The sequence below is a fragment of the Saccopteryx bilineata genome, chromosome 1, assembly GCF_036850765.1.
Source record: "Saccopteryx bilineata isolate mSacBil1 chromosome 1, mSacBil1_pri_phased_curated, whole genome shotgun sequence".
Classification (NCBI taxonomy): Eukaryota; Metazoa; Chordata; class Mammalia; order Chiroptera; family Emballonuridae; genus Saccopteryx; species Saccopteryx bilineata.
In genome coordinates, this window is record NC_089490.1 from 306681912 (window position 1) to 306751419 (window position 69508).

Genomic DNA, 69508 nt, shown 5'->3' on the forward strand with positions numbered 1-69508 from the left:
GAAGACTGGTTTCAAGTCCGGCTCTGCCACTGGTTAGCTATGGATCCCAGGGACATCCCTCCCTTCTCTGGACCTCAAGGTCCTTCTGAGTAAAACTCTACTCTAGTTGGGTAGTCAGTCTCTGATGTTAACAATTTACATGCCAACCAAGTTAATTTGTAGCTAGAACGTAATTATTTTTTGAGTTAGAAAATAACCGTGGACTATTTATGTTTTTGTGTTTGGTAATTTGGGTAACTTCGTTTTTGTCTTCTAGTAATGCTTTAGTGTTGTTCACTTTGAAAATTTCTAACTTATATTTCCTGAACTTGAGCTAAAGAGGGAAGGGGTTTTGCCCTAGCCTGGGCAAAAGGATGGTGGCAAGTAGGGTGGCCAAGTGTCCCAGTTTGCCTGGCACATAGGGGTTTCCCAGGACAAGGGACTTTCAGTCGTAAGTAAACAGAGTGATTGGTTGCCCTCATGGTGAGAAAGATAGTTTGGAGATGGCTTGGAGGAGTGGTCCTGCAAGGGCGTTCCTGTTCCCTTTCTATGTGGAGTTTCCCTCATTGCCCCTCTGACTGGTGTGGTGGTTTTCACCGGTGTGGTACAACTCCCTTATTGGAAGGTTAATGGAGGTCCAGAGAGGAGAAGTGAGGGGCAGCCTTAAACAAGTCACCAGCCCCAAATGACAAATCTATTGCCAGGAAAGAAGCTGAAATGCTTGACTAGCACTGAGGCTATGGGGATTTTCCCTCTTTCTTTAAAAAAAAAAAAAACACACACAGAAAAGACCCAGTGGAAAAAAAAAAGTGATGAGTTGTGAGGCAGGCAGTGGGTCCTACGCAGCCCCAGGAGATAACGCACAGCTCATTTGCTTAAATTTGCAGCTGACGGCTGCCACCTCTCTATAGGTACCAGGCGAAAAGTTTCTCAACAGCAGATGACGAGTGACCAGTTCGGTGCCAAACAGCAACAACTATGAACTACCCCTTAACCCTGGACATGGACTTCACAAACTACAACCTGGAGGACCTGGTGAGTAGGGACAGCTCAGGGTCACCCAGGCCCTACTTGGAATTCTAAATATTTTGTGCCCAGGACCCAAGGAAGAGGGGATAGCTGTGGAGTCCCCTCCCACTCTGGATCTACAGAATCTAGACAGGCCCATTGGCCCCTTCCATGGACCAAGCAGATCAACAGAGCTGTAGCCTTAAATAGACATCCTTTAGAGGGAGTTGGAAGTACAGGTTTAGGTCTTGCATCCTCCCTGACTTGCTATGTCTGGCCTGGAACAAGTCACTTTGCCTCTCTCTGCATTCTGTCCTTATTTTGTATGGCTGGCATAAGGGGCTAGATGGGAAAGAACTTTGGAGGTTTTCTTAATCTCAGGAAGCTGGCAATGTTAATCAACAATCAATGTATATTTATTCATCTCTTGCTATATGATTATATCATGGAAGTACTACATTCTGTTTTAGATGGAAAAGTTTGGGACTTGGTCTTAGCTTTCAATTTGGCTTATGGTCTAACCAAGAAAAACAAATCACTCACCAATAGCTCTTAGACAATGATTATGTGCTAAACTGAAGAAGTTAGCACATAAGACCAGTTGGTCAGCAAGCCAGACCCAATGGGCCAGAGTCAGGGAGTAGGGGGAGCCACGTTGGTGAAAGAACTCAGTATTAATCTTAGAAATGTCTTAGAACATGTTGTGGCTTCCCTCAAAGGACGTGAATCTCTAGAGATAAGGTATTCTTGGGTGGGCTAAGATAATGGTCCCAGCATCACTCTGCCCCCACCCGTCTCTCCCATGAAGCAGAGTGGTTCAGTTGGCTTAGATGTCACTGGGCTTCCAAAGGATGTGTGTGGGGAGTATCTCAACCAGAGACCTCAGAGCTCCTATTTGCAGGCAACAGAGGACTGTTTTAAGGATCTTTTGGAAACTTCTTTGTGGTCTTTCCTTCCTTTTCCCCATGGCCAACGGCACTTCTAGGGAAAGGGCCACTCTCTGAGCTGCACTCTGGATTATGAAGGATCCAAACCCTTTCTCTTAAAGCCACCAGCACTCCTGACCTTAAATTCATCCTCTAACACCCCTAGCTGGAATCTATACTGTAACTCTATCAACAGTGGCTCCAGACTTGCCTGGAAGAGTCTGGCCCTCACTTGCCCAGGTCTTAAGGCTTGGAAATATAAGTAGAACACGGGAAGAAGAAGGTGGAGGGAAGGGCTAATTACCTCAAATCTGGCTTCCCAGATAAAAGTAGAGCCAGAACCATCAGCCTAATCAGACCCAGTGAAAAATGAAATGCAGAACCCCTTGTTCAAAAATAACTAAGAATTTCATGATAGCAACCCTGAAGCACAGGGCTCTTCTAAGTGTAGCTGGCCATGAGTCTCATCACAAAGACTGGGCAATACCAGACTAAACCCTTATTGCCCTGAAAAGGCAATGTGCTGCCACCCTGGCCCCCAGTCCTGACCCCTGGCCTCACCTGATTAGGTTACTAGGTGTCTTCCTGTGCCCACAGCTTCAAGCTGACCACGAGCCCTGACCCAGTTGGATATCATAGTAACCTACTCCAGACCTGGCTAGTCCTGGCTTCTGAGAAACCTCAAGAGTTTCTCCTAACTGAACGTCTCACTCCACTGCGTGACCTACTAGAGACAGGTGGTGGCTGGGGGCAGGGAGACAACAGGGCATGTTCCTTATATCAAAGAAAACCTACAGCAGCCCTGGGAGAGATAGCTTCATGTGACTTGCTTCATGTTCAAACAAGTGGCCTTGGACCAGGTATCCCAGTGTGCCAGAACCCTCTCAGTCAGAGCCTAGCCCGAGTGGAGTCTCGGCCCATCCAGGCTCTGGAACTCTTCTTTAGCCGGCACCCAGTGCCTAGTTTCACGTTCACTTACCTCCTCTACACTCTCTCCCTGGATCTGTGGGCCCCTCAGAAGCACAACTCATTCACAGGAGGGCCTTGAGCAGTTTTGACAGTCTCCCTGACAGTGTCTCATGCACAGAGACCCTGGGGCGGCACAGTAGAAGAGTCTTGCACATAGTAGCTTCTCAGTAAGTATTTACTGATTTGTGATTCACTGAAGGTCTTAGCTCACCATTTCACTATGAGTTATTCTAGCTTCTATTCTTTTTGTTTCCTATTACCCTCCCTGTCCTTGTTCAGACTGCAAATTGGTTCCCTTTCTCAGGACCCTGGTTTCTATACTCCAATGGTGGTTTAAGAACTGGGGGCTCTTGGTACTAAGGCAACTGTCGACCAACCTGTATTTTCTTTCTCCTCTTGAAATCTAAGATCAAATTTAGCTACTTAAAATGTTCACTTTTTAAAGATGGGCTGCTAATTCCCATGAATGGAGGATCCAAACAGAAAAACATTAGGTGGTTTAAATATAAGAAATAAGGCCCTGGCCGGTTGGCTCAGTGGTGGAGCATCGGCCTGGCGTACGGGAGTCCCGGGTTCGATTCCCAGCCAGGGCACACAGGAGAAGCGCCCATCTGCTTCTCCACACCTCCCCCTCTCCTCCCTCTCTGTCTCTCTCTTCCCCTCCCGCAGCCAAGGCTCCATTGGAGCAGGTTTGGCCCCGGCGCTGAGGATGACTCTGTGACCTCTGCCTCAGGCGCTAGAATGGCTCTGGTTGCAACAGAGCGACACCCCAGATGGGCAGAGCATCACCCCCTGGTGGGCATGCCGGGTGGATCCCAGTCGGGCGCATGCGGGAGTCTGTCTGACTGCCTCCCCGTTTTCAGCTTAAATTAAAGGAAGAAAAAAAAAAAGAAATAAGGAGCCAGGTCCCTGGGGTGGGCATGCCAGGGACCCACTGTGCTGGGAAGGCATTTAGGAAGACACTGAAAAGCCTCTGTCCATAGGAACCTTGACCTGAGAACATGGAGCCTCCTCTTTACAGAACCAAGAGCTGAGGCACCTACAGGGGATACAGTCATAAACTGCATCTCCGGCCCCAACCTGCATACCATTGAGGAAGGGAAGCTGCTACAGAGCAGCTGGTTCATCTTCAAGGCTTGGCTCCCCCTGACCCCTCCCCAGTGATTGTCCCCCATAGACCATGACTTCAGTTTGATGAGAGCATCAGAGGCTGCAAAGCCCATCCGCATGTAATCTCATTTCATCAAGAAGGTATGACGAAGAGGAACCAAAACCAGTGCAGGCATTTCTGGACTTTATCTTAGGGGGTAGGGAGGGTGCCCCCCCCAACCAGGTCAAAAGTCCCAGGAGAACCCCAGTGGAGGAGGCCTCAACTGGGTGTGATTGAAGGGGTCAAAGATCAGGGAGAGACCCAGGGCCAGGCTGGGGAGGGGTCAGCGCTGAGGTGAATCTGGGCTCCGCACACAGACCACAGTCTCCATCAGGGACTTGCCTTTCTTGAGGCTGGTCCACTCTGGCACAATGGCAAAAAAAGTGGCCATGGATTTTACACTGAGAATCAGGACACAAAAATGATTATTCTTTCAGGAATGATGGAACAAAATATTTCAAATCAGTACTAACCCAGGCAATAGTTTCAAGAGATTGCTGTGCATACCTAGGAGACATCTACTTGTCCCTTAGACTGTTGTGACTCTGTCTCCAAAGGACAAAATGATTTGGAGTGCCAAGAGGGACCCCTTTAAACCTAAAGACTCAGTGCAGAGGTAGGCATAAAGCCCTCCTACAAAGGAGACTGGGCCCTGCCCTCAAATGCCCTTTCCCCCCAGAACCACACCCAACGTAGTACAATGTTCCTAATAACCAAAAGCCTTGGATAGAGATGGAAAAGCAGTCTGGGCCTGACCTGTGGTGGCGCAGTGGATAAAGCATTGACCTGGAAATGCTGAGGTTGCCGGTTTGAAACCCTGGGCTTGCCTGGTCAAGGCACATATGGGAGTTGATGCTTCCTGCTCCTCCTCCTTCTCTCTCTCTCCTCTCTCTCCTTCTCTCTCTCTCTCTCTCCTTCTCTCTCTCTCTCTCTCCTTCTCTCTCTCTCTCTCTCTCTCTGTCCTCTCTAAAAATGAATAAATAAAAAAATTAAAAAATAAAAAGATGATAATTTAAAAAAAAGAAAAAAAGAAAAGAAAAGCAGTCTGGCAGCCTCAGCCCTAAGGGTGGAGGCAAGGAAAGGAGAAGCTTGACAAAAGGCTATCCAGAGACTCAGGTGGTCTTTTGGGAGTGTGGTCTTCCAAAGGAAGAGTGGGTTAAAAGGTACAGACCTCTACCCTCACCCTCAGCCAGGCTCACTCCTCCAGACACCCAACCCCTCAAGCCACCAAAGGGTAGAAGGAGAGAGATGCCTTGGCTGGCCCCATTCACAGCTTCCAACCCTTGGCTGGAAATATCCAGTCAGGGACATAAAAGAAGATGAGCCCATGTGTGCTCCCTAAGGTCAGAGTGATTATCTACATCTGAGTGTAGATGCCTCAGGTCCCTGGAGTTCTAAGGTTCCATCTGGTTGAGCCGTGCACTCAGGAACCCTGTCCCCCTCCTTGAGGCTGACAAGCAGAGTCAGGCATTCATTGGGGCATTTGTTGGCTGCAGGACAGGTAAGTGAGAGAAGCAATTGTTTCCCACCTGGGTGCTGAGCTACATGAAGATCACATTAAGAACCAGCTCAGGCCTGGGCAGGGTGTGACAGCCACAGCACCCAAACATCTAGGAGCTGGGAGCAAAGGGCATTTGAGGGCAGGGCCCAGTCTCCTTTGTAGGAGGGCTCAAACATTCCTATTCCTCCCAAAGAACCCAACCTGTGGCCGTACAGTTCTGCTTGTTAAAACTATTCTTTCTCCTCTGAAACACCCCAACCCCCACCTTGGCCCGTTCCTCCTGGTTCACCCAGCTGTCTTCTTGCCCGTGGAGGGCTTCTGCCAGTCCATGAAGAAGACAACTCTCCAGGACTCCAGTCTTCTCTTCACTGCACTCTACACCCTAGTGCCTGAAAGCGTCCTCCCAAGGTGGGGATAGCAGAACCCTCAGCGAACTGGTCGCCCTTGCCTAGAACACACAAACTGGATCCATATCAGATGCCCACCTACAGGCTTCTGTTAACCCAGAGTAAGGTAACAGTAGCACTTTGGGCAGCCACCTCACCCAGTTAACTCACCCTAAACTGGCAGTTGGCAAACTCTCAGATCTTTTTCTCATAAACTGCTGTTAAGCCAGATTTGCCCTAACTTGTCCCCAGACAGTTGGAGCTTTAAACCTGAGTCTAGCTCTTTATATTTCCCCTTATCAATTCCATCTGGTCAGTTTGAGCTCCTAGGGTTAGATGGCAGAGAACTCCGTATTACCCTAAAGCATCCTTCAGCCATGTCACCCAAGGCAAGGCAGAGAGTGTAAGAGAGGAGCAGGTCTGGGACATACCCCTGGGGAGTGCCCTAGACACCCCCATGCCGGCCAGTGCAGGACAGGCAGGCAGCCTCATTATCTGGAGTCAGATGGGTCTTGGAGAACTCAATTATATAGAGAGGGGCCTGGATGGGGCCTGCAGTGGCTCCCAAGGAAAGAAAGAAAGGGGGAGCAGAAGCAGGAAGGAAAAGAAGAAGAACAGTAACATTTGTAATCCCCCAACCTCCCTTCTCCTGGCACCTAAAAACCAGGACACAGAATGTTCTACTAGCTTCTTTCCTGCTACATCCCCATTGCTCTCAGCAAATTTCTACCCGTATTCCCAGCTCTGTACTCAGCTTCATCCCACTCATGATCTTTTCTTGTCTTCTTTGAGATATGGGTCCTTGGCCAGTGTGTAAGGTTGTGGTCTACTCGGGACCTGCCTACACCCTACACTACCATGGCCTGGGCACATCTGTATCTGTACGGGGTACACGCTGCTGTCAGAGTGTGTGTATGCACACCTGAGAGTATAAGAGAGGAGAAGACTGGTTACTGCTGGGCCAGATTGCCAGCATTGTGCTCCCTCCAGGCATGAGTCTCAGGGGTCACCCTTCTACATCCCACTCCTGATTCCTGATTCTTCACCTGCAGCTAGGCCAGAGCCAACCTTGCTTGGTTTGGGGAAGAATGGGGATGCCTGACCCCCTGGGTATGGGAAGTGGCTTTAACACTTGCCGCCACTCCTAAGCCCTCAAAATGTCTGTTTGATACCTTTTGTTGAGTGAGATGTACTGCCAATTCCCAGCACCCCTCAAAACAGCTTTCTCCCATCCCCCACTCGCCTCCCTGAGAACTTTGCCAAACAGATACCTCTTGGCCAGGAGGAAGAAACAATCTCCTACCCCAGGGGTCGAGAACCTATGGCTTGCTAGCCAGATGTGGCTCTTTTGATGGCTGCATCTGGCTCGCAGACAAATCTTTAATAAAAATAATAATAACATTAAAAATATAAAACATTCTAATATATATATATATATAACATTCTCATGTATTACAATCCATTCATTTCCTACCGCTCATGTTCATGGATGTGGGTGGCTGTAGCCAATCACAGCTGTCCTCCAGGACAACACCAAATTTTTATTGGATAATGTGTAATGTACACGGGTCATTGTATGGCTCTCATGGAGTTACATTTTAAAATATGTGGCATTCATGGCTCTCTCAGGCAAAAAGTTTCCCGACCCCTGCCCTATCCCCAATCCTCATCTAAACATGGTCTCTCGGGAAATGGGCCTCTGGGGCCCTAGGGACATAACCCAATGTATTGACTAAATGAGAAACAAACCAGTCAATCTGAACGCGTTAGAGAATAAGGACTTGAGTGTTTCTCACAAAGGGCCTTCTGGCCAGACAAGCTGGCTGTGCCTAAGCCCTCCACTGGACAGTGGGACAGCCTGGCTGAGGCTAGCCCTACTGACTACTCCAAACTGCATCTTTCCTCCCTCTGAATTGCTTTGCTCTACATGAAGACTGCTCATCTTGCTGTTTTCCCCTTTAACTCCTGCTGAATTCCAGGATGAGTCAAATGGTTGCATTCAGTTATAATATTGGAAACAGCTCGCAATCCAGACAGAACTCAAGATCTGCTCTAGGTTGTGAAGGGGCATTGGGAGCAGGTAGGAACTGCAGAAGGGTAAAAGGGAGTGTCTGGATGTCCAGTGAGGCACAAAAAGAGACTAGCCCAAGTCCCAGGATACAATGGCCCCGGGATTTCTCTGGGAAACTGTTCTCAGGGCAGTTCAGGACATGTCTGTTGCATGTCCCTCACGTATAAAACATGTGGCTTTGTAAGGTAGATACAGGAGGCTGCCTCCGAGAGCTCATCATCTAGTGAGGAAATGGACACCCCAACCCTGAGTGCTGTAAGAAAGGTACACATACTGTAAGAAAAGAGGATGTGATTCCAAAAGGAAGGATGGAGGAGGGTGGGATTGAGTGGGGCCTTGAAGGAAGCATGGAAATTAGGAAGTTTTAGGTAAAACTGCTTAGCAAAAGGAAGAGTTTGCGCAAAGTTTTGGAGATCAGAATGTGCTGGGGTGTTGGAGGTGGGCAGCCAGTAAAATGATGAGTTTGACAAATAGGCTGCCTAAAGCCATAAAGTACAAGATGAGGTTTGAAAAGTCAGAGGAACAGCCTGACCAGGCGGTGGCACAGTGGATAGAGTATTAGACTGGGACCTGGAGGACCCAGGTTCGAGACCCCAGCTTGCCAGCTTGAGTGTGAGCTTATCTGGTTTGAGCAAGGCTCACCAGCTTGAGCCCAAGGTCACTGGCTCGAGCAAGGGGTTACTCGGTCTGCTGTAGCCCCCAGTCAAGGCACAAATGAGAAAGCAATCAATGAACACCTAAGGAACCTCAAGGAAGAATTGATGTTTCTTATCTTTCTCCCTTCCTGTCTCTCTGACTCTGTCTCTGCCACAAAAAAAAAAAAAAAAAAAAGTCAGAGGAACATATATCTTGTAGGGTTTAAAGGTTCTTTGCGCCCTGACCTGATAGCTCGGTTGGTTTGAAGTGCAGAGGTTGCTGGTTCGATCCACGGTCAGGGTACATACAAGAATAGATCCATGTTCCTGTCTCTCTTTCTCTTTCTCTTTCTCTCTCTGTACCTCATTCCTCTCTCTCTCAAATCAATAAAATAAAATAAGTAAATAAAAATAAAGGTCCTTTGGAGGCAGTTAGACCTCACTCTGCAAATCCAGGGTTTTTGAATGAAAGTGGAATCATTCACTTAAACAAAAGCCTTATGTGCAAATCACCATATAAGACAAGAGTGGAGAACTCTGGTTTATAGACAAGAAGTGGAAGCTGGAGTCTGCCTCCCCTTCCCCACCCCAGCCCTTGTAAAAGAAGTCCATGGAATCATGCTGCAGGAATATCTATAAACTGGTTCTGAAATTTAGCAATATGGGTTTAAAACATCTTTCCCTAAGAGAACATGTAGATAGATATACTCATTTCTTCTTGAGCGCTGCATTGTAGTCTGTTGTGTGAATGCACTGAACTTGGCTTACTCCAATCTTGATGCACTTTCTCACAGACATGTCTTTTTTCTTAAAATTGGTTTTATTATTCAATGTGAAACTGAAAAAATAAAAATAAAGATAAAAGAAAAAACACCCCACTATTTATAGGTAAACCAGGAAGCAGTAAAGGACTTTAAGCAGGACACTGGTGTGATGGGGATTTGTGGGTTGGGAAGCTCATCTGTTCTCTGTGTGGGAGATGGGCAAGAATGAAGACTCCTAGGGAGACAGTAGTCCTAAGCATTGGGGTGAGGAGGGGCTTGACTGAAGTGATAGCAGAGAGACACTGGGGTGGGGTGTGGGCAGATGGCTTTGCCATTGTACTAATATATCCCCTCAACCCTTTCTCCCAGAGCCATCTGCCCCAAGGACCAGAAGGAAAACGCCCAAATTGGGGGATGGGTCTGCCAGCCACTGAGAGGGAGTGTGTGGCCCACTACTGGGTCCCCAGGTGCCATTCAACCACCCTTCTTGTGCAGGACCCTCACTTTCCCAGAAAGAGGGCAGCATGAGACCAGTAAGGGTGTGGAGTATCCTCTCCTGTCCTCTCCCTCCCTGGGATCCGTAATTGTAAACTTGTCTTTTTTAACCCACATTAGTTGGTTATAATTGGTTTTGAAACGCCATGAAAGAGGGGTCTGGTTAGGAGACAGGTAGGAAGAGCAGAGCTGGGAAGTGAGGTAGAACAGGTGCAGAGGGACAGCTGTGAGTGAAAGGTATGAAAACAGGCACAACTCCCCCCCCCTCTTCCTTTGCGGTTAGCTGAGTAAACAACCTGAGTGGTGGTGGGGGGGGAGGGGCTAGGGAGGGAGGGGTGGAGGAGGCTGGGGAAGAGGGAGCTTCCGGAGAGAGTGGGCATATCCCCTTCACTTGGAACAGGCTTCCTCCCTCCCTCCTGCTGTTCCTGGTCTTCCTCACTTCCTTCTGCTCTGAAGCTCCCTTGCTGTCAGCAGAAAAGAGAGCAGAGCAGGGAGCTTGCTAGTGATAGGAAACCCAGGCACTGCTGCCCAGTGTGGGGGAGGGTTGGCTCAACTGGGTTCAAACAGACCTGGTCTTTAGTGAGACACATTGGTCAAACAGGAATATTACATACCTGAGCCCGCTGTGCAGGTGAATTGAAATGATGCCTGACCAGGCGGTGGCGCAGTGGATAGAGCATTGGACTGGGATGCAGAGGACCCAGGTTCAAGACCCCGAGGTCACCAGCTTGAGCGCAGGCTCATCTGGTTTGAGCAAAGCTCACCATCTTAAACCCAAGGTTGCTGGCTTGAGCAAGGGATTACTCAGTCTGCTGTAGCCCCCCGGTCAAGGCACATATGAGAAAGCAATCAATGAACAACTAAAGTTCCACAACAAAAATCTGATAATTGATGCTTCTCATCTCTCTGCGTTCCTGTCTGTCTGTCCATATCTATCCCTCTCTCTGACTCTCGCTCTGTCTCTGTAAAAAAAGTAAAAAAATAAAGTACTCTTAAAAAAAAAAAAGAAATGGGAAGCTATTACTACAGTTTCAGTTATAATGTAGACAGACAGGAAGGGGGACAAATCAAGAAGAAGCCAACAGGCCACATCAGCACCCTTCCGTTGGTGAGATCCTAAGTTTTAAGAATTGAAACAGATGGCTCCTTGTCCCAACTAGAGCCATTCCCAAACTGAAGTCCTGATTCCAGCCCCTTGGGACACACAAGTACAGGATAACCTACAGGTGCACAGCCCTTTAAAGTTTGTGGACCATGTCCACACCATATATCTCCTTTCAGCTTCATTTCTACCCTGTGAGCACTTAGTCCCTTTAACAGATGCAAACTGAAGTTGGAAAAGGCAAAGTGATTTGTGCAAGGACACTCAAAGGGAAATTGGGATTTGGTCAGTGGACCTATCGGAAGCTCGGGGACAAAAGCAGTTAGCTGAGAGATAGGAGAAGTGTACAAGGGAGCCAGGTTCCTCCCCAAGAGGAAAGATGGGTCCTCAGTTCTCTGCCCTCCTGTTTCCTTGCCCTTGCACTACAAGGAATTAGGTAACTACAGTGACAGCACGGAGACCTCCCCAGTGGAAAATCACATCTGCTCCACAGTTGAGGGGCCCGTCCTGACCTCCTTCAAGGCCGTGTTCATGCCCATGGCGTATGGCCTCATCTTTCTCCTGGGTATGATGGGCAACATCCTGGTGTTGGTGATCCTGGAGCGGCACCGGCAGACGCGTAGCTCCACAGAGACCTTCCTGTTCCACCTGGCGGTGGCAGACCTCCTGCTCGTCTTCATCCTGCCCTTTGCTGTGGCCGAGGGCTCTGCGGGCTGGGTCCTGGGCACTGTCCTCTGCAAAACTGTGATTGCTCTGCACAAGATCAACTTCTACTGCAGCAGCCTACTCCTGGCGTGCATCGCTGTGGACCGCTACTTGGCCATCGTTCACGCTGTCCATGCCTACCGCCACCGCCGCCTCCTCTCCATCCACATCACCTGTGCAACCATCTGGCTGGCAGGCTTCTTCTTTGCCTTGCCAGAGATGCTCTTCGCGAAGGTCAGCCAACCCCATTACAATGACTCTCTGCCACGCTGCACCTTTTCCCAAGAGAACCAAGCTGAAACCAGTGCCTGGTTCACCTCCCGCTTCCTTTACCATTTTGGAGGATTTCTGCTGCCACTGCTAGTGATGGGCTGGTGCTATGCAGGGGTGGTGCATAGGCTGTGCCAGGCCCAGCGGCGCCCGCAGCGGCAGAAGGCAGTCAGGGTGGCCATCCTGGTGACGAGTGTCTTCTTTCTCTGTTGGTCACCCTACCACATCGTCATTTTCCTGGACACCCTGGCAAGGCTGAAGGCTGTGGCCAATAGCTGTGAGCTGAATAGCTTCCTCTCGATGGCCATCGCCATAAGCGAATTCGTAGGTCTGGCCCACTGCTGCCTGAACCCCATGCTCTACACGTTTGCTGGAGTAAAGTTCCGTAGTGACCTGTCACGGATTCTGACCAAGCTGGGCTGTGCTGGACCCGCTTCACTCTGCCAGTTCTTCCCTAGTTGGCGCAAGAGCAGTCTCTCTGAGTCAGAGAATGCCACCTCCCTCACCACCTTCTAGGTCCCAACCCCTCTTTATTTCTTTTTTTGGGGATGCACTGGTGCTGGAACCCTTCCAACAGGAGCTGGGATCCTATGAGCTTACCTTAGCCAGTGTCCTTATGTGGGGCAGCTAGATGAGTTAATGCTTCTTCCCAGGACATCCCTGCGAGCTCTCCTCCCAACCCTGGGGCTGGGCTGGAAGCCAGGAAGGACCCTATACTCCCTCTCTCATCTTAACCATCCAAAACTCGAGAAACAAATTTACTTCTGTCTTTGGCAATATGGAAAATCATTACCCTCCCAGCATGCACTCCATCATCTTACAGGTCACTGACCCCCACAGCTACCCAGCTTTCCCTCCGCCCCACCTGCTAAAAGAAGCTAGATGCTGAGCACCAGGGGATGGATGAAGGCTAAGGCTGAGGAAAACCAACTGCCACCAGAGTGTGGTCTTCACGTCTCAGTCTCCAGCATACAGATTCAGCTAGCTAGGCCATCAGCCCTGCAACACATTGACCAAGCAGGAAGCTCAAACTGACTCAGACCAGGTAGCTGTCCTTGGCTCTGACCAAAATGGTTCTGGGCCAGCTCCATGTCACTGGGCCCTGGGAGGTCTGCAGACCAAGGGCAGACTCCATGCACCCTCAGAGACCAGCCAGTTTCCTAGAGAACTAAGGCTGGGCCAGCAAAAAGGAGTCCTACCAGGGAAGGAAAAGATTCTCCTTCCCCCGCCACAAGGAGGAACAGGTATAAACCAAAACCAGCCATCTCCTCTGCCCAGGATGGAGAATTCCCAGCGCAGGCAGGGGTGGCAGGGTCCAGAGCCCAGGTGGGTCTGGGCCCCGATGGAGGAGACAGACTGGCTCCTCCCTGCCCCCTCTCAGTAAGCTGCACAGCCAAGAGAAACTCCTCAAGCTGCAGAGTGGTCCTACCAGAGCAGAGGAAGCATTTAGCTAAGAGTCAGAAACAATGTGTTGACCCCCTGAGGGGAAAGACAGTAGGAAAGAGGGCCCTGGAAGACAATTCACACAGCCGCCCCACACCCTGCCTGGAGGCCAAGCCCAGGGCACAGGCTCTCTGGGCTTCAACAAGAACTACCTGCAGCTTTGCCCTAGACTGGACAGTGTGAGAAGCAGGCCCAGGAAGGGGAAGTCCCTAGGCCCCAGGAAGCGGGCCCTGCCCTTGAGAGGATACTATTCAGATGGAACCGGGGGAAGTTGCTCTATACACGCTCACCCACCGGCCCACCTGCTTGCCCTCCCTCCACCCCAGCCTGTGGTCTAGCTGGAACAGGACAGCAGGAATCCCTGAACTTGCTGAGGGCACATCTGAGTTGCCCACTTCTACTCAAGCTAATCAGCCAAGTTCCTAGGAGGCCCTCATGAGGGCAGTCAGAGCTATGGCCCAGGGCACTGTGTTTTCACCACAGGACGCTGGGGAGCTCTGGGATCATCCTCCCTTCTCCCAGCATCCAACAGCAAGCTGGGAGGAGCCAGACATGAAAGCCAAAAAAAGGCAAGAAACTGGATTTTTAATTTTCTCTTTTTAATAAAAAGGCACCTATAAAACAGGTCAATACAGTACAGGCAGCACAGAGACCCCCGAACAAGCCTAAAAATTGTCTCAAAATAAAAACCAAGAGGATGTCTTCACATATCGTATTTATATATTTATATTTATATATATATATTTATATAATGGTACAAAATGGCTGGGGGTATGGCCATAGATGGAGGGGAGTAGGCTGGCCTGTGGAGTTACCTTGAAAAGCTACTCTGATGGTACAGGTGGAAGAAGAGAATGAGAGCACAGGGCCCTTTGCAGTCTGACCCCTCTCCTCTGGGCAGGAAACAGTCAGTTTGGAGAGTTAGGGGTCAGGGGTGGGGGTGGGGGTGGGGCTCACGGGCCCAGGGCCCAGGCTGAGGCAGGGCAGGCAGACTGCCTGGCTGGATGGAGAGCAAGTGGCCCCTGGACACACAGGCCTGGGTCCCAGGCCCTGGGCAGTGCTGGGGGAGGCAGGACTGCCTTTAGCCTGCCCCAGAGGAAGCATGTGGCCTGGCTGACAATAGAGTGAGGACAGCACCAGACAGAAGTAGGGCAGATTCCTTTTGTATCACAGCTGCCAGTGCAGACCAGGCCCTGTAGGTCAGGAAGGCCGAGGATAGGGCCACGGCAGAAAACACCTCGTCCAGAAAGGGCCCCTGGCCCTTTCTAAGAGCAACAGGCCTCAGCCAGGGAACTGCCCTGCCACCTCACAAGGCAGGAAAGGAAGTAAGAAAAGGAGAAGTATTTTACTCCTGGGGCAGAGGGGGTGTGGGGGTGGACACCCAGTCTTGTATGGCTTCAGCTCTCACCAGAGGTGGGTGGGGAACTCCTGTGGGGTTAAGGGGGGAGGCAGTGACTGTGCCTGGGCAGGCAGAGCCCTGCACCCTGGGCAGAGGGGCTGTACCAGTGAGTGGGAGGCAGGGAGGCAGAGAAGTCAGCAGGATGCTCCCCTGCTCCCTGTCCACTTTCTCTAATCCATCCTCAGTGAGTGGAGGCTGGTGGGAGAGAGACTGACTTGGCCAAACCCTTCCTCCTTTGGTGACAGAAGTAGGTGGCAACCTCTGGAAGAATCAGGGCCCTGGGGGTTATCTGGCCCAGGGTTATTGCAGCAGACACAGAACCACCTGGGCCACCATGTCATTCCTCTGTGGCTCAAGGGGACTGACCGCACAGCCCCTGCCCTTCTCCTTTCCTGCATCCCAGACTGGGGGACCAAGGACTTCTGGATAAGATGTAGCAGCAGCGGACACCAGACATCCACACTGGGAAGCCAAGGGCCTGTGTCACCTGTGTGGGGCCCACAGTGCAGGCACACACGTTCTCCTGAATTTCTCCTCAGTACAGGCCGCCGCCTGGGTCTTCACCCTGCTGCCACTCGCCAGGTAAAAGCCTGGGTGGTCTGGTCTCAGTGTGGAGTGGGCTACCTAGGTCATTTTGCCATTTTGGGAGGAGACCAGAATGGTAACTTCATGGACCCACAGATGCTTTTAACAGTGGATAGGTTTGTCAGACTGCATGTCCCTGGGTCCAGAGGAATGGAACAGGCAAACACTGGAAAGAGGAAGGTTTTCTCTTATCCCTTTCTTGTGTGACTTCTATCAAAACACAAAAATAAAGCACACACACAAACCGGCACAAAAGCGCAGCTATTTACAGCTACAGCTGGCACCTGCCCACCTGGCCAGCAGTCTGCAGGGAAGGGAGTCATGGGGATCAGCCACTTCAGCAGAGAGCAAACGAGGCGGGAGAACCAGGTGGGAGCAGAAAAACCAAGAGAAGTGAAGACAGAGGGCTGAAGAGATAGCGGCAGAAAGGAAAGGGCTGGAGAAGGGACTGTTCACCTCCCCTTCCTCTTCCCGAAAGGTTCTACACCGGGCTTGGAAAGCACAGCTGAAGGAGGGTGGGTGCAGAGACATAAAGAAAACAGAGGCTCCAGGTGACTTCAGGGGAGTGGTGGCGGGGCAGTCTGATGGCTGAAATGGAAGACACCCCTACCCAACCCCCCACCCCACTCTGCCATTCCCACTAAGCTGCCGCACATCTGGTTGCCACAAATTCTGTTCCCCACACAAGCCCCTCCCACCCCCTCCACCCCACCCCTTGACCCCAGGTCATCCCAACACTGGAGGGGAAGATGCTTTTTTCAGGTTATCGTATTTGCAATATTGCCCCAGCCCCAGCCCTGAACAGGGAGTGCTAGAAGGGCAGGTTGGCCATGCTGCCTGGTGCAGGGAGGTAGCCCATCTGGCTGTCCAGAGACATACTGCGCTGCCGCAAGGGGTGGGACACCATGAGGTTCTGCTGGGGTGGAGGGCCCATGAGGGAGCCCTGTGGGGAGAGCATGTGGGGGGGCTGGCTGTAGACCTCACCCCCCACACCCCGCTGCTTCATCAGCATGAAATTCTGCTGGGTCATGAGGCCTTGTGGAGGGGACATGACCCCCTGGTGCAGGCCATGAGGCACCATGCCTTGCTGTGGGGGCACACCTGTCCTGCCCAGCAAGGACATCTGTCCGGGGTGGCACATAGACATGTTGAGCCCCCGCTGGATGCCCTGCTGGCCTGGAAGATTGGGGGGCCGTGAAGGGGTTTGCTCCGCCATCATGTTCTGCAGGTTCATGAGATGCAGACTGGGGGGCTGGGCCTTGGGGGGCTGGTTCTCACTCTTGGGAAAGTACTGGAGGGTGCTGCTTGGCTTCTCAGAGGGGATGATCCTCGACAAGTCGAACTCAGGGATCCCCGTTGGGGTGGGCCGGATCACCTCACTCAGCTCGGGGTCGTTCAGCACTGATGCCACCCCAGGGAGCATGCCTGGTGGGTACGCGTCACCCATACGTCCAGTCATTCCTTTGCCCATCAGGTGCTGCTGGGGAGGTATGGGGCCAGGTGGCTGGCTGGGCAGGTCCTCTGGGGGCAGCGGCATGCCTGAAGGGTAGTGCTGCTGTAGGCCAGGCCCCCCACCCCCACCGCCACTGGGGGCCATGGCACCATGGGGCTGCTGCAGCCGAGGGGGGAAGGGCATCATCTGGGAGGAGCTGGGCACAGGGCCACAGGGGGCATTCAGGGAGTCTGGGCCCCCTGAAGCCATCATCATTGAGTTTTGAGGGGGTCCCCCGGTCCCCTGAGCATTGGGGTGCAGTGGAATGTTGGAACCCAGAGGGGTTGGGGAGGACAACATGGTCGGTGGGGGCTCATGGGACAGGGGCTGCTGGCCTGGCAGGTTCATGCCCATGGGGCTTTGGGCAGCAGCTGAGTTCAGGTGCATCTGGTTGGACTGGTTATTGCTGATCCCTGTGGGGAAAGAAAAAAGGGGATGAGAAAGTGTGTTCACCCAGCTAATGCCAGGAAAGAAGACTTTCACCATTGGCCTACCCTGGCTGCAAGGAAAGGGACTTGAGGTATTTAGTTTAGAGGTCCAGAAACCCAGGTTCTGGCCTAATATGCCATGGACACATCACTGGATACTCGAGTGCCCTGGGCTTGGTTTCACTAAAGGACTATGCAAGTGGCAACTGTGTCCTGGGACATCGCACCCCCATTCCCAGGGCCCTCTGGAAGTACATAAAAGCCAGCATGACCACAGGGGTGACTGCTGGCCGTGCCCACTCTCCCCACCGTCAGTGCCCACATCAGCTCCTTTCCCTGTGGCCCCCTTCCTGTCCTCCCACCTGGCCCGGAGCCCTGTGGTGGTGGTGGCGGGGGTAGCAGGGGTCGGTCGGGCAGCAGCTCGTCGTCTGAGGTGGCGATGGTCTTGATGGCATTGTGGTAGAGCGGGGTGGAGCTGGGCATGGCATACTTGGACATCTGGGACATCATCAAAGACAGAGGGTTCTGGGAAGGTGTGGGATCTGGGGAGGAAGTGAATGGTAGGCTGGGGTTCATGAGGCCGCTGGGAGGGTTGGCGGGAGGCGCCGAGGAGCTGCTCCGGGGACCGCTAGGCGGTAGGGCACCTACAGAAGCAGGGAGACAGAAAGAGCAGGGGGTGACTGGGGAGGGGAAATGAGTCTGGCTGTTCACACTGAGGGTTTGGAAGAGGTCAGTTCCCAAATCTCCACCTGATGCCTACAAGCACACATCTATTCAGATGTCTCACTGCATAAACCCCCTACCCCTACTATAACCACTACAATCTACCCTTCTCCAAGCAGTTCCTACAGCTTTAGGGCCCTAGGCAATGGGGAGATACCAAATCTGACTCCCTCAAAATGCCTGGGAGATGAACATCTGCTCCTGTGAATGCCCACACCCAATTGCTAACATCTGCCCCTCAGGCAGAGTATCTACATCTGTACAGACCCTTAACTCATTCCCGTCCCGCACGAACACACCGTCTGGAAGATTCCCAGTGTCGGAGTCCAGGGCCCACTCACCCAGCACAGCTGACTCACCCTGTTCCATGTTGCCCAGGGTTGTGGAAGAGTTCATGTTGAGAGGCGGCTGCTTGTTCTGGGGGACCCCAGGGCTGGGCATGGCTGTCTTGGGTGAGGCAACCCAGCCTGGAGAAGGCACCGCCATAGAGGGAGACTTGAGCCTGCTGGGAGAGCCAGTGGGCGAACGGACACTGAGAGAGGAGCTGAGGACCTGGGGTGACTTGAGAGGTCCTGGTGGATTGGTGGAAGGCAAGGGCACCATCTGTGAGGGAGTCTGGGGTGACTTCAGGTTGGCAGTGGGTGAAGTGACCAGGGGTGAGTGCACCTGGCTAAGTGTGGGCGACTTCAGATGCCCCATGCCTGGCGAACCCATCTGATTAATACTGATGGTGAGGTCTGAAGGCCGTCTGCCCAGCCCCCGGTTTGAGGCTGAATGCACAGACACTGGAGGAGGATTGGATGCAGGGGGCAGAGGCATGTGGCTAAGCCGGGTGGTCCCCACATTGCCCATGGGCATTGAGTTCTGGTCAGGGCTAAACATATCTTGGGTATTGCCCATGTCCTGTGGCAGGGCTTGGTAGGGTCCCTGGCCCCCAGAGAAACCCTGCTGGCCCTGGTTGGGAAATTGCGAGGACATCAGCATCTTCTGTGGGCCGCCCACCATACCACCGCTGTTCTGAGCCCGCACTCGCGCCATGTCCTCAGGACTGAGGCCCTGAGGCCCCATAATGTCCCCAGGGCCCCGCATCTTCTGCGACATCAACATCTGCTGTTGCGGGGTCATCTGCACATTCAGGTTCATGTTCATGTTCATGTTCACATTCATGTTCATGTTGAGGTTGCCTGGCCCCAAGGGTGGGTCCACCTCCCTCAGCCCAGACTGTCCCATGGGGGGGCTCAGAAGGCCCCGGCCTCCACCAAACTCCATGCCCATGGGAGTGCCTGCCAGACCCTCACCACCAGCCATCTGCCCAGGGAACATGGCTGGTTCCATCTGCCGGTGCGCCTGCATCATCCGCTCCATCTCCACACCCTGCCCCATGCCACCACCGCTGGCCATGCTCAGGGGGCGCTGCATGCCCAGGGACCGCTTCTCCAGCAGCTGGTGCCGCAGCAGCTCCTCGCGAACCCGAGGGGTCATGAATCGTTCTGTTTCACTCTGCCCACCTGGGTAGGGCACAGGGTTCTGGGAAAAACTGCCGGCCCCCCCCATGGGGGGTAAGTCTTCAGTCCAGCCCATACCCGGCCTCACAGGCCGCTGCATGGCATTCATAGGCACCTCCATGGGCAGGCCCTGCATGCCCCCAAACCCAGGCACCCGTTGCATCTGGTTGCCTGAGAAACGGGGGCCAGGGAAGGGAGGTCCACCTCGGAGCTGCATGGGATCTTGAACATCCATGGGCGCCCGCAGCTGTGCACCCATCCCAGCTGGCCACTGGTCCCCAGGCTTGCTGTGGTAGGGAGGCGGCGGCCCCCTCACCAGCATGGCCCCCATGCCCATCATGTCTTGCAAAGGGCGGCCACCATGCAGTCCAATCTGCTCCTCCTTCCGCCGTTTCTCTTCATAGTACTCTTCCTGCAGCTTGCGCCAGGCCACCTGCTCCGGTGTCAGGCTGTCCTGGCCCAGCCTCTGCATCATCATGTTCATCTGCTGCCCCATATCCCCGCCTGGGGGGTGCCCAGGCACTTCGTGCTCCAGCGGGGGACCCCCTAGGCTCTGTGTCTGTGAAATCATGGACTGCAAGGGCTCCTCATACTTCTTCAGCCCACTGGGAGGGGCCGTGGGTGCCTGCTGGGGGGCAGGAGGGACTTGTGCTGGTGGTCCCCCCTCACCTGCTCCTCCCGGGGGCCCCTTGAGGAAAGGCTCAGTCTCCCCACTGCGGAGCAACAGCCGCTCAATGTCTCGAAGAGTCTGGAGGGAACGCTCCCGGTGCTCCAGCTGCTCCTTGGACAAGCCCTCTGAGCCCACCAGGCTCCGCTGCCCATTTCCTGTGGGGGCAGCCTCTCCTAGTAGGGCAGGGCCAGGGGCACTGCTGGGGTCTCCTCCAGGAGGCAGCGGGTTGTTGTTTGTAGCAGCTATAGGGGTATTAGGGTGAGTACCCCCAGTCCCACCGCCCGTGCTGGCAGCTCCTACTGAGTTGGGCGTCAGGTCCTGGCTGGTGTCCTCAGGAGGTCCCTCAGAAGACAGAGCAGGGGGAGCACTGCCAGGGGCTGGTGGTGGCGGTGGTGGCGGCAGTGGAGGTGCCTGGGACTGTGGTGTGCCTGCTGATGGTGTGCTCAGGGGTAGAGGTTCCGGGGTGGACAGCACTTTGGGGGCCTGCCAGAGGACAAAGGCAGAGCATGAGACAGGAAAGGGGATGCCCCAGCCAATCTGGCTGTTAATAGAGGCACCATACCCGAACCAGGCCCCACACTCACCTGGTCCAGCTTGGCCCGGGGTACGTTCTGCTGGTGGTAGGCAAGAATAGAGTCAGCCCTGCCCTGCAGCACCGCCTCTGCAGCCCTGTACAGGAGTCAGGCACAAATAACTCAAGAGAGGAAGGCAGGAGGGAGCCCTCACCTTCACCCAACCCAACCCAAACCTGACCCCCTGAAGGTGCTCACTCAGAACCCCAGGATTGGGGGTGCTGCTGGGTAAAGAGAGCAAGCTTAGCCTGCCCTGAAGCACTTACGTGTTAGCCAGGTGGGTGGTGAAGACATACACAAACTGTGAGGGAGGTTTTCCAGGGATACCCCCGCTACCGGGGGCATCGGACCGAAGGCCTGGAGGGGGCCCATGAGGGGGGCCTGGTGCATTGCTCTCACTGAGGGGAAGTTGGGTGGCTTGGCCAGGACCCAGCTGTGGGGCCGCCATGGCTGGGTCTGCTACATTACAATCTGTAGGAGGTTAAAGGAAAGAGGGTCAGCAGCCCAGGTTTAGAAAGAACCAGCTGGTGCCCCAATCACTCCATCCCAGAGGTGCCCAGGGACAGAGGTTCACTGCTTTTCAGCTCTTCTGGGGTTTTCACTAGCCTGGTTTTCACACTGACTTGCCCTAGACCAGTCTTTGGCCAGGATGGAAATTATGGGGACCGGGTAGAGCAGAAGGAGAGGGAAAGTGTGACCCTTATGAACAGGCTCCCACAGGCTTGCATTCTGATGGATAATTAGAAATGTAATTCCCCACAGTGTGCAAAGCCTGCCCTTAGACCTGCTCTGCCCCTCACACTGCAGCCCGCCTGTGTATATGTTCACTCTGGCCCAGGGAGGGGAGAAAGCAAAGAGGCTGTACAAATTGATGGCTCCCAACAACGAATGAGTTTCCATACTAGCCCCACTACTGGCTGACTGTGTGACTTGTCCCTCTGAGCCTCAATTCTTTTATCTATAAAATGGAAACACTAACTCCTGCCCTGCCTAGGGAGCTGGTCAAAGAAATCTAATGTAACAAGTTCAGAAGTCACAAACTAAAAAAATCATTGGGAAAACAGAGAGGGCTAGAAAAGGCTGACATAGTGGGCTCACTCCCAGGGTAGACTGGCCACCCTCGTTACCAAAAAGCTTTGTTCCACCGTCACAAACTTGACTCAAACTCCCAGCCTAGAAAAATACCTACACTTGGTCATTAATGGATCTAGGTGAGTGGGTGGACCCGTCCCCATGCCAAGAAAAAGAAGTTCAAGTGCATGGTCCACAGATGGGAAGTGACAGCACTCCCAGATCATATAAGGCAAATTGCCTGAACTTGCCTCCCTGAGTCAGGGCAGCATCGATCTTCCCACAGGCCCAGTATTAAGTTCCTCTCTTCAGATAAATTTTCTCTGACAGTCCTAACTCATAGAGATCTTGCTCTTGACCCTGTCTCTCCAACTTTACATAGAACCAAGAGTTTAGGGCGAAAGTAACTTAAGAGCCAGCTGCAATTTATGAAAGGCCACCCAGCGGAAGGGGCGGGGGAGAAGGTGCATCCTCAGCACACAGAACTAGGACTCCTGGGTACAAGTGATGGGGAGGAAGGCAGGCTTTACTGCAATAGGAACTTTCTAGTACAATGATGAAAGTTAATACCAGTCTAAGTCTAGTACATGAATCAACTCACTTCTTCCTCATACCAACCCTATGAGGTACATATTATTTTTATAAATGAAGAAACTGAGGCCCTTTCCCCAATTTATACAAATAATTAATGAAAATCTGGGATATAAACTAAGGTTGTCTGATGAAAGAGTCTGCTATTAACCTCTGTACTATACTGCTCCACCATTAAGAACTCTTTGAGAATCTAATAACAGTACAAGTGAAATACAGTGTGTCCATAAAGTCATGGTGCACTTTTGACCGGTCACAGAAAAGCAACAAAAGACAATAGAAATGTGAAATCTGCACCAAATAAAAGGAAAACCCTCCCAGTTTCTGTAGGATGATGTGGCAGCATGTGCGCATGTGCAGATGATGCCGTAACATCGTGTATACAGCGGAGCAGCCCACGGTCATGCCAGTCGAGATGTGAATGGTACAGAGGAAAGTTCAGTGTGTTCTGTGTCTCGCTAAATTCGAATCCGTGACCAAAGTGCAACGTGAATGTCGGCGCGTTTATAACGAAGCGCCACCACATGGGAATAACATTACTCGGTGGGATGAGCAGTTGAAGGAAACTGGCAGTTTGGTGGAGAAACCCCGTTCTGGTAGGCCATCAGTGACGAGTCTGTACAGGCTATATGGGTAGCTACCTAAGGAGCCCTAAAAAAATCTGTGCGTGAGCCCACATTGAACTGCACTGAATAGGTATGAAACTGGGAGAGTTTTCCTTTTATTTGGTGCAGATTTCACATTTCTATCGTCTTTTGTTGCTTTCCTGTGACCAGTCAAAAGTGCACCATGACTTTACAGACACATTGTAGTAATAGCGGTTGCCTTGGCATTGAGTATGGGGTGTCAGCAATATCTTTTTTGTATTTCCCTATGTCTTCCAATGTTTCTACAAAGGTACAGTCTAATGTCATTAAAGTGAATGGTGGGGGGCAGTGCCTGTCCTTGTAGGCAGTGATCACCCCCATCTGTCAGTGAAGGGTTCAGCCAGGGGTTCATGAACTGCCAGTCAGTCCTTTTGGGGAGACCTGGGACCAGGTGACCTTTAACGTCCCAGCTGGCAGCAAAGGCTTCATGCAGTATTTGATTCATGTACCACCTGCACAGACACGGCCTACTCCTTCCACAAACATCTGCTGTCTATCTCCTCCTCTGCAATAGGCATCATAGTAACACCTACCTCACAGGGCTGGTATAAGGACTGAATACCACAAAGTAGTAAGGTAGCCAGAATAGTTTTTTTCCTTCCTTCTAAGTCCCTGCCTTCAACAAGTCTGCAATTGGACATTTTCTGGCTAGTTTCTTATATATTAACCTGTTTCACCACCCACCCTCCACCAAAGAAAAACAGATAAATTTGTAAGGGCATCCCAAGGGCAGGGTTGTGTGTCTGGTTCTTCCCCCATCACTTGTGCCAGGCCCAAATACAATACATGCTGATCAATAAAACAATGAGAGGAGTGGGCATCCACCCATGCCCACACTTTGTCCTGATGATGTGCTCTGGGCACTTGCCAGGAGTCAGTCAGAGGTTAGAAGATTGTGCCACACAGTCAGTGTCAGCTCACACCCAGGCTTAGCAAGGCTTTGTACAACAGAGCCAACTAACTGTCCACTCCAAGAGATGCCTGACTCTTGCTGCCCTCCCTCCACAGACCAGTAGATGGCAGCATAGACCAGGAATTCATGGAAGGAGGTATAAGGGGCATTGCCAGAAGCCACCTGAGGTTCACCTCACCCCATCTTTGGTCCTTAGGAAGAAGGGGCCATTGAACACCTGGAAGGCAGGGGCAGAGCGGTCACACTGCAAGGAGCAACAAAGTCTGAGAGGTGGAATTAGAAGGAACCTGGCTCCTTGCCCTTGGCCCAGCCCTCTAAAGCCCTAGGTGAACAGTGGAAGGCTCCCTTAGGGCAGCCGTTCTCAGGGGCACTATGGGCCACAGCACCCTGGCATGATGGGTACTCACTGTGGGTGGCCCCAACGGGCTTGTCATCCTCCTCGCTGTCTGGTCCTGAGCACCATTCGTCCCCACTGTATGGCTGCTTACGCTCCAGCACACAGCGCCGCTTGCTCCGGGGTGCCACCTCTGCCCAGGTAGAACAGAGACAGGTAGAGGTCAGAGTAAGTGCCCAAAGGCCCTGTCCTTCCACACCCAGGCCCATTCTCCCAGATATCCCAGGGCAATGCCCAGGCTACGGTGGGCACTTAGCCAGCCCTTGGCCCCCACCACACCACCATTTGTTTTTGATTTCTCTCTACAGCCCCACTGCCTGTCTCCCCTCCCCCACCCAGCACCAAGCACAACTGGTTCTAATTAGGGCTGGGGGGGAGGGAGGAAGCCGCTGCTCCTCTTCCAAGCCAGTGGCTGCTCAGCAGCTCCCACCGACCCAGATACCAGGAGGTTCCTGGGATGTGTAGATCTGCTCCTCACCCCAGAGCACCTCCCTCCTCCCCTACAGGGTTTCTGGAGAGGACGAAGACTGACCAGAAACCCCATCGCTCTGTGTGGCCCCACCATGAGTGGCACCTAAGGATGACAAATATCTACCCTAGCCAAAGCAATCCTGAGGAAACAACCAGGTTGGTGGGTATAACGGGGGTAAAAGAAGACTATACTTTCAGGGATCATTTCTATAGTTTGTTACGGGGGTAAAAGAAAGATGCCCCTGCAAAAATACTGGAGAGAAGCAGGGTATAAGGATTAGGCAAGGGGGACAGAAAAACAGTCTCCCAGCAAGTTTGGGCCTTGGACTTGTGTATCACACTGGACTCTCGGGGGTCAGGAAATGGGGTACCTTTGGCCTCTGAATCCAGGGATGGAGTCCCAGCCTCTCGCTGCTCTCCGGAGTCCACAGACACACTTCGTTCTCTCTTCACTTTGCCTTTGAGTGAGCTAAAAGGTGGTACCCCTGCCTGGGCGTTCTTCAAACTTGAGTTGCTAGGTGAGATCTGATTGGCCTTGGCCCCATGGTTTCCCGCCCCCACACCCTTCGAGCCCAAGTTGCAGGTGGGTCCTTGGTTCACATTCTGGTGCTGAGATTGGGCCCCACCATTCCCTGTCTTGCCATGATTGGTCAACTTATTTTCTGGGTGCATTGGCTTGGATGGGGCAGGGGGGCAGTGGCCGCGAGGGGACAGTGGCGGGCTCCCTGGAGCTTCTCTCCTCCTGGGGTGGGGTAACCTGGGAGAAGGTGAGAGAGACATGAAAAGTTAATCTTGATAGGAGCTTTGGTATGCCTGGATTTTAATTGTCCCCACCTGCCTTACTTAATGGTAGGGGGAGTGAGAGCTGAATGGCATTTTAAGACTACCAGCCTATTCCCTACCTCCTTCCATTGCTTTTCAGACAAGGGCTAATGCCATTCACCCTGGAGAGTGAAGATGGGACAACCCCCTCCACCCTCTGCCCCACACTTCAAATGAAAACCAGAGCCTTTCCTTGGCGGAATCCACCCACACCCACAGCCTCCATCAGGCTGCAAGCCTCTGTGGCCCCACCGGCCATACACACACAGACACTCACACTCACACACACACACACACACACACACACTAGCATCTGACCAACAAGCGCTCTTGCTCGCTCTCTATATTTTTTTTTCTTTTTTTTTTTCCCTGTCTTCAGATTCCTTCCAAGTCCCAAACTTCAACTTCCATGTGTCCTAACACTAGCAGGAAAGGAGCACAGGACCTGAGGGTCACTGCTAATGCCCTAGTCCCATTCCTCTGGCCAAGTCGTGAAAATCACCCAGGAGTGGTACCCAATCCCATTGCCCTAGGGAAGTGGGGAAAAGCACCGCAGAGTGGTACCCACTGGTCCAGACAGCTCCCCAGAGCAGGAGGGGGAAAGCCTGAAGAGGGATGGTGGCCGGGCAGGAGCAGGAAGAAAGGGGAAGGGGAGTGGTATGTGGAGCAGGCTGGAGTGCAGCTAACAGCCAAGGATTTCTGCAGCCTAAGCTGTGGGCCCTTTAAGATCCAGCTGGCTCCCCCCACCACCTCCCCCTCCCCGGAGACCTATTAATAGCCGCTGGAAAGATCACATCACTGGGAGAGGATATTTATCCCCCCTCATTCCACACCAGCTCAGATTTATTTCAGCTCTGCTGTCCTGCTGCTGCCGCCTGGCCCTGTCTGCAGGCCTCTACTGGGCACTGCCCCTCCCTCCCAGCTAGACTGAGGCCAGAGGGTGCTACTGGACCCAACAGTGGGGTGGGGGGTGGGGATTCTACTAAAACTGTTTTTAAAAGGAAAAGGTTGGAAGGGACTAAACAGAGGCATAGCTGGTTGTCACTCCCCTCTGGCCCCTGGGCCCAGGCACTAAGGCTGTGGGCTCCTGCCTCAGGGCAGGCCTTCCCATTCTGAGCTCCCTTGAGCACACGGATGGCCTGGAAGCTAGGTGCCCAGGGAGACACTCTCTAAGCCAGTACAGCTCAGCCCCATCACGACTGGCCCCTTCCCTTCCCCACACTCCACACACACATCCCACCCTCCATGACACCCACACACCTTGTCTTGTTAGCCAGGATCCTCATGGCTCCCACACACAGTGGGGCTACGGCCCCTGTGCGTGCCCAGGGCCCACCAGGTAACTCGGTACTGGAGCACGGACTGCAGCAACAAGCCCCAAAGAGAAAACTTGTGACTTGGGGAGGGGGTGTAAGAAGGGGAAGGGAGAAGGGAGGACCCAACAGCCCTGAGACTAGGGAACTTGATAGGGTAGGCTGGGGATGGAAAGGAACAACTACTAGGTGAGGTCTCAATCCTAGAGGCCAGTCCTATCGCAACCCTCCCACTCTTGACCCGCAGGGAGCTTGCAGTCTCTAGCAACCAGTCTCTAGCAAGGCCCAAGGGCCGCTGAGACAGAATGCACTAAAAAGATAGGTTGCAACAGTGCCCACTCGTGGTGGTCCCGAGGTCTTTTCTGACACCCTGGGGGACTCTCCCAGGCACGCCCCTCACCCTGGGTGGGGAACCCCTCACGGCCAGTTCCCAGCGCAGCACCCTGCCCCGGGTGCCTCTGGTTGGGTGAGCCAGGAATGGGGGCGCTGCTCCGCCCCCTGCTCAGGGCCTAGCCCGTGCCCATTCCAGCAGGCCCAGGCGGGCAGCAGGAGGCCTGGCGGGGCCCCGGGGCTGCAGCTGAGCTCTTCTGGAGACCAGTAACGCTGGCTCAGATTCCTCCCCAACCGCAAGAATGCAGGAGCCTCCCCTCCCCCCCCCCCCACCGCCCCTGCACCCCACCCCACCCCCTCGGCAGAGCCGGAGCAGAGAGGAAGAGCGAGCAAGAGAGCCAGCGAGCAAACAGGCGATGGAGCAGGAGGCGGACAGGACTGCAGCACCCTCTGGACCGCAGGAGCCGAGAGCATGGATACAGACAAGGCCCTGGCCAAGGGCAGGGCGCCGCGGCAGGGGCTCGGAGCGCCACCAGCACCCGAACTCTGACTCACACACACTCAACAGCTCACACGTGGACCGGGAGACAATGACACGCACGGAGCCCAGGAAGCCAGAGGCGCGCCCACGCCAGCCCCTCGCAGAGGTGTGCTGTAGGACGCAGGAGGCGGTGGCCCAGGAGGAGCCACGGAAACAGCCTGGGGCCCTCGGACACCCGGGCTGCCCGCGGGCGGAGAGCAGCGCTAGCGCCTACACATTGAATAGATGAAAAGACTGAGGCCTGCCACAGGAGAGCCATAGAAAGTTGAGCCTGGTAGTCACAGAGAAACACACACACACAGGGCCATAGATACATGACCAACAAACAGACTTACACAAACTGAAGTCTCACCCTATCGCCCCCTGCCCTGCCCCCCCTCGGGCGATCCTGGCAAGCGGTGGGGAGGAGAGGGAAAGAGAAGGGAGGGGAGGTTAGAGGAGGAGAGGAAAGGAAAGGAAAGGAGTCTTGGGCCTGGATCTCTGTACAGGTGACAGGCCTGGCTGGACACCTGTGCGCAGTAACCACTGTTCCCTGCTCTGCTGCTGTAGGTTGAGCTTAGAGCTCAGCGAGAGAGGGCCCCACCTGTGACCCTGTGAGACCCTAACAACCCCAGTGTACACTGGCTGTAAGGGCGCCATGTCTGTCTCTGGGAAGGTTGGTTCCTCAGGGGAAAGTTTCAAAGTCCAGAACCCGCCAGGAAGCAGCCTGCTGCCCGCCCATCGCCTGTAGCAGCTCAGGTTAAAGCAGAGGCAGGGAAGGAAGGAGGCAGCACCGGGCTAAGGAGCAGGCCTGTGGCTGACATGGGTCTCAGGCTCTCACCTTCACCACCTTGCTGATCCTCACTACTTACCACCTATAGGGAGGTAGGTGGCTTTACCATCCCCATTTCACCATGAAGAAACTGGGGTCTAGGAAAAGGAAATGACAAATAAGTGGCAACACTAAGGCCCCGTTCCTGTGGTGCTTCCCAACACTATAGTGTCCCCACTCTGAGTCGTGACTGTTCATCTGAGCCTAAACCAGATAGGTGGGCTTTCCCCATGCCAGCTACTGGGCCAAGCCCCCTTTGGGGGGCAGAAACAGGACAAAAGCTACCACTACCTCCTATGTTTACAGCTTTAAATGTTGGGAACTGTCATAATTTGGGAAGGGGCTGTTAGAAAATTCGTTTTCTCCAGTGTCCGAAGTAGGCCAAGGCTCCACCCTCTCTTCCCACCCCCTTGCTCCCACCCAGCCGCAGGGCAAGCTGAGTCAAGCACAAATGAGTCAGGACTTTCCCATCTCACACCTCCCCCACCATGATCACCTTTACCCCTCAGGAGTCTGCCTAGCTTTCAGAGACCCCTCCTCCTTACACACAGTCCCAGAAGAGACCTGGAATGCCTCAGAGATGAAGGCAGGAGGGCTGCCTGGTGGGTGCAGTACCTAAATAAACAATGAGTGAAGGGAGCTTCCCACCACTAGGCCAGGAGCCCATGAGATGGGTGAAAGGAAAGGGATGGGGCTCAGGAACACATTGCTGAGGCCCCCTCTTTAGGGGACAGGGTGGGGAGTGGAGACATGTGCATACAAACAGGGGCCAGTGCCAGTCTCCTAAGTGAAAGCCCAGAGTCAGCTGAGACAAAAGAGCTTGAGATATTTTGCCCTCCCTGTGTAATTTGGGGGGTAGAGGATGGAAAGCAGGGCCTGACCCTGGCTGCAGGTGGGAGACCAGGAAAGCTTCCATACATTTCCAGGGCCTCCAGTTCCTTGCTCGACACAGAACTGCCACAGGTACGGGGGCATTCACATACCTGTGGCAACCTGCTTACTTCTAGCTGCTCCACCTTGGGAGCCTCTTCTTGGTTCTCTAGCCAGCCCACTAGTCTCGTTGCCTAGCTAAAAACCACCCAAAAGAGGCAGTGAGAAAACTGCTTGGAGGGTCCTTGCTCGCAAATTCAGTGAACAGATACTTCTAGAGAAGAAATGGATTGCTAGGACCCCTCTGATGGCTGAAAGGCCAGGGCCCTGCTGGAAGCCACAGAGGTGGGATCCTTGGCCTCTGGCTCAGCGACATGTAACCCCAAGACAACAAGTTCCTTATACCCCTTTTCCAGGGGTAACAGGACTCCTTGGTCCCTAGAAGTTCTTCTCTACCACCCAGGTCACTTCCTCTTCCTGAGGTGGTGACTCAGCTGGGTGGGGAGGTCAAGGACTCAGAGCCCAGCAGGAAATCTGCTCAAGAAACAAGGTATTGCTCTGGGACCCTCTATGTAGGAACTTCTAAGCTGGAGCAGTGGGGGGTGAAGGGCTTCCCCTTGTCCAGGTCCCCAGCTAGCAGGTCTCCCCACTTCCCCCACATCCTACCAAATGAAACTAAGTCAACCATTTTTGCCTGGGAGTTTCCAGTCCGACCCCATCTGCAGCCCCAGGGTAATAATGTCAAGCAACCCCAGCCCTGCAGGGATTTGGAAACTCCTGGCCCCAGACCTTTCTAGTCTGTAGTCTTTGAACAAGGTGTTTCTACAGGGTATTCTGCCCATTCTGGTGCCCATTGTACCTTTTGGAGGCTGCAGGGACAAGTGTCATTGCCTAGACAAGCCTGAGGTCACCTCACTTGGCTCCTTGAGCCAGTCCCAGTGTGGCCAGGCTTCAGGAAGCAGTCATGCCCTGGCAGTGAGGTGCCCCCAAAGTCTGCTGCCCAATCCCTGACTGCTCCCTCCCCCAACAGGGAGGGGTGGAAGAGGGGGGCCACAATGAACCAAGACAGGGCAGGAAGCCCAGGCAGGCAGCGGGCACTCTAGGCCAGGCACAAACAGCCCGTACAGGAAACCACAGCCCACCCCCGCCCACCCCACCCGCCCAAAGCTCTGGGAGAGAGAGGAGTGCCAAAAGCCTGGTACCCCAATAGGGGCAAGGGCCAGGGGTTATCCCGGGGCAAGGGAGGAGCAAGAAACACTCCAGTCCTCTCTCTTCCTCAGACCCGACCTGGGGAGGGGGAGAGGAGGCCAAGCTGGCAGGGATGGTGCTGCCTCTTTAAATCCACCGAAATCCTGAGCTAGGCCCAACCCAGCTCTGGTTTCACAGGAAGGAAAGGAGCTCAGGAGCCAGTAGGGCAGGCGGTGGTGGCTGGAATTAGCCCCTCCAGCCCAAATATATCTGGTCTCCGCCTGCCACCCCATTGGCACTTCCTGCCCCCTGGCACTTGTACTAAGTTGGGGGTGGGAGATGGTCTAAGTGCTCTACTCCCTACCCTGGGGGAGACCCCAATCTCTGGTGGAGCCCTGTTGCTGGGTAAAGGAGGGTAAAAGTGAACTCCCAAGCCTGTATTCTGAGGAATGGGCATGGAAGCAACCTGTGGGCCTTCACCTAGCCTCTAGCCTCCAAGGGGTTAATCTGGCCCCTGTTTGGGGGGTGGGGGTTAGAGGTGGCCTAGGCACCTCCTCCAAACTGCCTGGCAGCTGGGAACAATGGGGCCATTGTGGGAGGAGTGGAGTGTCGGCAGACTGCTGGCAGAGGCAGCCTATACCACAGGCAGGACCTCACCCAGGGCTGCCTGCCGCTCCTCACTCCTCCTCCTCCGCTGCTCCACTCTCTCCCGCAGGTACTAACAGTGGCAGAGCATTGTAGCCCCCTCATCCTGCCTGCCTGGCCCAAACTCTTGGCACCAGCAGCACCTGGAGGGCCCTCAAGCTCTGCCCAAGTTGCCGTCCAGACTGCCATGAACCTCCAGGAAGCAGAGGCATGCAGGACAGGACAGGGTGGGGGTGGGGGCTGACAAGGCAGGATGTATGCCTGTGATCTTCCTGAAGGGAAGACAGGAAGGCCAAATGGGGTTGCTGGTGTCAGTCCTGGCACTCTCAGGCAAGAAAGGCTTAGGGGATTGTGACAGCAGGGACAGGCTGGGTCCCCTGCCCCCAGGCCTCCTTTCCCACACTCATTCTGTAAACCTGCTCCCTGAGGTGGTCCAGTGCCAGGTGTCCAGGGCTTGGGACACTGACAGGCAGTGTGAGCGATGCAGCAGAATGAGAACTAGGTTTACAGTCAGCTGACAGGGCGCCAGTCACATCCCACCCCTTTTGAGCTACAGGACCTCCTCCACCCCTTTGGCCCTTTGAGCCCCAATTTCTTCTCCGGCAAAATAAGGATAAATTCACTGAATGAAATACTATTAGTAAATAAAAGTATTTAACAGAATGCCTATGACATATTCTGACCTCAACAAGCCACCTTTGGCCATGATGTCCCCTTCTTTACTCCCTGAACGGCACCCAAATACATGGGCATTTGGTAAAGGTGAGCATTGTCCAGACATCTGTCCCCTGAAATATCCAAGGGCTCACAGGCATCATGTTCATGGTACTGAGTACAAAGACTTGGCTTGTCCTCTACACTCCTGGAAGAGGCCTGTTCCCTCGGGTAGCACTCCCCTGAGCATCCCTGGGTTTACTGACAAACTCTCAGATCCAGAGAGTGACCCCAGAGAACAGTTCTTCACTTCCTTAGCCTCAAGTCTCTGTCTCAAAACTCCAAGAGGCAAGCAACGGGGGGGTTCCCTTCAACAGAGGCCTGCATCTACTACGCCAGGCACCCCTCTCCCTGCCTGACCCCTTGGCAATCTTTCTGCAGGGTTTGGGCTAGGAGGAAGCTGGAGCCTACTTTCTGGACCTCTTTACATAATGGAGGGCCTGAGAAGAAAAGAAAAGCAGTTCTAGAAATTAGGGGTCCAAGGAGAAGACCTACTCTCTTTTCAACTAGAGAGGGCTGTCCCTCTCAAGGTGACTCGACAAGCTCCAAAAGGGTTAACAAGACCCTAAAAATAACCTGATCCCAGCAGGACCCACTGAATGGAACCCTCCAGCCATCTGTTCCCATTTTATCCTGTTCACATTGGAACATCTGAAACCAGCCCCAGAGCCCCAGCTTGATCCCAAAAATAGCCCCAGCCTGCCCAACGAGGAGGCTCCAGGGCTGGGGCACAGGCGGCATGGTTAGCCCCGCAGTGAGGCAGGGCCCAGAACAACTCTGAGCCCTCACTCCCGGGCCCATGGAAGGGAGATGTCCCCCTCTGGTCCCAGAGGAGGCAGTGAGTAGAGCCAGGGGTTCCAGCCCACTCCTCTTGGTACCAAGCCAGAGAAGTTACCTGCTAGCCAAGCCCAGGCCTCAAACCCAGGAACCTGTATATCCCAGGCACTTCTGCCACATTTTGACCAACTTTCTCCAGGAATTTGGACACTAATTTCCCAGAATATCTAAACCACTTTTCTGCAGAGCTCCCCTCTTTGTCGGCTGCCCACACCTGTGCTCCCTACCCAACAATTCCCCAGCCCCAGTCCCTCCACCATCCCGCTCCCATCCCAGGGTCTTTAGGAGTCCTGCTCACCTAGCATCACTCAGTATTCTCCCCTGCCCCAGGGCACACAGGGTAAAGCAGACTTTTCCAGACTGCCCACACTTACCTATAATCCTAGGACAGGATTCTGAGGGTGTCCTCTGGACACCATAGATGCTTACATAACCCCCACCCCTCCTCTGGGCTTCAGGATGCCTCCTCTCTCTCAGTCTGTGTGCAGCAAGTGTCAAGCATGCCCATCTGGGCTTCTACATGTGTTATAGGCCTAAGTACTGCCCCACAATATTCAGGGAAAGTGCCCAGGTGGGCTACAGGGAATCCAGAGAACCCAGGGCCCCGAGGCAGGCCTAAGAGGTGCCATCCGTATCACAGCTCCATGCTGCCATCTTCTCCTTCCCCAAAAACGTCCCAGACCCCTTAGCCAGGAAGGAGAAGAATCAGCCATTTAAGTCGTTTTAGGACTGAATGTCTTGTTCATTCTGGCGAAAGAACAAAGCAGCAAAGGATGGGATGGTCGGAGGGGTACTAAAGCTGCTTTGAACCAAAAGCCTGGGGAGAGAGGGCTCAGCCCTGAGAAATAGTGGGAGATAGAGAGGAAGACATGTCCTAAGTGCCCCAGGTCCGTCACCAGGCCCATGGCTATTTGGCCTAACCAGGCAATGGCACAGTGGATAAGTGTTAGCCTGGGACATTGAGGACCCAGGTTCAAAACCCCGAGGTCGCCTGACCAAGCGGTGGTGCAATGAATACAGCGTCAGACCGGGATGCAGAGGACCCAAGTTCGAGACTACAAGGTCGCCAGCTTGAGCATGGGCTCATCTGGTTTGAGTAAAAGCTCACCAGCTTGGACCCAAGGTCACTGGCTCAAGCAAGGGGTTACTCAGTCTGCTGAAGGCCTGCGGTCAAGACACATATGAGAAAGCAATCAATAAACAACTAAGGTGTCACAACAAAAAACTGATGATTGATGCTTCTCATCTTTCTCCGTTCCTGTCTATCTGTCCCTATCTATCCCTCTCTCTGACTCTCTCTCTGTCTCTGTAAAGAAAAATAAATAAATAAATAAATAAATAAATAAATTTAAAAAACAAAAAACCCCGAGGTCACTGGCTTGAGTGTGGGCTCATCTGGCTTAAGCACAGGCTCACCAGCTTGAGTGTGGGGTCTCTGGCTTGAGCATGAGATTATAGACAAGACCCCATGGTCACTGGCTTGAGCCCAAAGGTCACTGGCTTGAGCAAGGGGTCACTGGCTCAGCTGGAGCCCTCCAGTGAAGGCACATATGAGAAAGCAATCAATGAACAACTAAGGTGCTAGGAATCTAAAGTTCTAGCAAGGTTGTCTTTTCCCGACCCCCTACATTCCCCCACCTGCCTCCATTCTTCCCCTGCTAAAGCCTCTGGGTCAACAGGAGTGAAGTTATGACTAATAATAATAATGATGACAATCTCTAACACCTATTGAGCATTTTCTCTGAAACATCAAGCTGTCCTGAATGCCTCACATACATTATCTAATTTTTTTTAAGGTTGGTTTATTTATTTATTTATTTTTTACAGAGGCAGAGATAGACAGGCACAGACAGGAACAGAGAGAGATGAGAAGCATCAATCATTAGTTTTTCGTTGCGCGTTGCGACTTCTTAGTTGTTCATTGATTGCTTTCTCATATGTGCCTTGACCGCGGCCTTCAGCAGACCGAGTAACCCCTTGCTGGAGCCAGCGACCTTGGGTCCAAGCCGGTGAGCTTTTTGCTCAAACCAGATGAGCCCACGCTCAAGCTGGCGACCTTGGGGTCTCAAACCTCGATCCTTCCAAATCCCAGCTCTATCCACTGTGCCACCGCCTGGTCAGGCTACATTATCTAATTTAATCCTCAGAACAACTCTATGCAAAAGTACTTTTATTATCCCCACTTTATAAATAAGGCATGGAAAAGTTAAGTAACTTGCTTAAAGATGCACAGTCCAGAGCTAGAAGAGTCAGAATTTGAATGGACACACTTCAGCAATCGGCTCTTAACCATTTCACAGCACAAATTCACCCCGGTATCAGCCCTCTGTGCTATGATGAAAGAGCGGGTATCTCACTCACTCATGCCACTCCCTCCATGCCTGCTGTGTACCAGGTCCTAGCTAGAGGCCACAGTTCCTGCCCAGGGAAGAGATCAAAGAGACAACACCACTCCACACCCCCTCAACACAGGTGCCCAGCCTGGCTGGTGTTCTAAAAGCAAAGTTCTTGGGCTGCCTACACCAGCCCACCCACCTTCAATCCGTTCAAGTCCTCACTGATCCTAGTCCCTAAGAGTCAGATGAGGGAGCAAGGCAAGTTACCATGACAACAGCACAGAACCCCTGCTGAGAGAGGCCCAAAGGCAAGAAGGAGATTGCTCCCCTCCCACTCTGCAGGTGAGGGTCAAAGGTCAAGTGGGGTGGAGTCCAAGCCCTGCACCCAAACCTGCTCAGCCACACCTGTCAGTGCTCCCTACTTTTCTCAGTGCTCCCAGTCCTGGGGGTGGGGGTGGGGGGTGGGGGTAATGTCCTCCAGCAGGAACGGGGGGGGGGGGGGGGATTAGAAGCCCCTCCCTCCTGAGGATAGTCTAGAAGTGCCTCTTCCTGATCCACAGCTTTCTCCAGTTTTCCCTAGGCAGACCAGGAGCCTACAGGCCTGTTTGTTATGAATTCAGGGAGTTGTTGCTAAGTAAGGAAGGAGGAGAGGAGGAGGGAGGGAAGGAGGGAGGGAGGGAGGGGGGTGGCAGTAGGGAGAGAGCATGTGTCTCTAGGGGCCAAGGCAGAAACCACATTATGGTGGCTGGTGGCCACCCTGGCTTTGACTCAGCCAGCTGAGGCCAAAGCCAGCACAAGGAGGAGAAAGACTTGGGACGGCCAGGAAACTGGACCTTGCCTCCAGGGTGATCGGGCTGTCCTTCGACATCCCACCTGGACAGGGAAGGATCCAGTTACCGGGGGGCTGAGACTCTCTCCCTGGAGTGGCTGCTTTAACCTTCCTGCGCCAACCTACCCCCCACTCTCTACTGGGTTCCAGGTTGCAAGGCTGTTAGCTTCAATCCTCTGGGGGAGGAGAATGAAAGAAGTGGGGGGCAGAAAGCAAGGAGGAGGGCACCCCAGACAAAATGCCAAGCCAGAACCATGGCAGACTGACAGCAGCAAGGAGGCTGAAGGGGGAGAGGAGCACACACCAGAGGAGGATCTGTCACCTCAGGGATAATGTATGTCTGTGGGCTAAGATTGGGGCTCACTGTAGAGAAAGGGTTCAGTGAAAAGCCCCAGACCAGCCATCTCTGCCCCTGCTCCTCTCATCACCCTAGTCCTATCGCCATACACAGCCACATAAACATGTATACACATACACATGGTCTGCAGCTCCAGGAAGTCCCTGAGCTACTGAGACAATCCCGCCCCCTCCAGGACTTCTGTGGATTGGCTGGGAGCCAGGCCAGAAGAGCTCCCCTACACTGCTCCCCCTCCCTATCCTAGAAGCAGGAAAGAGGAGGCTCAGGAAGGTGCCTTAGAGCTCTCTCAGAGTTCAGCCACAGGAAGAGAGATGGGGCAGACAGACAACTCCCACAACCTGGCCTAAGGACCCAGGGCAGGGGGGATGGGGAGACATGAGAACCCCGGACTTCCGGTGCCAGCCCGCCCCCAGGGTTATCTTATGTCAGAGAAAAGAATGGTGTGGGTCCTATGTTGGTGTGTGGTCTCCTTGGCTACACACCTTATCCCCTGAAGATGCAAAGTCCTGGGGACCAGGCCTGGCTGGGAGGGTCTAGGGGGAGAGTCAAGCACACTACTTCAGTGGGAGGGGGCTGGGTGAAGCTCCCAAAGGCGGGCAGGAGGGAGGCTGGTGGCTGGGCTGTTTGTACTGGGGGTCAAAGGGGAGTTCTTTTCCAAAGAATTCTGGGAGAGAGGCCAACTAGAGCAAGCTGCTAGCCACCCCTCCCTCTCTCTCTTGCTGGCAGGAGGGAGGGGGTGTCCCTGCCAACCAGACTTAACCCTCTCTAGGCTGTGTTGCTCCCAGGCACAGGATGGGGGAGTTGGAGAAGAGACCTTCACTGGGCTCAACTTCCAGTTCTAAGGCAAGTGCAGGGTATCTGCCAGAACAAGGCTGGTTCCACATGGCTCCATCTGGTACCGCCCTGCCCTACCCCTGGGTGGTTTTCCTGGGCTCATCTCCTGAAGGTGTCTGCAGTGACGTGTGTGTGCGTGTCTCAGAGACCGAGATTGAGAAATAAACTGAAAATTCCTTGCCAAGGCCCTCCCCATGCTGGGTCACTGAGCACTGTACCAACCTGTGCCTCTAGCCCTCCCTTCCTCCCACTTCATCCTGGGCCCAGAGGCCATGAGAGGGGGCAGCAGTGTAAGGACATGAAATAGACAGCTTACCCTCCCCCCACCTCCTGTTGCTATCTACACAACCCCTTCTTCCTCACTAATTTTCCACAAATGCTTCTAAAGGAAAGCATTCAATTATAGACCAAGATCCCAGGATGGCAAACTGAGTCACAGAGAGTACCAGGGATTTCAGTGCCTGCATCCCATGCAGACATAACTCTGCTATCATCACTACCCTTAGTTTTGGGGGAAAAACACCTGGCAGCTCCCCTCCCAGAGAGCACTGTCTAACTGCAGAAGGCAGCAAGGAGATGTGAACACCGAGGACTTCCCAGGACCTACTACAGTGGCAGCTGGCGCCACCCCAGCACTTCACATTTCTGGGGTGGCACATCACCCTCTTAAGATTTCAGGTCCCTCAGTTGTCTGTGGAGGCTAGAAATATGAGTGTCTACTCTTATTTTGCTCTCTGCCTCTAGCTAGAGAAATCAAATTTTGGAACCTTAAATTAGCAAGCAAGCTCCCAAGTTTGATGCAGCTGGTTGTTTCTTGTCCTCAAAGAAGTAAACCCAGGGGTAAAGGGTTAACTTCCTTTCCCTAACCCTTTCCTTCAGAGCACTGAGTCTCTCTGTAACATCCACCACTGTCTCCTCAGGACAAGAAGAGGGTGGACTGGTAATGCTAGGGTCCCTCAAGGTGCTGGATATCCATAAGGGGCAGAGCAGAGAGCCCAGTCCTGAGGACACCTTATCTCAAAGTCTCCCCACTATACCACTTTCTCTCCAAGGACCACAGAACTGCCAGAAGGCTTGGCCCCACTCCAGGAAAGCTCCCTATCAAAGGACAGAGGACTCCATGTCCCAGGCAGCTTCGAAGAGACATGTGACTACACACCCCAGACATGTTCCCAGGGAGGAGGAGAGAAGAGGGAACTAAAGCAGAGTGCACGCATGTGGGCACACATGTACGTAACACTCTTCAAAAAGATATTCCTCAGCCCTGGCTGTATAGCTTGGTTGGTTATAATGTCCCAAAGCATAAGGGTTGCCAGTTCGATCCCCGGTCAGGGCACATACAGCAACAGATCTATGTTCCTACCTCTCTCTTTCTCTCTTCTCTCTCAAAAATCAATAAATTAAAAAATAAGAGACACTCCTCAGAGATACTCCCAGACATATGCAACTGAGAAACGCACAAACACACCTCCCAAAGTCATACATCCAAGATACCTCCTAAAAATAATCCTACACTCTCCAAGAATGGCTTCCTAAGACCACAGAGGCTTTCAGACTCAGAGAAGGAAGGCCCAGGAGAGCTCAGGAACAAAAGACATGGGCCAGTACACAGAACTGCTGACGACAGAAAGAAGATACACCCACACTGGGACACATACTCACACAGACAGTAGTACACACATGGCCATGTGCCAGCACACAAACTCCCTCCCTCTCTTTCTCTCTCTCTCTCTCTCTCTCTCTCTCTCTCTCTCTCTCTCTCTCACACACACACACACACACACACACACACACACACACAGGCAAGGCACAGTGTGAAGTCAGGTTAAAGAACCAAGTTCTGGGCTAGTGGGGAGGAGGGAGTCAGAGGGGGTGGAGAAGTACTTAGGGATTTCAAAACAATCCTGGTTTCGAAAGGCTGGATTCAGGGCCATTCCCAGTTGAGGCTGGGGGGAGGTGGGGGGGGAGGAGGAAGATAGGCCTGCACAGAGCCACCAACCAGCCCTTGGAGGAGGGGTTGGACAGACCCAGCTCCTGAGGAAAGAGTACTAGAAAAGGCACCAAAGTTAGGAAAAGCAGGTGTCCCAGGCCAAGCAGGGATGGCCTGGGGTGGAAAAGAGGCAATGAGGAGACCTCTGTGGGAAAAGAAGGCTGGGAAGGCTTCCTCTCCCCTAGGGACGGGGATCAGGACCAGGAGGAAAGGGAAGCCTGCCTGTGCCCCCACTCCCCCTCACAGGCCATGGTGACTACCTTCTTCCCTACAGACTGGCACCTTGGCACCCCTTACCCACCACCTAGCAGAGCCGCAAGGTGGGCCTTAAAGCTAAGGTGTTAGAGGGGGTAGGGGTAGGAAACAGCAAGGGCCTGCAGGGGTCAGGGATCTTCCACACTCAGGGCAGGGTTGGGGACAGCTACCTGAGAACCCAGGGCTTCTATTCTCTCCAGTTGGGGGGGAGGGTTTTGGGGAGGGAGACCCAGGCTGTGCAACATACCCCTACATCCAGGAAGTCACCCTTCTCCTCCAAGGTAGCAGAATGCCATTGCAACCCTTCCCCCAACCTCCAAAGAAAGTGGGCAGTTCTCTCCCAGGGAGGGGAGTTCAGTCCAGTCCTGGGGTAGGGATCTGGAGGCCTAGTCCTGGCACCCAGCAGAGGAAATTCCAGGGCAACTCCAGGCTGTTGTCTTCAGGGCCACCCATCCAAGTGATACGCAGCAGCTCAAGAGCTCTAGACCTATGGCCTTGCCTTGGCCCCTCAGCTCCTAGTTACTTGGTTACTTGGACCTCCAACTGGCTCCAGCCCCAGTTCTGGTGGTTACAGGACAGGACCTGGGAAAGCTCAGCTCTCTCCTGTTGAGTCTCTACCAGCCCCATGCTGGCCCCTCGACCAGCAGAGCCTCCTTTCCCAGCAGCCCCATAGTATAGCTAAGGGTGGGCAGCTGGCAGGGCTAGCAGGCAGGGGCACAAATGCCAACCTAGCACAGCCAGGCACTCAACAGGTTGAGCCAGTCCCTGGAACAGCCCCACCCCAGGGAGAGCAGGCCTGGCAGAGGCTCCCCGCCCAAGGCACCCAGCCTGTACCCACTTGGCTCCCACGGCTGCCCACTTTCCCACGCTGCCATCCCCCTCTGCCTCCTCCTCCTCGGTCAGCACATGGGCAGTGCCCAACACTCCTGGCACAAGGAAGAGATGCTATTTTCCCATCACCCTTGGGTGCCCAGGCTCTTGGAGCACCACACTATTAGCAACCAGGAAGCCCCAGGAAGAGTAGGCATGGCATGAAGACAAGAACCCCAAAGTGCCCCCCATCTTCTTTCAGGCCCCTTCTGATCCTGGGAAGACTGGACACTCAGACATCCTGGCTCCCCACAGCTACCCCACCTCCCAACTGTCCCCAGGCACTGGGACAGAATGAGTCAGCCTGTGATGCCAGAGGCAATATGAGGGTGCCTACCCCAGCTCCTATCTTAGATTCCCTGGAAGAGGGGCTGCAAAACTGGGTGACTGCTGGCTCCCTCCACTCCTGCTAGAGCTGCTGCTGCTTACAACCCTGGTCCTTTCCTGTACCCCACTGCTGGGCTCCACAGAGCTCCATCCCGGTCACTCCCCCCACAGGCAGGCCGCCCCTCTCTGCAGGCATCCCCTTTAATCTAAAGCAGGTGCCAGGCATTCCATCCCTTGCTGAGTTGACACTGCCACCCACTAGGACTCTGGCCAGAATGCTACCCCTGCCTGTTCATGGAAATTGAGTCCCCAGCCCGGGGCTCCTGCTTAACCCAGGTACTCAGAACTTGGGAGGTAAGAACTACCCAAAGTCATGGCTGCCCAACAAAGATTCAATAAGCAAGTTCATACTAGGTGGTCCCACATTACCACTGTTGTGCTAGTCCCATATTTCTGTGGACCACCTATCCTTCTCTAGGACTCTGTAATCTCTTCCCACTTTGACCCTCAACCCCAGTAATTAAAGCATCATTTTGAGCCTCCCCATGGACCTCCAGAATCCATCTCTTGCTACCCTAAGCACAAGAGTTACTCTGAATTCAAGATTATAGGTATTATAGCCTTCACAAGCCTCTCCAACATTAACCCCCACACCAATTAGGAGCAACACAGGTAAGCAGAGAACCTCTAGAGGGAAGAAGTCAGAGACTGGCCTCCAGGACTGGTTCTTCATCAAGACCAAGGAGCCTGATCACCCAGGGGAGATGGCATCTTCCTTCTTGGCATCAGCCCCCCACCCTCACCCCTCACCTTCCTTGCCATTCTCACCCAGTCCTGAGGCTTCTATCAGCAGGCACCTCAGAGCTGACATGAGAAAGACTAGGCCTGAACATATTCTTAGCCTGGAGCCATGAAATCATGGTCCTGACCCAGAGAAGACAGCCCTAGCCCAGAAGGAGTGGCTGCTCTCTGGCAAGGCTGAGGAAGAGAAAGAAAGGAAGTGGAAGCCCACCCACCTAGGAAGTCTTATTTGGAAAGCTGCCTAGAGACATCAGTAGGGTTACAGCAGATAGTGGGAAGACAGCTTTCCCACGTAGGCCCTTTCCCAGAGCTCAATCACATGTCCAGCTTACCTCTCCCAGAGCAACACTTTCCCTCCCTGCAGCAGAGGCCTCCCCACCAGACACAGACACACATACACCCCAAGCAGCAGACAGACAGAAAGAGGAGGGAGGAGGAGGTGTCAGAAAAACCCGGAAGGAAGGAAGCTGGACAGACAGACAGAAGCTGATCCTGGCTTTACTATTTCAGAGAGACACCCTCCAGATTCCCAGACTCTGAGGAACACTCTCCTTCTCAGCTCCCAAGAGAGAGAAGGGGAGAGTAGACCTCAGTCTCTCCTGAAACCAAATTCCAGCAGCCCTGGGAACACATCTCAGCCAAGCAAGAAGCCCTAAGCCTCTCTTCTCTTCCCCCACATTCCTTTGGACCAAGGCTGAAGCCACTTCCCCTTACCAGTGCAGGGACACCTCGAAGGAACTGTGGGACTGCCCCACGCCCCATCCCCCAGCCCATCCCCCAGCCAAGCCCACACTACTAAGAATCCTTGGCTGGGGAGACTCCTCCAGTCACAGCCCCTGCTGCTCTTAGGCAGTGATTGGGACAGAGGGTGACCCCAGCAATCCCAATCCCAATGCACCTTCTTCTGGAGGTTTCCATCAGGCGTAGGGGTGCTGGGGTGGGTGCTGGGACCCAAGTGGTTGGTAAGCCTGGGAGGGGGACTACATCTCCCAGAAGCCCCCAGGGCAGGGTGCTGCTCCAGCTGGCCCAAGGCCGGCCTTGTTCTCTGCGCTAGGGTGGCAGGGTCCCCCGACTGCTCCCAAGCCCTACCCACTGTGTTCTGGGGCTGCCTACCTGATTGGGGGCCCAAGAGTAACCTCCACTAACCCTGGAAATGTCCCCACCCCTTAAACAACGAGGAGGTGCGTGCCAGAGGGCAAGAGACAATCAGACTGTGTTCCCCCTCCCCATTTAAATTGGATCTCCCTCCTCGCGCCTCTTCTGGTTTGGCAAGACTTTCGCCCTCAGCCCCAGCCCACCCCTCACCTCTCACGGGTCGGGGTCCTCACGCCAGGCCGGAGCTGGACGCCATGACCAGGTCAGGGTCGGTGGGTGGATTGGGGTCTTCCTGCTCGCCAGTTGGAGGTGCGGAGGGGGGCGGACAGGAAATGATCTTTTGATCCTGGACGCCTTGATCCCAATACTAGCCCAGCTCAGAGAGAGTATCTAGGGGTCGCTGGGCTCCTAGGTTCCTGCCTTCCGATCGCGGAGCATGGTCGTGGGCGCCGGGCAACGGCGGCAGGGCACGCACACCAGTCCGGCCCTGGGTTCGGGGCTAGGGTCTCGGCCCCGAACCTCAAGGCTCCTGCTCTTCCTTCCTTTCTTCCTTCCTTCTTTTCTTCCTTCCTTCCTTCCTTCCTTCCTTCCTTCCTTCCTTCCTTCCTTCCTCCTTTCCTTCCTTCCTTCCTTCCTTCCTTCCCTTCCTTTCCTTCCTTCCTTCTTTCTTTCCTCCCTCCCTCCCTCCCTCCCTCCTTCCCTCTTTCCTTCCTTCCTTGCTTCGCCTCCTCCTTTCACTTTGCCCCGAGGCTGGCGGGGACGGCGGACGCGGGACGGGGAGGGGGCTGTCTGGGCGTTTATTGTTGGTTGGACGCGGAAGGTCCAGGTCGCAGCCCCCGGGTGGCGCGGCGCGGGGGGACTCGAGCGTCCGGGCGTCCGGCCGGCTGGCTCCCGGCGGCGGCGGTGGTGCAGCGGCCCCGAATCCGGGGCATGTCCGGCCACTGGCTCCGCCGCGCGCCGCCGCCTCCCTGGGCTCCCCTGCGCTGCCGGAGCCTAGCTCTCCCCTCCAATCCGCTCCTCTCCCCAGCCTGAATAAGCATCGGGGCTCTCTGGCTGCCTCCTTCAGCCTTCATACCAGAGCCTAGAGAGGCCCCTGTCAAAATAAGAGCTCCCCCATCTCCCTCCCCTCCTCGTCCAACCCGGCTCCCCCAAGCCTCCCAGTGGTCTGACTCGGTAAGGCGCCGCACCGGCTAGCCGGAAAGCGGGTTGGTCGGGGGGCGGCGGGGAGCCGGCTTCTACTCTTCTCTCCTCCCTATTCCAGACGACACGGGAGGAGACGCGCCAACCATATCCCGCGCTAGGGAGAGATTTGACAACCTACCTTACCCTCCTAGCTACACAGTGATTGGAAGGAGCAGGATGCCTGGACTCGCAACACACACACACACACACACACACACACACACACTACTTGGGTCCCCTCTTCATTGCAACCACCCGCATTCATTATGCATCTCCCTTATTCCTCCCCCTTCCCTAGTAGACCATGAAGTTCTTGAGGACATAGACTGAATTTTTTCTTCTCAATTCTCAGTACAAAAGTGGATGCTAAGAAAATGTTTGTGGAAGTGAAATCTTTGTCTTCTCCAAAGAACTCTCTCCTAACCTCAGTGGTAAACACACACAAGACCCTATGTGAGAGTAGATGCAAAGAAAAAGAAATTGCAAAGCACTTTTGAAAAGCATTTCACAGTGAGAAAGCTGCTATGGCTCTATTACACTGGTGAGGAAACTGAAGTTTGCACTAGTGAAGGACTTACTCTGGGTTTCACAGCTAGGAAATGTGAGCCCAGAACTAGAATATGGGTCCTTTCTTCCCAAGGCACTTTCCCCGTATTCCACTGCCCCATGCACCCAGAATTAATACCAACAAGTAACAAGCATTAACTGCTTTGGAAGGCAAAAGCACTGGCAAGCCTGTTTGTCTCTTTTCTGACTACATAGTATATCTATGCCGCCCACTAATTACCTACTTAAATGTTTTCTTTTGTTTTTCCTGTATATATATCTGGTTGTTCCTGAAGGCCCAGACCATGCCTCCTATGCCTCTATATTCCCCACAACAACCAGGTGCTGGGGGGTCACATTAGGGCTTCAATAAATAGTCACTTGATGGGTGGATGGTGCCAGCAACTGGGCACTAGGTCTGGTCTGGGGATATACAGGAGAAAGGGGACAAATCCTGAAAGATAACAGAATAAACCTCTGTTGGCACCTAACATCACAGTTTACAAAGCATTTTAATACACATTATATTCTTTTTATTTATTTTTTAGTGTGTGTGAGAGAAAGAGATAGACAGGAAGGGACAGAATTGAGAAGCACCAACTCATAGTTGCAGCACTTTAATTGTTCATTGATTGCTTCTCATATGTACTTTGACCAATGGGCTCCAGCCAAGCCAGTGACCCCTTGGCTCAAGCCAACCACCTTGGGCTTTAAGCATGTCAATGATCCCATGCTCAAGCCAGTGACCCTGCCCTCAAGCTGGTTAACCTGCACTCAAGCCAGCAACCTTGGGTTTCAAACCTGAGACCTCAGCGTCCCAGGTCAGTGCTCTATCCACTGTGCTACCACTGGTCAGGCACATATTATATCTTGATCATGCGTTGATCCAGTCAACAAAACTTTCCCAAGTTCCTACTAACTGTTGTGCCAAGCACAGAGCTGGGTTAGGGATTGACTTGTCACAGTCCTGTGAACTAGGTATTATTCCCACTTAAAGGAAAAGAAAGCTGAAGCCCAGAGAGGCTGAGCTCTGGTGTGAAAGAATCCCAGGGCCTAGGATAATAGTACCTCACCCATGGAATTAGGGTTTAATCTCCTCTCTCTTCTCCAGGGTCCTGTGGATATCATATGAGCTACAAGGCAAGAGGGCCATTTCACAAACAGGATGCTTGTTATAAAGAAGGATCCACCCATTTATGTGGATCAGTTTTCTGTTACATACATGACAAGCCACATGGGCTTATGATTCATTTGGCACAATGCCCAGTTCCTAATAGGTCCAGAAAACAATGTTTTTAGGGGTGATAACTGTTGCAAGAGGGTCTCTTAAATGTGGTACATAGCAAGTTCAAGTGTATTCGGCCTGTCCTGTGGAGCAGCCATGCAGAGCGTTCCCCCGGGGTGGGGCTGTGACTCATTTCCCTAGTGTAGGTTCCAGGTTGGGATGCCGAGCTAAGCTCCAGGCAGCCTTGAGTTCTGGGTGGAATCTTGGAATGAGCCAGGTGGACAGAGACCCGGCGGCCAGTTGATGGAATCGAACGGCTCCCTCTACTGGCAGACTCGGGGAATCACCGTGTGTTTCTGTACCTACGTGTCACAGGTGTGTCAGAAAGTGTCGGTGGAAGTGCCGGCATGGTACAGGTGTGTGAAGATGCCTATTTGTGGCGCAGTGTGGGTGTGACAGAGCTATGCGGGCCAGTTTCTGGAACCACAGGGTGTACACACACAACCACGTCTTGTAATGCAATTTACTTCTGGGCTGGGGGGGGGGGGGGAGCAGCGTTAGGGCTGAGATTACTTCCTGAAGTGATAGGACGAAAGGCTCTTTCAGCCGGTACTCCTCACTGACCTCGTAATGGAGAGTGGGATTCAGGACTGGAAGGGATTTGGTTCCTAGGAAGGGACTCTATCTCCTAGACCCAAGAAAGGGTTAACTTTGAGCCCCACAGTGAATTCAGTCATTGGCTCAGGGCACTGTCAGTCAGAGTTCTGGGGGCAGGGTTTGCGGGGGCCGCCTTCGGACTGCTGGGCGCCCCTCACTTGCCCTCGACCCCCACATCGTTTCATTCTGGGATGCACCCACCGTCCTATCTTGAAGGAGACAACTTCCTGGGCCTGGAGGAGGATCTTCCAGGCATTCTGGCTTCCCCACTCACTCCAGCGACCTGACTGCCTGATAGATGGTGATTATTATTATTCTATAATAGACCTTCTGGACAAAACCATGCCCCCTGCTCGGAACACTTCGCTCTTCCTCGAAGCCTGCCCAGGGCCCGGCCCCAGTTGTACAGAGCCTACTGAACAGCTCTACTGGAGCCGACTGCACCGCCTCCATCCTGGGGCAGGAGACTCCTAGGCCACCTTTCCTGGTGACCATGGGGCCGTGTCCTGGGACAAGGCAGGAGCCTGGCTGGAAGTAGGGCAGGGACCCAGCAGGTCTCAGGGTCGGCCTGCAGAGTATGGTTTTACCGGCAGCTCTTCAGGATTGTGAGACCCACTTAGCACCTCCAACCTGAACTTGAGAGCCAATAGAGATGCGGACGGGGGTGCAGGGGACAGCGTCGGCAGGGGAAAGAAGTTTGGAAAAGGTGCTGGAGCAGGGAAGGGGAGGCTGGGAGAGGGGGCCGCAGGGGCAGTAGGGGAGGGACTCTTATCCTGACAGGGTTCTCGTCTTCCCTGACTGGAGGTTTGGAAAAACTGAGCAGGCAGCCAAAGCTTGGCTGGAAATCCTGCAGCCCACCCTCCAAGGGACACAAAGCTTAAGGGTGGGGGAAGGGCGGGGAAGAGAGCACGACCCCGGGGAAGGCGGGGCCTCTTTTGGGGCTGGGGGCCCAGGGGCCAGGTCCCTGGGGAGGGGGTTCCTGGCGTTGTCTCCCTGCAGCAAGTTTCCCCCGCCTTCTTCACTACCTCCTCCTCTTCCACTTCCTTCTCTCTGGCTCCAGTCTTGCCGATTTCGGGCAGACTTAACTCCTTAAGTGCCAGCCGGTGTACTAAGAGGCGGTGACGCTAGGAGGAGGGACTCCCGACCCCACGCCCACCCACAGTTTAACACATTGTAGCCCGGAACGGAATCGGAATTTGGGCTGGTCAGAGCCCTGGAAGGTAGCCTCGTACTCGAAGAGCGACACAAAACCTAACACCCGAGAGCTGCGTAATCCACCCACTCCTTCCTCTTGCCAAATCGCAACTGTCCGCCCTCCGCAGCCTCCTAGTCTTCTGTGTCTCTCCCTCCACTCTTTAGCCACCCTCCCACCACCACCCGAATTACTAATTGTTACAAAGGGTCCTAAAAGATAGAAGGCAAAGGGGAACCCGGAAGTGTGGGTTCTGTGGCTGCCTCAGCATTCTCAATATCCTGCCTGGGAGGCCCGGTGCTAGTAAACCCTGCCTCTCGTGCCTCCAGGGGCCTCCTTCATCCTTGTGTGGGTGGGTAGCTGCCCAACAGTAGCAGGTAATGCTAGCATCCCCCCCCCCCTCCAGCTAGGACAAGGGCCACTGTAATTGAAAACTTCACCTCCATCCTAGCCCCTCTTCTCTGCAACATGCGTCTACCATCAGATTTGCCCTTTAATTATGCTATGACTGGCAGAGAGATGTACCTCAGACTAGTCAGGAAAGGGTTAACAGAGCTACTGGGCTCTAGAAACAGGTGAGGCACTGCCCATCTGAGCCCTCAGGTGTGTGTAGGTGGGGAATTGAAAGGAGAATGGCCCTTAGACTGCTTTTTTGCCCCCTGGTGGCCAGATCTGGTTTAGCCGTCTCTTGCAAAAGCTAGTTTGGGAGATTGGAGATTGGTGGTAGGACTTTGAAAACAGCTCTGGTACTCCCGCAGCAGGTCCTTCTGAAAGAAACCTCTGAATAGCCTGATGGAATGAGGGAGCTCCCACACAGCAGGCTGCCTCAGCCACTTCCAGATCCCTGCCCTAGTGGGTCCCAGGTGCCCAGATACCTGAAGGAGGAAAAGGAAAAACAGAACACACAGACCTTGTTCTCCTAAGGTTTCAACCTCATAATGGGGTCAATAGAAGGAAGCTGCCCTCACCTTCTTTTTCTGCCTCAGGCCTTCCCGGAACTCCAATTGCCCCAGACTCCAGCACCAAATTGAACCTCTGGCCAGGTTTCAAAACTCCTACTGAGACAAGTCAGTAAGCCAGGATAAGTGGAACAGGGAAAATGAAACAAATAGTTAAGTGGTGAAGCAGTCTATCTTACCTAACCAAGGCTACTTAAGAGTAAATGGTTTAAGCCTGACCAGATGGTGGTGCAGTCACCTGAGGACTCAGTTTTTAAATCCTGAGGTAGCCCTGGCTGGATGGCTTGGTTGAGAGCATCATCTGGAAGCTCAAAGGTTGCCGGTTTGATCCCCGGTCAGGGCACATACAGGAGCAGCTCAGTGTTCCTGTCTCTCTCTTTCTCTTGCTGAAATCAATAAATAAAAATTGTTTAAAATCCTGAGGTCGCAGGTTTAAATGCTAGCTCATCAGCTTGAGTGTGGGGTCACCGGCTTGAGCATGGGATCATAGACATGACCCCAAGGTTGCTGACTTGAGCTAAAAGGTCTCTGGCTTGAACCCCAAAGTCGCTGGTTTGAGCAAGGGGTCACTGGCTCAGCTGGAGCCCCTGTGTCAAGGCACATATGAGAAAGCAATCAATGTCAACTAAAGTAATACAACTACGAGTTGATACTTCTCATTTCTCTCTTGTCTGTCTGTCTGTCCCTTCCGTCACTGTCTCTCTCTTTCCAATCAATGGGGAAATTAAAAAATAAATAAATAAAAAAGAGTAAATGGTTTACACTTCTCCCCAGTCAGAAGGTAAATGGCTTAAATCACCCTGTTCAGAGAGATAGACAGCAGAAGTGCAATCAGTGCCATTTTTTATGCCAACCACAGCGGGGGACAAGTGAAGTTAAGGGAATATCATTTTGGTGCATCAGTATAAAGTGGTAAATATTCAATTGAGAACCTCCCTAAATTCCCAGCCCTTAAAACTGTCAAGAGAAAGGACCGGGGGTGTGCTCTCCCTTTTAGGAGCATGCCCACATCTTTCTTCTCTCTCAGGTGTGCAACTAAAAGCTAACGGGGTCCCCACAAGACTTGCAACCAGGGAATAGTGGGCAATAACATCTTGTCCCAGGCTAATCCTCTGAACCTGTTTCCAAGGCCCCTTTTCTCTAACTTTCCAGTGAGCCAAAGCAGCCTCACCTAGGCTCTTTCCTGTTACTTCTACCCTAAACCCTTCCTTGTTTGTTTATCATATGTGCCTTGATGTGGGAGGGAGGGCCTCCAGTCAAGCCAGCCCCACGCTCAACCCAGATGAGCCCAGGCTCAAACCGGCAATCTTCAGGGTTTAAAACTCGGCTCCTCAGCATCCCAGGCCAACACTCTATCCACTGCACCAACGCCTGGTCAGGCATTAGTTATACTCTCAAAATCATCTAGACTCGTGAAATCTTTCCTGCACAAAGACAAGAACCCACCTACACACTACTATTGCAGGAATCAAAGGAAGACAAAAATGCCCAGACAGGCCCTGGCCGGTTGGTGCAGTGGTAGAGCGTCGGCCTGGCGTGGAGTCCCGGGTTCGATTCCTGGCCAGGGCACACAGGAGAAGCGCCCATCTGCTTCTCCACCCCTCCCCTTCTCCTCCTCTGTCTCTCTCTTCCCCTCCCCCCCCCCCTCCTGCAGCCAGGGCTCCATTGGAGCAAAGTTTGCCCGGGCGCTGAGGATGGCTCTGTGGATGGCTCTGTGGCCTCTGCCTCAGGCGCTAGAATGGCTCCGATTATGGCAGAGCGATGCCCCAAGATGGGCAGAGCATCGCCCCCTGGTGGGCATGCCAGGTGGATCCCTGTCGGGTGCATGCGGGAGTCTGTCTGACTGCCTCCCCGTTTCCAACTTCAGGAAAAAAAAAAAATGCCCAGACAACTTGATGAAGGAAGTAGGTGGAGCACGTGAGGATTGTAGCTCCAAAACTCAAGCTCCCCAAAGTTGTCTTTCTTTCTTTCAGGTTATATACCTTTACAATATCTAAGCAATGGGTGTGTGATTCCTTTGTTTAAGGTTTCCCAGGACTCAAGGAGAGAGGAGGGAAAGTTTCGGTGGGGTGAGCAAGGAGGAACAGGTTTCCAGATCACTGGCCATAGTTATACACAGATCCTGCTATTCTTGCTTTGTATTGTAACTATGGATATAGTTCATTTATTACTGGCTGACTTTGTTTCCCCCGCTGGCTCCCTTTCTTTGTATTCTTTTCGTTTCTTCCTTCTCAGGGAAGAGGAAGGCCCTCCTTCCTTATTACAAGCTGGCTGGAGGCAGACCCACTCTGGCCAGGTTGCTCTCTGGATACACTAACAGCTACACTGCCAGCTTCCTGCCCTCTGCCCAAATTGCCTTCTAGTTTTCTCCCCATAAAAAGACCTGTCTTGGCCTGACCTGTGGTGGCGCAGTGGGATAAAGCGTCGACCTGGAACACTGAGGTTGCCGGTTCGAAACCTTGGGCTTGCCTGGTCAAGGCACATATGGGAGTTGATGCTTCCTGCTCCTCCCCCTTCTCTCTCTCTCTCTGTCTCTCTCTCTCACTCCTCTCTCTCTAAAAAATCAATAAATAAAATATTTTTTAAAAAAAGACCTGTCTTGAGGGATTCTAGGTGCTCACAACCACTTTCTCTTATCCCCAGCAGGGCTGAGATCCATTCTCCCCTCTACTCAGAAGCCCTCCTATCTTAGTAAAGACCATGATCTTAAAGGGTTCCTTTCTTTGCCTTTTAATTTTTTTTTTTTTTTTTTTTTTTTTTTTTTTTTTTTTTATTTTTTTTTGTATTTTTCTGAAGTTGGAAACAGGGAGGCAGTCAGACAGACTCCCACATGCACCCGACCGGGATCCACCCGGCATGCCCACCAGGGGGCGATGCTCTGCCCATCTGGGGCGTTGCTCTGCCGCAATCAGAGCCATTCTAGCGCCTGAGGCAGAGGCCACAGAGCCATCCTCAGCGCCTGGGCAAACTTTGCTGCAATGGAGCCTTGGCTGCAGGAGGGGGGAGGGGAAGAGAGAGACAGAGAGGAAGGAGAGGGGGAGGGGTGGAGAAGCAGATGGGCGCTTCTCCTGTGTGCCCTGGCCAGGAATCAAACCGGGGACTCCTGCACACCAGGCCGACTCTCTACCACTGCGCCAACCGGCCAGGGCCTTTCTTTGCCTTTTTTTTTTTCTCTTTTTTTTTTTTTTTGCCTTTTTTAAAACTGCCTTACTTCCCTCAATGTTGGTCCAGTAAGTTTGTAAATATGATATATATGTTTGCTCGCTTATATGATAGTTTGCATTGTGTGTGGGGGACAGGCTATAAGCAGGCAGGGTCCTTATAGCCTAAGGCAGGGGTCCCCAAACTTTTTACACAGGGGGCCAGTTCACTGTCCTTCAGACCGTTGGAGGGCCGGACCATAAAAAAAACTATGAGCAAATCCCTATGCACACTGCACATATCTTATTTTTAAGTAAAAAAACAAGGCCTGACCTGTGGTGGCACAGTGGATAAAGCATCGACCTGGAAATGCTGAGGTCACCGGTTCGAAACCCTGGGCTTGCCTGGTCAAGGCACATATGGGAGTTGATGCTTTCAGCTCCTCCCCCCTTCTCGCTCTGTCTCTCCTCTCTCTCTGTCTCTCCTTCTCTTCTCTAAAAAAAAATAAATTAAAAATTAAAAAAATTAAAAAACAAAACGGGAACAAATACAATATTTAAAATAAAGAACAAGTAAATTTAAATCAACAAACTGACCAGTATTTCCATGGGAACTATGCTCCTCTCACTGACCACCAATGAAAGAGGTGCCCCTTCTGGAAGTGCGGCGAGGGCTGGATAAATGGCCTCAGGAGGCCGCATGCGGCCCGCGGGCCGTAGTTTGGGGACCCCTGGCCTTAGGTTTAGTTTTAAGACTAAGCTTTTCCCCACACCCTTGACTGTTGCATGATAGGGCATGGTGCACTGTCATGAGGAATCCCATTATGCCTCAGATAAGTGACTTTGTATCAGAGACTTTCTTGTTTGTATATTGGATTAAAGATTTTGATTTCTACACTATAAAATGGGGCAGAGGAGCCCATGCTAGATGAGAGCAGAAAAAGGCCACGTGGAGGAGAGGAGAAGCAGCCAAGATGGCGAAGTGCTGAAGGAGAAGCCAGTTTGTGCAGAGAGAAGGAGATGGGGAACAGAGGTGAATAAGGCTGGTGAGGTAGATACCTTTGATTCTAGGAAACTCGGATAAGTCAGTAGCTTTGGGAGCCCTGAATGGAAAGGTGTAAAGCCGGTAACCCTGGCCACCATCACAGCCACCTGACCCATGCAGGTTCACTTTTGATGCAGACAGCCAGTAATGAAACAACAGAGCCAAGAACTGGTGGGCCATTAGCTTTAATCCTAGCTCGCACCCAGCGGGCAAGTAATAACACACACTGGGCTACAAAACCCACTCATTCAGCGCTCACAAAGCTACTGACTTATCCGGGTTTCCTAGAATCAAAGGTTTCTAGCTCACCAGACTTGATTCACCTCTGTTCCCCATCTCCTTCTCTCTGCACAAACTATGCACAAACTGGCTTCTCCGTCAGCATTTCACCATGTTGGCTGCTTCTCCTGGCCTCCTCCACATGGCCTTTCTCTGCTCTCTTCTAATACTAATCTCAGGAACAGAGAGGGCAAGCTCCCCATTTGCCCCACTTTATAGTGTAGAAACCAAAACCTTTAATCCAATATACAAACAAGAATGTCTCTGATACAAAGTCACTTATCTGAGGCATAATGGGATTCCTCATGAGAGTGCACCACCCCACATCAAAAAAGGGTGGGAAAGGCTTAGTCCCCAAACCAAGCCCCAGGCTACAAGGATCCTGCCTGCCCACAGCCCGCCCCCAACACACATTAATATAATTATGCCCACCCCAAGCAAGAAGGGCAACCAATACCATCACCTGGGCGAAGGGCTTCCATGTGGGCAGCACCATCTTTAACAAAATGAGCATAATATATACATATTTTATCTGCCCAACAGCATGTTACCCAAGTAGGGACAGTTCTGTCTTTCTTGTCGACTGTGATATCTGAATCAACAGCCATTTCCACCCTAGCCAGGTTGCTCAGTGGATAGAGCCTAGTCCAGGCATGGAGGAAGTCGCAGATCAATCTCAGTCAGGGCACTTTCTGGAAGCAATCAGTGAGTGCACAACTATGTATCAATAGAACAGTGAATGATGCTTCCCTCTCCCTTCTCTCTCTCTTTCAAATCAATGGAAAAATTTGGGTGATGGGCACATAACGTAATCAACAGTTCAAATGTTATAGAAATGTTTACCTGAAACTGATGCACTTTTTTTTTTTTTTTTTTTTTTTACAGAGGCAGAGATAGACAGGGACAGACAGACAGGAATGGAGAGAGATGAGAAGCATCAATCATCAGTTTCTCGTTGCGTGTTGCGACTTCTTAGTTGTTCATTGATTGCTTTCTCACATGTGCCTTGACCGTGGGCCTTCAGCAGATCGAGTAACCCCCTGCTGGAGCCAGCGACCTTGGGTCCAAGCTGGTGAGCTCTTTGCTCAAGCCAGATGAGCCCGCACTCAAGCTGGCGACCACGGGGTCTCGAACCTGGGTCCTTCCGCATCCCAGTCCGACACTCTATCCACTGCGCCACCACCTGGTCAGGCGAAACTGATACACTCTTAATAATCAATATCATCCTATTAAATTAAATTTAATTTCTAAATAAATAAGTAAAAGGGGGAAAATTTTTTTAATTTAAAATAATTGACTGTTTCTTCCAGGAATCTTTTCTAACCAATGCCATCTACTTATTTATGCAACAGCTACTTAATGAGGACCTACTCTGTGCTGGGGCACTGGAATAGACAAAAGGTATTGAAAGGCAGAAACTGCAGGCAGAACCAAAAACACGAGGCTACTGTGTTCCAAAAGGAAAGTTTATTTTAAAAATGTCTGGGTGCCAGCGGGTATGACCAGCAAAGGGTGTCAGCCCTGAGGGAGGGATGGGGCAGGGGTTATATGGATTCGTCAAAGGGTCTTGGGCAAAGGCGGCTGCAAGGTTGCTTCATTTGTGGTTGGGAGTGGTGCCACAGTTCCTCAAAATTGTCTGTACCCTAATCCAATTGTCCCTTATCAGTATCCAGCTGCAAGAGAGGTCTGAGCTGGATTACTGAGTAGGCAGGTCCTTCTTCCTCCTTCAGGACTGCATTGTTCTTAAGAAAGATGGTGGCTGAGTGGCCATTTTATCTATCAGGTGTATGTTGGTAAACAAAACAGATGTGGTCTTTGCCCTCATAGAACCTACAGTCTAGTTGGGGACAAACAAGTGAATAGGTGATTTCAGTTCAAAGTCATGAAGGCTTGGGGGAGCACTTTGGAGCAACATGGATCCTGGGCTTGGGAGTCTGAGAAAGTTTCCTGTGGAAACATCTGAGCTGAGAGTTATTCTAGCCTAAGGTTTGGTTCTGTCCTGGTATAGTACATCTCATAGAGGTCTAAAGAACAGGATCCTAGCAAGGAATCTTGACCAGATATTATGAAAGCTCTCTAAGGGTGCATTCTCAAACATTTGGGTACATTTTTAGTAAAATCTCCAGATCCCAGAAGAAAAAAAGACTGGCCTGAAAACTTGTGACCTTGGCCTGTGCATGCCCTGTCCCTGGGGCTTAGTGTCTTCAAATGCAAAACAAGTGGGTTGGATGAGTTTATCTTTTAGGCTCTTTTTTATCTAGAAGATGTTAGTTTATTAGCAGGCTTGGTTTTTTGGGAGAAAAACACTCACTTAGCTCTGGTCTCATGAGGAGGAAGGGCAGAGATCATAAACCCAGGAGAGGCTATCAGAGGAAAAGCCCCAGAGAAAGTGGCAAAAGTGACCTTCTGTTCCTCATTGCTTTGCCATCAACTGAAGACAAGAGCCTTTCTGAGATTGTGCTGAGAAGGGTGAGCATCAGGAAACCGCTCACAGAATATATTTAGTTACTGCATTAATTTGCTCTTGTATGCAGTATGTTGGTCAAATAAGTTTGCAAATATGATGTATATGTTTGCTCGCTTATAGTTTGCATGGGTGTGGGGGACAGGCTGTAAGCAGGCCGCTATAAGGCCGGGTCCTTATAGCCTAAGGCTTAGTTTTTGTGTTGTATTTTAAAGATAAACTTGCATTTTTATTTATTTATTTTTAATTTTAAAAAGGATCTTCTTTATTCATTTGAGAGAGGAAAGAGAGAGAGAGAGAGAGAAGGGAGACACAAGAGGGGAGGAGCAGGAAGCATCAACTCCCATATGTGCCTTGACCTGGCAAGCCCAGAGTTTTGAACCGGCAACATTCCAGGTCGAAGCTTTATCCACTGCATCACCACAGGTCAGGCAAGGCTTAGTTTTACTTCTTCTTTTTCTTTTTTAAATTTATTCATTTTAGAGAGGAGAGAGAGAGAGAGAGAGAGAGAGAGAGAGAGAAGGGGGGAGGAGCAGGAAGCATCAACTCCCATATGTGCCTTGACCAGGTAAGCCTAGGGATTTGAACCGGCAACCTCAGTGTTCCAGGTCGACACTTTATCCACTGCGCCACCACAGGTCAGGCCAAGGCTTAGTTTTAAGATTAAGCTTTTCCCTACACCCTTGACTGTTGCATGATATGGGGTGGTGAACTCTTATGAGGAATCCCATTATGCCTCAGATAAGTGACTTTGTATCAGAGACATCTTTTTTTTTTAATTTTTATTTATTTATTTATGCATTTTAGAGAGGAGAGAGAGAGAGAGAGAAATGGGGGAGGAGCAGGAAGCTTCAACTCCCATATGTGCCTTGACCAGACAAGTGCAGGGTTTTGAACCAGCGACCTCAGTGTTCCAGGTCGATGCCTTTATCCACTGTGCCACCACAGGTCAGACTGTATCAGAGGCATCTTGGTTTGTATATTGGATTAAAGGTTTTGATTTCTACACTATAAAATGGGACAGAGGAGCCCATGCTAGATGAGAGCAGAGAAAGGCCACATGGAGAGGAGAAGCAGCCAAGATGGCGGAGTGCTGAAGGAGAAGCCAGTTTGTGCAGAGAGAAGGAGATGGGGAACTGAGGTGAATAAGGCTGGTGAGGTAGATACCTTTTATTCTAGGAAACTTGGATAAGTCAGTGGCTTTGGGAGCCCTGAATGGAAAGGGGAGTGTGTGTATTTCTCACTGTGTGTATTTCTTGCCTGCCGGGTGCAAGGTAGGATAAAGATGATGGCCCACCAGTTCTTCGTTCTGTTGTTTCATTACCATCTGTCCGAATCAAATTCAAACCTGGGCCCTGGCCAGTTGGCTCAGTGGTAGAGCGTCGGCCTGGCGTGCAGGAGTCCCGGGTTCGATTCCCAGCCAGGGCACACAGGAGAAGTGCCCATCTGCTTCTCCACCCCTCCCCCTCTCCTTCCTCTCTGTCTCTCTCTTCCCCTCCCGCAGCCAAGGCTCCACTGGAGCAAAGTTGGCCCGGGCGCTGAGGATGGCTCTGTGACCTCTGCCTCAGGCCCTAGAATGGCTCTGGTTGCAACACAGTGACGCCCCAGATGGGCAGAGCATTGCCTCCTGGTGGGCATGCCGGGTGGATCCTGGTCGGGCGCATGCGGGAGTCTGTCTGACTGCCTCCCCGTTTCCAACTTCAGAAAAATACAAAAAAACAAAACAAAACAAAATTCGAGCCTGACCAGGCAGTGGCACAGTGGATAGAGCATCAGACTGGGATGTGGAAGACCCAGGTTCGAGACCCCGAGGTCACCAGCTTGAGCAAGTGCTCATCTGGTTTGAGCAAAAGTTCACCAGCTTGAGCCCAAGGTCGCTGGCTCGAGCAAGGGGTTACTTGGTCTGCTGAAGGCCCGCGATCAAGGCACGTATGAGAAAGCAATCAATGAACAATTAAGGTGTTGCAACGCGCAACGAAAAACTAATGATTGCCTGACCAGGCGGTGGCACAGTGGATAGAGCATCGGACTGGGATGCGGAAGGACCCAGGTTCGAGACCCCGGGGTTGCCAGCTCGAGTGCTGGCTCATCTGGCTTGAGCAAAAAGCTCACTAGCATGGACCCAAGGTCACTGGCTCGAGTGGGGGGTTACTCAGTCTGCTGAAGGCCCGCGGTCATGGCACATATGAGAAAGCAATCAATGAACAACTACGGTGTTGCAACGAAAATCTGATGATTGATGCTTCTCATCTCTCTCCATTCCTGTCTGTCTGTCCCTATCTATCCCTCTATCTGACTCTCTCTGTCCCTGTAAAAAAAAAAAAGAAAGAAAAACTAGTGATTGATGCTTCTCATCTCTCCATTCTGTCTGTCTGTCCCTGTTTATCCCTCTCTCTGACTCTCTCTCTCTCTCTCTCTCTGTTAAAAAAAAAAAAAAAAAAGCCTGACCTGTGGTGGCGCAGTGGATAAAGCTTCGACCTGGAATGCTGAGGTTGCTGGTTCAAAACCCTGGGCTTGCCTGGTCAAGGCACATATGGGAGTTGATGCTTTCTGCTCCTCCCCCTTCTCTCTCTCTCTCTCACACACACACACTCTCTCTCTCTCCTCTCTAAAATGAATAAATAAATAAAGTTAAAAAAAAAAAAAAATCGCCTGACCAGGCAGTGGCGCAGTGGATAGAGGGTCCGACTGGGATGCGGAGGACCCAGGTTCGAGACCCCAAGGTCGCCAGCTTGAGCGCGGGGCTCATCTGGTTTGAGCAGAGCTCTCCAGCTTGGACCCAAGGACGTTGGCTGAGAAGGGGTTACTCGGTCTGCTGAAGGCCCACGGTCAAGGCACATATGAGAAAGCAATCAATGAACAACTAAGGTGTCACAACGAAAAACTAATGATTGATGCTTCTCATCTCTCTCCCTTCATGTCTGTCTGTCCATATCTGTCCCTCTCTCTGACTCTCTCTCTCTGTCTCTGTAAATAAAAATTTAAAAAAAAAAAAAAAAAAAAAAAAATCGAACCTGCATGGGCCAGGCAGCTGTGATGGTGGCCATGGCTACTGGCTTTACATAGTACTACAGAACTTTTATTGTAAGAGACAAAATGTTTGCCTGACCAGGTGGTGGCACAGTGGATAGAGCATCGACCTGGGACACTGAGGTCCCAGATTTGAAACCCCTAAGTTGCCAGTTTGAGGATAGGTTCATCAGTTTGTGTGCAGGGTCGCTGGCTTGAGCATGGGATCATAGACGTGACCCCAGTGATCACTAGGTTGAAGGTCACTGGCTTAAGCCCAAGGTCACTGGTTTGAGCAAGGAGTTACTGGCTTGGCTGGCGTCCCCTGCCCCCGGGTCAAGGCATGTATGAGAAGCAATGAAGGAATAACTAGGAGAGGTGCAACTATGAGTTGATGCTTGTTTAGAGACAGGGCGAGAGAGAGAGAGAGAGAGAGAGAGAGAGAGAGAGAGAGAGAGAGAATGTTCACAGGTGAGAAAACTGAGGCCCATAGTGGTGGAAGGACTTGCCTAAAATCACATGGCTGGTGAGTGACTGCTGCAAGAGGTGTTCAGGTCTTCTAAATCCCAGACCAATCTCCACAGCATTGCAGCACTCACTTCCAACTTTCCTTTTGATGTCTGCATCTGGCTCACTTCCCTGTGAAACCATAAGGTCTGGGAAGGCAGGCTGGTCCTCCTTATCTGGTATAGGGTTCTGAACAGAGAATGAGATTGCTCAGACTCCCCAGTCTCCTGAACCCCCTGTTCTCTGTCATCATGACCCTATTTATATGCATGTAGCTATCTGGCCCAATCTAAAAAGGCTGGATGGCAGAAAAAACCCTGGGTCAGACATATTCCCAGTCAGGCCTAAAATCTTCTCTGTGGCTTTGAACAAGCTGGTTAACTTCCCTGGGCCTCCTTTTCTCCATCTGTCAACATGCGTAACCAATTCTAACTCTTAGGACATTTATTTATTTATTTATTTAATTAAATTTTTTTGTATTTTTCTGAAGCTAGAAACGGGGAGAGACAGTCAGACAGACTCCCGCATGCGCCCGACCCGGATCCACCCGGCACGCCCACCAGGGGCGATGCTCTGCCCACCAGAGGGCGATGCTCTGCCCCTCTGGGGCATCACTCTGCCGCGACCAGAGCCACTCTAGCGCCTGGGGCAGAGGCCAAGGAGCCATCCCCAACGCCCGGGCCATCTTTGCTCCAATGGAGCTTTGGCTGCAGGAGGGGAAGAGAGAGACAGAGAGGAAGGAGGGAGCGGGGGTGGAGAAGCAAATGGGCGCTTCTCCTATGTGCCCTGGCCGGGAATCGAACCCGGGTCCCCCGCACGCCAGGCCGACGCTCTACAGAGATAGAACTCTAACGCAAAGAAAAAAGCTTAATGTTTTGGTCTTTTTACAGGATCCCACAGCCTCAGGACCACGTCTGCTCTCTCTGCAGGGACTGGGATGCTGCTTAATGAGACACCCAAACCCTGGCACCTTGATATATCCTGTGAAAGTTACATGATATGTAACCTGAATATATTCTGGGGATTCACAACCCAACCCAATACCAAATATCAAAATTAATTTCAGCCTGACCTGTGGTGGCACAGTGAATAGAGCATCAACCTGGGATGCTGAGGTGGCCAGTTAAAAACCCAGGGCTTGCCTGACCAGGTGGTGGCGCAGTGGATAGAGCGTCGGACTGGGATGCGGAAGGACCCAGGTTCGAGACCCCGAGGTCGCCGGCTTGAGCGCGGGCTCATCTGGTTTGAGCAATGAGCTCACCAGCTTGGACCCAAGGTCGCTAGCTCCAGCAGGGGGTTACTCGGTCTGCTGAAGGCCCGCGGTCAAGGCACATGTGAGAAAGCAATCAATGAACAACTAAGAAGATGCAACGCGCAACGAGAAACTGATGATTGATGCTTCTCATCTCTCTCCGTTCCTGTCTGTCTGTCCCTGTCTATCTCTGCCTCTGTAAAAAAAACCCCAAAAAACCCAGGGCTTCCCTGACCAGGCGGTTGCTCAGTGGGTAGAGCATCAGACTGGGACGCAGAGGACCCAGGTTCGAAACCCCAAGGTCGCCAGCTTCAGCTTGAGCGTGGAGTCGTGGGCTTGAGCGTGCGATAATAGGCATGACCCCATGGTCGCTGGCTTGAGCCCAAGGTCACTGGCTTGAGCAAGGGGTAACTCACTCTGCTATAGCTTCCCGGTCAAGGCACATATGAGAAAGCAATCAATGAACAAGCAATCAACAAACAACTAAGATGATGCCTCAACGAAGAATTGATGCTTCTCATCTCCCTGTCTGTCTATCCCTCTCTCAGACTCTCTCTGTCTCTGTCAACAACAAAATAATAATAATGATAATAATTTCAAAAAGGAATCCTAATTTTTACTTGTATTGTTTGAAGGTGATTCAATTCATAACCTACAGCACCACTCATTAAAATTCCTTTTCCTCTCCTGAACTATATGGTTGCACTCTGCATAAAGCATTGACCTGGAATGCTGAGGTCCCTGGTACAAAACCCTGGGCTTGCCCAGTCAAGGCACATACGGGAGTTGATCCTTCCTGCTCCTCCCCCTCTTCTTTCTCTCTGTCTCTCTCTCTGTCTTTCTCTCTACTCTCTCTAAAATGAATAATAATAATAAAAAAAGATTCCCGCCTGACCAGGTGGCGCAGTAGATAGAGTGTCAGACTGGGACGTGGAGGACCAAGGTTTGAAATCCAAGGTCGTGGGCTTGAGCGCCCAGTCAAGGCACATATGAGAAAGCAGTCAATGAACAACTAAGGTGTTGCAACAAAGATTTGATGCTTCTCATCTCTCTCCCTTCCTGCCTGTTGTCCCCCATCTGTTCCTCTCTGTCTCTGTCACACACACAAAAAAAATATCCCTTTCCTCTTCTCGGCCCTGGCTGGGTGGCTCACTTGGTTGGAGCATCATCTCAATATGCCAAGGTTGCCTGACCAGGCGGTGACGCAGTGGATAGAGCGTTGGACTGGGATGTGGAAGGACCCAGGTTCGAGACCCCGAGGTCGCCAGCTTGAGCACGGGCTCATCTGGCTTGAGCAAAAAGCTCACCAGCTTGGACCCAGGGTTGCTGGCTCCAGCAAGGGGTTACTCGGTCTGCTGAAGGCCCACGGTCAAGGCACATATGAGAAAGCAATCAATGAATAACTAAGAAGTCGCAACACGCAACGAGAAACTGATGATTGATGCTTCTCATCTCTCTCCATTCCTGTCTGTCTGTCCCTGTCTATCTCTGCCTCTGTTAAAAAAAAGAAAAAGAAAAGAAAAACTAATGATTGATGCTTCTCATCTGTCTCCATTCCTGTCTGTCTGTTCCTGCCTATCCCTCTGACTCTCTCTCGGTCTCTGTAAAAAAAAAAAAAAAAAAAAAAAAAAATGCCTAGGTTGTGAGTTTGAGGTTGCTGTGCAGGTTGGATCCCTGGTCAGGGTATGTGCAAGAGTCAACCAATGAATGCATAAATAAGCAGAACAACAAATCAATGTTTCTCTTTCTCTCTCCCTTTCTCTCTTTCTCTAAAAATCAATAATAAAAAAAAAATAGCCTGACCTGTGGTGGCGCAGAGGAGTAAAGCGTCGACCTGGAACACTGTGGTTGCCGGTTCGAAACCTTGGGCTTGCCTGGTCAAGGCACATATGAGAGTTGATGCTTCCTGCTTCTCCCCCTTCTCTCTCTCTCTCACACACACTCCTCTTTCTAAAAATCAATTTTAAAATATTTTAAAAAATAAAAAAAATAGAATGAACCAATTAATGCATAAATAAATGGAACAAGAAATTGATGTTTCTTTCTCTCTTCCTTTCTCTCTCTCTCTTTTTTTTAAGTGAGAGGAGGGGAGATAGTAAACAGACTCTCACATGCACCCTGACCAGGATCCACCTGGGAACCCTCGGTCTGAGTCTCATGCTCAAACCAAGCTATCCTCAGTGCCCAGGACCAGTGCTCAAACCAATCAAACCACTGGGTGTGGGAGGGGAGGAGGGAGAGAAGAAAAGAGAGTAAGAGAAGCAGATGGGTGCTTCTCCTGTGTGCCCTGACTGGGAATTGAACCTGGGACATCCACACGCCAGGGCCGATGCTTCATCCACTGAGCCAGCCAGCCAGGGCCAATACATTTTTAAAAATTTCCTTTTCTATTCTGCTACAACTTTAAGCAGTTAAGTTATTCTTGGCAAACCGTAAATCAGTTGGTGTCCTCTTTGCCCACTGTAAGCTTCTTATTAAGTGGATTCAGGTTTCATCATCTTCCTTTTTTCCTTCACTCATTACCCAGATTCTCCCTAACATACAAGAAAGTTGCCTTCCTCCCTCCAAAATAAAAGAAAGTTTCCCATCGTCTGCCTCTTTAGTCTTGTCTATTACCTTCTGTTCCTCGGTTCTCTATTATGGAAGCCCTGGAACTATGCAGGCCAAGACAAGATTTCCAACAACAGGTGAAGGATCAAATTATCTTGGAGGTGAGAGGTGGTGGGACAGAGGGAGGCTGAGAATAGTCAATGATTAGTAAGTTTTTATCCTGTAACACAATACAGTACCTGCCTTGAAGGAGCTCATGAAGTGAGGACAATTGAAGAACAATAAAAGGTGATAAATAATTTTAAAATGTGGGCTTAATGTGGTCAGTGCTGGTTGTATTCCCAGATAGACTAGTGGAGGAAGAAGAAGCTGACCCCAGTTAGAGGGAGCACAGAGGGCTGGGTGATGGACACGGAAAGAGCAAAAGCAAGAGGAATCGCAGTTTGGTGGAGAAGGATCTTATAAAGCAACTACCTATTTAATTTTTGGGGGGGGCGGGGCAGAGACAGAGTCAGAGAGAGGGACAGACAGATAGGAAGGGACAGAGATGAGAAATATCAATTTTCACTGCAGTTTCTTAGTTGTTCATTGATTGATTTCTCATATGTGCCTTGACCAGGGGGCTACAGCAGACTGAGTGACCCCTTGCTTGAGCCAGAGACATTGGGCTCAATCTGGTGAGCCTTGCTCAAACCCGATGAGCCCGCACTCAAGCTGGGGACCTCTGGGTCATCTGCGTTCCAGTCTGACACTCTATCCACCTCCTGGTCAGGCCTATTTTAAATTCTTTCTGATGCTCAACTCCCTGCCAACAATCCTGGCAATCAGTGTATTGACATCTTCTTGAATGCCTCCAGTAATAGGGTGCTTCCTGCTTCCCAAGGCAGCCCGTGCCACTTATGAACATCTGTTTTTGTTTCCTTTAAGCTGGATTCTGTCTCCTAGTGGTCTCCACTTACTGCGGACTCGGAAAGGGAGAGACAGGAGAACCGATGCAGAGAGAGATTTGAACAGAAGCAGGCAGAGGCAAACGGAAAGTAAGAAAGATAAGCGGAGAGATGACGAGAAAGTCGAGTGCAATGAGTATGTAGGCATGCAGACTGATAGAGGAGAAAAAGAGAGATGATGGCGGGGGGGGGGGGGGGGACACAACAGAGGAAAAGATTTGCAAGAGAAACTGATGAAGTGCAACTGAGAATACTGTTGCCATGGTGATGGGTCCAGAGGAGGGAGTAGAAATAGAAATCGGATTATGAGATGGGGGAGAGAAGAAGGGGTTGTTCTAGACCCAGAGGCAGTGTCCCCACACCAGGCCCTCCCCACCAGGCCCCTCTCTACCCATGAGAAATGCCTTTCCCGGAGGTCTCCTCAATGCCAGACCAAGGAGGGGCCCAAGCCTCTGGTACTCCCTCCCTCCTTCTGGAGTGAAGCAGACAGAGCTATACCCCACCCGCAACATGCCTCAACGGCTCTGGGAGAGCCCTGGCCATCAACACTTGTTTCTCCTGCTTCTTCAGCAGAGGCTCAAAGTGAAAAGGGGGGAGGGAACTGGTTTTAAGCACCTATTCTGTGCCAAACGCTGTGTTGGGCACTTTATGCCTTGTTTCATTTAGTGCTCACCACAGCCCTGATGTAGGTGTACTACCTCTGTTTGTAGACAGGAAACTGAGATCCAGGACCCATGCTGGAAAGGAGCAGGCTGAGCTGGGGTATAGCCCTGGCTCATCTGCTCCAAAGTTGTTCCCGTTTCTCCCAGCTCTCTGCCTACATGCAGGGCCTGTTTCCTATCCCCTGGCTTCTCCTGCACCCTTACAACAGGATGGGTGGGATGGGAGCTGCTGGGGGCTGGACTAGTTCAAGGCCTTTACTCCATTCTTAGAGATAGAGAACTGGGGAGACTTGAGGCAAATATGCCATAGACAGCGAGGCTGGGCTAAATAGTAGGCACAGGGGAGCTCAGAGCTCAGGGCTGGGGCATGAACCTGGTGGGTGAGGGAACTCAGAGGCCTGGACATTTCTGGCCTCATTGAAGAAAAACGTCCAGCAAGGCCACATGGGGAGCTGGTGAACCAGCCACACTCAGAGCTAAGGAGTGGGGTGACTGTGGTTTCTATTTGACTGCAGATCCCCACAAGTGGAAGTGGCTGGAGGAGGAAGCAGCTTCCCTCCTCCTCCCCTCTGGCTTCTGTACAAATAGCAGTTTTGTAAAGGAGATCACATCTGATTTACATATCAAACAGAGCCTAAAGTGGTAGGTGAAGGCAGAGTTCAGGGCTGGGTGTGATCTTGGATAGCTGTGCTAAGACCTTCACCCCCACCGTAGAGTGTGAGGTGAAACTCCAAAAGTCTGGCCCTGTCCCAGCATATAACTTGCTCTTCCTCCTAGTGATAACCTTTTTTTTTTTTTTTTTTGTGACAGAGAGAGAGAAAGAGAGAGAAAGAGAAAGGTAGGGACATACAGCCTGACCAGGCAGTGGCGCAGTGGATAGAGCGTCGGACTGGGATGCGGAGGACCCAGGTTTGAGACCCCGAGGTCGCCAGCTTGAGCGTGGGCTCATCTGGCTTGAGCAAAGCTCACCAACTTGAACCCAAGGTCGCTGGCTCCAGCAAGGGGTCACTCGGTCTGCTGAAGGCCCACGGTCAAGGCACATATGAGAAAGCAATCAATGAACAACTAAGGTGTTGCAACACATAATGAAAAAAACTAATGATTGATGCTTCTCATCTCTCTCTGTTCCCGTTCCTGTCTGTTTGTCCCTGTCTATCCCTCTCTCTGAGTCACTCTCTGTCTCTGAAAAAAAAAAAAAGATAGGGACATACAGCCAGGAAAGGAGAGAGACGAGAAGCATCAATCCTTCGTTGCAGCTCCTTAGTTGTTCAGTGATTGCTTTCTCCTATGTGCCTTGACTGAGGTGGTGGTGGGGGGGGCTACAGCAGAGCTAGTGACCCCTTGCTCAAGCCAGCGACCTTGGGCTTTGAGCGAGCAACCTTTGGCTCAAGCCAGCGACCATGGTGTCATGTCTATGATCCCACGCTCAGGTGGGGAGCCCACGCTCAAGCTAGCGACTTTAGGTTTTCAAACTTGGGTCCTCTGTGTCACCACCTAGTCAGGCTCCTAGTGGCAACCTTAAAACATACCTCTGTTCTCTCTGGGGCTGGCTTGAGCCACATTCTAACCTGGAAGTATTGTTGAAAATGGTTACAATTCTGTGAGTGCCTTGTCCACTGGGCTCCAAGGCCCCAAGTCCCTGCCCGCACTCCCTGTGGAGGTTGGATAGAGGGGAAAAGTGCTGCTTTGTCCTCGGGCCTGAAGGGGAGGCACATCCAGATGAACTCACTTCTTCCATTGCTTCAGTTCACATCTTCCTCTGCATCCCACCAGTACCCCAGAAAGCCCCTCCTGGCCTTCCTTCCCTGTGCCCATGATGAGTTCCTACAGACAGGTCAGGAGGGGACCGAGCCCCAGCCAAAAGCACCTACTGAACCTCAAGGGATAGGGGAAGAGAAAAAGAGAAAAGACTCTTCCCTACCTGCCCCACCCCGTACATCATACCTGCTCTCCCTAGACTGTCTGGCCTCAGCCTTTCATTGGATTCCAGACCTCATTCACCCAGATCTTCGTCCTACACACTACCCTCTTGTCCAGCCCAGCCCCTCATTCCCACATCTTCCCTCCTGGATTGATACAATCTCATGACTCCTACTGGCCAAATCCAAGAAGCACATTTCAAATCTCTTCTCTTCCCTGAGGACCACTCTGTTGTAAAATGTTGCTCTTAGAAGTATTCTTTCAGTACCTGGGGTACCACTCCCTGCTGGCTCTTTTCTATTTTCTTTTAGGAAAGCTTCTCGGTCTCATTGCAGGCTTCTCTTTTCCCTTGCCCAGGAATGTTGGTGTCCCAGGCTCTGCCCTTTGCCTTGTCTTTTCATCTGGTATGCAGTTCTCTACAAGGCTGCTGCTGTCACACCTGTGCTGACAATCTGCTTGAGCTCCAGGCCTAGCAGCAAACCACCTTCCACACCTCCACCTGGGTGTTCTTCATGCACTCAATTCAGCAAGTTCAAAGCCGAGAAATTTCCACCCTCTCCCCACAAATATTCTCCTCCTGTCTCCACTGCACACCCCAGGTAGTGATGGTGCTAATAGCTACCCCGCTGCCCGAGCCGAAACCTGGGGGGCATTACTCCACCCTCACTTCCTCCACAGCCTTCTCCAAAAGCCATCACCCAAAAATCTTCTTTCATTTTTTATCATCTTTTGCCTAGAATCTTATCTCAACAGCATGTCAAGAGACAGCTAAAATGACTCTCAGCTGTTCATCCAACACATTGCAGCAAAAATCATCTTTATAAGACACAACTTATTTATTTATTTATTTAGCATCAACTCATAGTTGTGACACTTTAGTATTTCAGTATTTAGTATTGCTTCTCATACATGCCTTGACCTGCCCCTTGGGTGGGGGTGGTGGGGTAGGGTGCTGGCTCCAACCAAGTCAGTGATCCCTTGCTCAAGCCAGTGAGCCCATGCTCAAGCTGGAAACCTCAGGGGTTTTGAACCTGGGACCTCAGCATCTTAGGTCTGCACTCTACCCACAGCGCCACCACTGGTCAGGTGATATAAGACACAGATTTGGTGACAACACTCCAATTTAATTATTTTTATTTTTTTTTTTCTTTTTCTGAAGCTGGAAACGGGGAGAGACAGTCAGAGCCAACCGGCCAGGGCCACAACACTCCAATTTAAAACCCTTCCATTTTTATAATTTAGGACAAAAATTCTCAGAAGGACTTACAAAGCTCTTTATCTGGGTCTAACTTCTCCTGTAATTTCCCCAAATACTACTCTAAATGTCTGTCGAATAGATCTATTCTCTAACCTTGAGCCTTTGTAGTTCTCTCAGCCTAGAACAGTCTCCACCCTTCCCTCTGCCTTTACCATTAACACCTACTCAACTCTCAGGTCTTTACTTATTCACCACTTTCTTCAGGAAGCCCTTCAGGACTGCCCAAGCTCAGGTAAGTTTCCCCTTCAGTGAGGAGCCTCTTTGACAAGTCACTTAACTTCTCTGACCTAGTTTCTTCATTGATAATGAGGCTATTAACAGTACCCACCTCACAGAGGTTGTTGTGAGGATTTATCAAGAAAATATATAAAGGATTTAGCATAGTGCCTGACATGTGGTTAATACTCAACAAATGAAAACTGTTGTTACCACATCTAAAATCCTGATGCAGTGTAGTAGGGACTTTTCAGTAACTCCCATTAGACTTTAATTCGCTTCTTTCTTTTTTTTTTTTTTTTTTTTTTTTTTCCCCGGAAGCTGGAAACGGGAAGAGACAGTCAGACAGACTCCCGCATGCGCCCAACCGGGATCCACCCGGCACGCCCACCAGGGGCCACGCTCTGCCCACCAGGGGGCGATGCTCTGCCCCTCTGGGGGTCGCTCTGCCGAGACCAGAGCCACTCTAGCGCCTGGGGCAGAGGCCAAGGAGCCATCCCCAGCGCCCGGGCCATCTTTGCTCCAATAGAGCCTAGGCTGCGGGAGGGGAAGAGAGAGACAGAGAGGAAGGAGGGGGGGTAGAGAAGCAGATGGGCGCTTCTCCTATGTGACCTGGTCGGGAATCGAACCCGGGTCCCCCACACGCCAGGCCGACGCTCTACCGCTGAGCCAACCGGCCAGGGCCTCATTCGCTTCCATTTATTTATTTATTTATTTATTTATTTATTTTAGAGAGGAGAGAGAGAGACAGACAGAGAGAAGGGGGGAGGAGCTGGAAGCATCAACTCCCGTATGTGCCCTGACCAGGCAAGCCCAGGGTTTCGAACCAGCGACCTCAGTATTTCCAGTTCGACACTTTATCCACTGCGCCACCACAGGTCAGGCCTCATTCGCTTCTTAATGTCCAGCACTTAGCACAGTGACTGGTGTTAAGGCATTTAATAAACATTTATTGAATAAATTAATTCATGTTAATTCCAGCAATCATTATTTCTTGTATGGATTAGCTCTCTTTCAGGTTTAAGAAAAGGCTTAATTATCCCACAATCAAGCCTCCACCTACTCTTACAGTAATCTTTCTACAACCAAACTGAATCGTGCCACTTCCCTGCTTAAGCCCTGTCAGGCTCTTCATGTCAATGGAAAATTTGGTGGGCCAGGTCTTTGCAGGGCAATTTCTTCTTCACTTCCACACTCTACTCCTTCCATTGCAATTCCTCTTTCTCAGGGCTCTGCTCACTGGCTACACTGAACCCCAAGCTGTTTCAACAACCCTCCAGCCTCTATTCCCTTAGCCTCAAATATTCTTCCTCTTTGTTTATCTAGCAAAAAAAAACCTACCTCCCTTCCAACATTTTGTCCCAGATGGCACTACCTGGGGGCCCCAGTGGCAAAGCTGACATCAAAGATGTATGTTGTTTGGCTCACAAAGTGCATTTTTATAATGTTTATCAGTTGTTATTTTTTTTAATTTTTTAAAATATTATCTGTTGCTGTTATTTTTTATTATTATTATTTACAGAGACAGAGAGAGGGACAGACAGGAACGAAGAGAGATGAGAAGCATCAATCATCAGTTTTTTTCGTTGCGACACCTTAGTTGTTCATTGATTGCTTTCTCATATGTGCCTTGACCGTGGGCCTTCTTCAGCAGACCGAGGAACCCCTTGCTGAAGGCAGAGACCTTGGGTCCAAGCTGGTGAGCTTTGCTCAAGCCAGATGAGCCCACGCTCAAGCTGGCGACCTCGGGGTCTCGAACCTGGGTCCTTCCACATCCCAGTCCGATGCTCTATCCACTGTGCCACCGCCTGGTCAGGCTGTTTATCAGTTTTAATTCAAAAATAAGAACAGTTTGCCTGACCAGGTG

General features: G+C 51.9%; 2 protein-coding genes and 1 long non-coding RNA gene across 8 annotated transcripts; 2 read left to right on the top strand and 1 right to left on the bottom strand.

Moving 5' to 3' along the window:
- The first annotated feature begins 882 nt into the window (after positions 1 to 882).
- Positions 883 to 15539, top strand: CXCR5 (C-X-C motif chemokine receptor 5). 2 transcript variants are annotated; one of them, XM_066246203.1, is made up of 2 exons: positions 883 to 1014; positions 11416 to 15539. In XM_066246203.1, exons 1-2 carry the CDS (start codon positions 958 to 960, stop codon positions 12475 to 12477), a joined length of 1119 nt encoding a protein of 372 aa, XP_066102300.1. In that variant the 5' UTR covers positions 883 to 957; the 3' UTR covers positions 12478 to 15539. The 2 variants fall into 2 exon arrangements, with proteins under 2 accessions (XP_066102300.1, XP_066102311.1); XM_066246214.1 differs by having other exon boundaries at positions 899 to 1014; positions 11423 to 15539.
- Positions 15540 to 16107: 568 nt separating this feature from the next.
- BCL9L (BCL9 like) lies at positions 16108 to 43842 on the bottom strand. Of its 5 annotated transcripts, XM_066246245.1 has the most exons (11): positions 42842 to 43842; positions 28723 to 28780; positions 26948 to 27049; positions 25237 to 25622; positions 24408 to 24527; positions 21045 to 21249; positions 20791 to 20875; positions 20507 to 20689; positions 18391 to 20164; positions 17671 to 17952; positions 16108 to 17293 (listed from the first exon to the last, which is right to left on the bottom strand). In XM_066246245.1, exons 3-11 carry the CDS (start codon positions 26971 to 26973, stop codon positions 16200 to 16202), a joined length of 4155 nt encoding a protein of 1384 aa, XP_066102342.1. In that variant the 5' UTR covers positions 26974 to 27049; positions 28723 to 28780; positions 42842 to 43842; the 3' UTR covers positions 16108 to 16199. The 5 variants fall into 5 exon arrangements, with proteins under 5 accessions (XP_066102342.1, XP_066102324.1, XP_066102330.1 ...); XM_066246227.1 differs by having other exon boundaries at positions 18391 to 20689; XM_066246233.1 differs by having other exon boundaries at positions 18391 to 20689; positions 28692 to 28780.
- A 2531-nt stretch (positions 43843 to 46373) lies between these two features.
- On the top strand, positions 46374 to 60275 carry LOC136320461 (uncharacterized). Its single transcript, XR_010728345.1, has 2 exons — positions 46374 to 46542; positions 59727 to 60275. It is a non-coding gene; the product is annotated as an uncharacterized lncRNA (long non-coding RNA).
- Positions 60276 to 69508: the final 9233 nt, after the last annotated feature.

Bases quoted from the DNA above. Each gene is read 5' to 3' on its own strand.
- BCL9L (XM_066246238.1), bottom strand. From the start codon at position 26,973: ATGAGGATCCTGGCTAACAAGACAAG. The intron at 25,623-26,947 runs GTGTGTGGGTGT...ACCTTCTCCCAG, and splicing joins ATCCTGGCTAACAAGACAAG to GTTACCCCACCCCAGGAGGA. The intron at 17,294-17,670 runs GTGGGAGGACAG...CTTTCCCCACAG, and splicing joins ACCACAGGGCTCCGGGCCAG to GGATCAGCAATAACCAGTCC.
- CXCR5 (XM_066246203.1), top strand. From the start codon at position 958: ATGAACTACCCCTTAACCCTGGACATGGACTTCACAAACTACAACCTG. The intron at 1,015-11,415 runs GTGAGTAGGGAC...TTGCACTACAAG, and splicing joins ACTACAACCTGGAGGACCTG to GAATTAGGTAACTACAGTGA.